The sequence below is a fragment of the Schistocerca piceifrons genome, chromosome 1 (genome assembly GCF_021461385.2).
Source record: "Schistocerca piceifrons isolate TAMUIC-IGC-003096 chromosome 1, iqSchPice1.1, whole genome shotgun sequence".
In the NCBI taxonomy this organism is placed as follows: Eukaryota; Metazoa; Arthropoda; class Insecta; order Orthoptera; family Acrididae; genus Schistocerca; species Schistocerca piceifrons.
In genome coordinates, this window is record NC_060138.1 from 127,739,551 (window position 1) to 127,811,639 (window position 72,089).

Sequence of the window (72,089 nt, forward strand, 5' to 3'; positions counted from 1 at the left end):
TGTAGTTGCAGGACAGACCATTATCAGGTGGGTTTCATTGTCTGGGTGAGGGACCTGGTTGAAGTTGCATCAGGATAGGATACTGTGTCCTGGTGTAGGGATGGTGGTACATGTTTGTAAATGTGTGGCAGCATATTGGGATTTGTGATCACAGGGAGAGCAATGGATTTATTGGAATCCACTGGAGATACTGTAGTTTATGAGAGGTGTTTGATGTCGATGAGGTGGCGTGGAAATTCGATGAGATGGCAGAGGATGAATGTGGTGGAGGGGGGAGGGGGGGGAAGCAAGGCAAAGTACATGAAATTCAAGGATTTGGAGGGACTGCCACACTGGTTAATAGGGGGTGGTGGCGTTGGCTCAGGTGTTGATGGATGTGTTAGGAAAGGATTGATTCAAAGACCTTGCTTAATACTCAGGTGAGGCTTATTGAGTGGTAAGAGAAAATATTGGTAGGGGGTTTGTGCAGTTTGGGAAAAGGTAGGATTTTGGGAGTTTTTCACAGTTAAGGATAGTAGCCTGTGGTGAAGATTGTGTTTTAAAGGGATGCAAGGTTGGCGAGAAAGGAGATGGGGCATTCTTTCAGGTGTCGATAGGTAATGCAGTGGTGACCAGAAAAAGTATCACACTTTTCGTGAAGGAATTGTTTTATGCCATGTACTGCAGTAAGTGTATTTATTTCCATTTGTGTTTTGTTGTCCAAATAGTGGAACCTGGGAGCCAGGGATGGATCAGAAGTATGTGTGCATTCATGGACTGTAGGGAATAATAAGTAGTCAAAATCAGGGTCATCAGGAACAGAGAAGAGGTCAAGGAGAAATAATACATAGTGCTCGGCTTTTCTCTTTGGATGTTATGGAGGACCAGGTAGTGAGGGAGAGTATTACTGCTATCAAGTCAATGGAATGCTTTCTAATACTTGGAAGAGTTAACGGGGAGGGCAGAACTGAGTCTGATGCATGTCTGGCACCAGCCAAGCTATGTTATTAGCTTGGGATAAGTTCTCGGTGTGTTTTTGTATTTTTCAGTGGTTTATGAGTATATGACCAATCACTAGTAAGTAGGAAGGAGCAGTTTCTCAGAAGAGGAGTATGGCTTGTGTGTTGTGGGGGGGGGGGGGGAGTGGTGAAAATATATGGTCTTAGTAGGAATGTGGATGAATATTATATCTGACAAAGTCCGTTGCAGGTAGGACACGACATGAATAATATTATGAAGTTGCTGGGAAGTTAGCTGGTGGCTTCATATTTGGATATCTATGGATTCCTGGTAGGCATTCCAGTTGGTACAGGAGTAGTTGTGTATAACTGTAGGATGAAGATTGGGATGGAGTGCACTGGGATGAGGATGCTGAGAAGGACAGGAAGGTGAAGACTTCCAATTGGGTCTAGGACTGCTGCAGTGAGTAGTCAAAGAAAGTTGGAAGAAGCTAAGATGGTATCTGAAGTGTTACTCTCAGAAAAGGTGTGCAGGAGAATGGGGATAATATCCCTTTGGAGGAGGTCTGTAAACTGAGCTCACTGCTAGAGTTCTGCAGGGGATGTGCTCTGGATGTTAAGGTCAGTGGCAACAACATAGGTGGAAAAGATATGGTCGATATGGGTGAAAAAGTCATAGGGCATGGGTGGTATAGGTAAGGTTAAGGTTTTGAAGAAGAGATAAGAACAAGGTGTTCTGCGAGACTATTACGTAAGGGTTGTGGTCGACTAGGGATGTGATTTGGTGGCCAATTGCACCACCACCACTGGCCAGGCATTATCTGTGCAGATGATATGATAAGTTTGGAGGAAGGTCTCATTTAAAAAGAATGCAGGGATTTTGTACTGAGAAAAGTTTAGTGACAGGAATGTTCTAATCAGATTCGGTAGCAAACTAATGCTATCAATGATATTTCAGATATACATGCCAACATGGCAAGCAGGAGATGAAGAGACAGAGAAAGTATATGAAGAAGTTGAACGAGTAATCCAGCACATAAATGGAGATGAAAATCTAATAATAATGGAGGATTGGAACAAAGCTGTGGGGAATGGAACAGAAGAAAGAGTTATGGGGGGGGGGGGGGGAATATGGGCTTGGCAGTAGGAATGAGACAGAAGAAAGAATTAATAGAGTTCTGAAGTAAATTTCAGATGTTAATAGTGACTCCGCTGTTCAGCAGTCCTAAGAGGAGGAGTTAAACTTGGTAAAGACCTGGACACACGGGAAAATTCCAGCTGGATTACATTATGGTCAAACAGAGATTCTGAAATCAGATATTGGATTGTAAGGTATGCCCAGGTGCAGGCATAGACTCAAATCACAAATTAGTAATGATGGAGAGTGGACTGAAGTTTAATAGAATCGTCCAGACGAATCAATGTGGAGGAAATGGGATTCTGAAATACTGAGGAATGGCAAGTCATGTTTGACATTCACTAAGGATGTTGATATTGCAATAAGAAATAGAGTAGGCAGTTTAATTGAAGAGCAGTGACCTTCTCTAAAAAGGGCCATCACAGATGCTGGGCAAACAAACACAGGCACAAGGAAGGTAACTGTCAAGAAACCTTGGTTAGCAGAAGAAATACTCCAACTGATCATGAAAAAAGGAAGGAAAAAAGTTCATAGAAAGAAAGGAATAAATCAATGTAAATCCCTTACAAATGAAATAAATGGGAAGCGCAGGGCAGCCAAGGCGAAATGGGTGCAGGAAAGATGTGAAGAAATCGAACAAGAAATAATCATCGAGAGTACTGACGTGGCATGTAGAAATGTTAAAACAACCTTTGGTGAAATTAAACGCAAAAGTGCTGACATTTAGAGTGTAATGAGAATTCAACTGTTAAATGCAAAGGAGAAAGTGGGTAGGCAGAAACAGTACAAAAAAATGGTTGAAATGGCTCTGAGCACTATGCGACTTAACTTCTGAGGTCATCAGTCGCCTAGAACTTAGAACTACTTGAACCTAACTAACCTAAGGACAGCACACTCATCCATGCCCGCGGCAGGATTCGAACCTGCGACCGTAGCGGTCACGCGGTTCCAGACTAAAGCGCCTGTAACCGCACGGCCACACCGGCCGGCAGCAAAAAGAGTACACTGAAGGCCTCTAGGAGGTCTGATAACGTGACAGAAGAAAAAAATTGGAGTTGATAATGAAGCAAAGGGGATTCAGTATTAGAACCAGAATTAAAAAGAGCTCAGAAAGACATAAGATGAAATAAGGCAGATCGGGTAGATCATTGCTGGAGGAGGCAATCATATGACTATTAAACCTAGTAAGTAGAATCAATGAGACTGGTGATGTACTATCAGATTTTCAGAAAAAAGATCATCCACACAGTTCTGGAGATAGCAAGAGCAGGTAAGTGCAAGAACTATCGCACAATCAGCTAACAGTTCATGCATCCAAGTTACTAACAGAGATAATATACAGAAGAAAGGAAAAGAAAATTGAGGATATGTTAGGCAATGATCAGTTTGACTTTAGCAGCCTGTCGGTGTGGCGAGCGGTTCTAGGCGCTTCAGTCTGGAACCGCGCGACCGCTACGGTCGCAGGTTCGAATCCTGCCTCGGGCATGGATGTGTGTGATGTCCTTAGGTTAGTTAGGTTTAAGTAGTTCTAAGGTCTAGGGGACTGATGACCCAAGATGTTAAGTCCCATAGTGCTCAGAGCCATTTGAACCATTTTTTGACTTTAGCAAAGGTAAACGCGCCAGAGAGGCAGTTCTGACGTCGTGCTTGGTAAAAGAAGCGAGACAAAAGAAAAACCAGGACATGCTCATATAATTTAACGACCTGCGAAAAGGGTTGGACAATTTGAGAAGGTGCAACATGTTCAAAATTTCGAGAAAAATAGGAGAAAGCTGTAGGGAAAGACAGCTAATACACGGTATGTACAAGAAGAAGAGGCAACAATATGATTGGAAGATGAAGAATAAGGAGGTAAAAATGGTGTAAGACACAGATTCAATCTTTCACCCCTATTGTTCAATTTACACATCAAAGAAGCAATGGCAGAAATAAAAGGAAGGTTCAAGACTGGGATTAGAGTTCAAGGTGGAAGGATATCGATGACAAAACTCGCTGATGACTTGCTATCCTCAGTGAGTATGAAGAAAGAATAATAATATAATATGGTGAATAGGATGAACAATCTAATAAGTACAGGATATGAACTGAGAATAAACTGCAGAAAGATGAAAGTAATGAGAAGTGGCAGAAATGGCATCAGCAAGCAACTTAACATCAGATCTGAGGAAGCAGATGAAGTTAAAGAATTCTGCTACCTGGGCAGCAAATTAACCCATGATGGATGGGGCAAGGAGGACATAATAAGCTGACTAGCACAAGCAAAAAGGTATTCCTAGCCAAGAGAAGTCTACTAGTATCAAACATAGACCTTAATTTGTGGAAGAAATTATTCAGAATGTATGTATTGAGTACAGCATTGTATGGCAGTGAATCATGGAGAGTGGGAAAACTAAAACAGAAGAAGACTGGAGCGTTTGAGATATGGTCCTACAGGAAAATGTTGAAAAGTCGGTGGACAAATAAGGTAAGGAATGAGGAAGTTCCCAGCAGAATCAGCAAAGAAAGGAACAAATGGCAAACACTGACAAAAAGAAGGAACAGGATGAAGGACATGAGCTGAGACATTAGGGAATAACCTCAATGGTAGTAGAAGGAGCTGTAGAGGGTAAGAACTATAGGGCAAGACAGAGACTGGATTACTCCCAACAAAAAGCTAAAATAAAAGGGTATAATAACAAGGGGTTTATTTCTAGTGAAGGAACAGATGTTATGGAGTTATACATTGGAGTGCTGTTGTGCCAAGACATGGAATATGGATGGTTTCTATGCATGAGGAATAGAGGAGGTTTAAACTGGGGAGTCGAGTGAGTGGACCTGGGTGGGGGAGTAGAAGCTTGGGTGTAGAGCTGGAAGATGGAGTGAGCAGCAGTGGGGATTTATAGGAGGGTGTGTGGATACAATCATCTTGAAATTTATAACATCTTCAGAGCAATTTGGGGGGGGGGGGGGGCAGAGGATAGAATTGTAGGTATAGATAGGATTATCAGTTCGGATGGATCAGGACTGTGAGCTCTGGTTTAGTAGGTCAGGGCTCAGCATTTTGCAGAAGAGGTGGGCTGGGAGTGATTGTAGATAGAAGGGGAAGCAAGGTTGTTGAAGGATATGAAAAGCTTCACAGTGAGGACTATTGGTTGTTTCAGTCAGCAGTGAGATCATTGTAGCAGAGACATTTCTGGCAGTGGTAAGATTAAAGATGGGATTCAGAATGTTCAATTTTTAGGTGGCAGTGATATATCAGGCCCCCCTCGTTAAAGAGATGATCTATGGTGCAGGCAGATTCGGTAAATAACAGATGAGGTAAGTAAGATTAAGATTGTTATTGATGAGTTCGGCTTTTTGGACTTCTTCAGTTGGCTGGACGTCCAATTCAGATTCCACTTCCTCATCGGTATTCTTGAGGTCCACCTTGGTGATTACAGCAATGAGGGTGGGAGGGTGATGGATAGGTTTGAGTTTTTGGCCTGGAGTGTGTTGGTGTGAGATGCAAGTGCTGTTTTTAGATCAAAGGTAATGTAGGTTATTTTGGAGAGGAGGCCCATACAGAAGTTGAGGTACAGGGATTGAGGCCGTCCTCAGCATGATATGTTGGATACAGAGGTTAGGGATATACTTTTTAACTTACAGAGTGAGGGGTTTGGATTTGAGGAATTTTGATCCAGGTTGGAGAGGGTGATGGTATGAATGGTAGGGAAGATGTTGCAGATGGAGGAGTTTTGTTACAACAGGTTTGGGGTTTTTAGGGTATGTGACTGGGAGAAGTGTCACTGGTTTGGCATTTTGTTAGTTTTTTAATTGCTGTTGGATGAAAGAATGGTTGTGGGATGTGGGGTGGTGGGACAGATTGTTGTTGAGTTTTACCTATGAGTAGTGCAGGTCTTTCAGCGTGGTTTGTGTTGGTTGGTGTTATGCGGCCGATGGAATGATTGTGACGTTACGGATTGCTACTGTTGTTCTGCGAGTTGTTATGAACATGAAAAGGGTAGATGTGGTGGCTGCTGAGTCCCAGCTGAAAGAGAAATTGAATGGAGATGTGGGAAAGGACAGATGTATGTGTTGTGGTTGGTGTGGGAGACGATTTTTTAGTAGGGGAGATTAGATGTGGGGTTGTGACTGAGAGAACTTGCTCCATTTACTAACAGGGGCAGCATTAGATAGGTAGGTATAGATAAATGACATGGTGGGATGATCCATGATGACAGATGACAGTGATCGGCATTGAGAAATATGGATGGTCACTGAAGCAGTGCTGAAGATGACAGGCTGAGGCAAAGTTGTGGATGATGAGCAAGTGAGCATCAATGAAATGTCTCCCAGCTGACAGGGATGACAGGAGCAATGTCCATGCCCATGTGGTGGTGACAACAGCAACAGGCAAAGGTGAGACAACTGTGACAACGATCACCAAGGCGAGGCGAGGTTGCGAATGGCTGATGATGAAAAACGCACAATGGAGTAATCCAAGGACGCTGATTAACAAAAACAGAAAAATTCTTGCAGACAAAATAAAGTAGATGCACAACGTGTATGGTTCACAAAGTGTAGGAACCCCCTTCTAACAGTGTACACAGCACAGGGGGTGGGTAGATAGCAAATACTGATCTAACATCAGGGGGAACCTAAGCCAGCCTAGTTAGAGGTCGTTGGAAATGAGTGATCCAACCCTCAGATGGTAGTTCACACATGACCAGGATGGTAAATAATGGCGATGCGAGATAATTACAATGAGTACATTTGTATTCTTGTGAGGTGGTCTTGTACATCTCATTTTTACAAATGTCATGTGATCTTCCCAGCAACATGACAAAATTGCCCTTTTTCAAAATAGAACTTCAGTTAATTTGGTCAAGTTCGTTATTTCACTTAATGGAGCCCCTGTCTTTACAAAACCAGACACGTCGAAAATATACATTTTCATCAATGTTGCAGAAATTTCATGGCTGTGACAGCGAACTAACAGATTCCTTCGTATTTCACGTTTTTGTTTTGTTTTTTTATATATATTTTTTAATTTGGGTACTTGGAGTTTTGCACCTATTTTGACTAGTATTGTTTGTACGTTCTACATATTATAAATTTTTCTCACTTTCCAACTTTGTTGAAATCCACTTTTAATCTAGTTTCATAGGTTGCAAAGTTATTCATGTCATTACTGTTTTGTGCACTTGTTTTCGATATTTTAATCACATCTTTTCGGTAATTTTTTCCTAGTTTCAACGAGCAATGGCTTATTTACTTTTTGAGAATGCTGTCCAATTTTTCGACTTTTACCATCGTGCTTGTTGAATCCACATCGGAAAGCACTTCAAAAGCTTTTAGGCATTCAAGTTTCACTGTTCTTTCCATTTATTTACATTCATTTTTAGAGCACTGATTGTTGCTTGCTGGCTGGATAGAAATTCTTTTAGCTTCAGTAGCTCCTCTTTACAGTTTATAAAGGTTTTTTTTTTACTACCTAGTTTATGGTATTCCACAGAGGCACACGCAGTACTTTTATACTGTCGGCCATCTTGCTACATCTAATGAGCAACGAGCTGATGGGTATATTTTCGTTGTATAGAGTTACCGGTACTTAATAAATATTCAAACACGCACTGAGAATAGCGGTTTACGCCATTCATTTGTTGCCGTGCAGTCACTGAATTCCCGACACAATATAATCTATGGATGGGGCAAACAGAAGTAACGTGTGCGGTCACAGCAGCCGACGTGAGTAGCAGTCGCTACAGAGCAATACAACACATTGGTCATATATGGCCTGTAATACCACAGTCTAAAAAACCCAGCCAGGACATTTTCAGGTGCGAAGGTTGTTACCTTTTGACGGCTAGAGCGACACTAGCGCTCTAGTCGGTGAGAAAGTAGTCAGTCACAAGTGTCATAAGGATAATATTCGTTTTAACTATTTTCAACTTAATCAACGAAAAATTGATTAACTGTGTGTTCCATGCGCTAATAAATTACCAGGAGACATAAATTATCGTGAAATACATGCAAAAGCAACCGAATCACACTGATTCAATTACCTAAGCTATAACTTATGCACAAATAAAATACTTCTGAATATGTGAGTATTTGCTGTTTACTCCGCTGAAAGCAGGAGAATGTAAACATTTATTTCAAGCACGTGTAGCCTATATTTCCATTGTCTGTTGTTATTATGAGAGGCACTATCCTTGACATTTAAACATGTTTTGTGGGGTCTAGTGATTCGTCCATTCTTACACTTCATTCAGCTTTCTAATACACAAGTAATTTTGTAAACGAAATTACTTCTGCTTCAAAAGCGGATGTTTTCACGAGTCTAACCGTTTATGGCTCAAATTTAGCAACAATTGTGGAATTTGTTTCTTCTGTGTTGGGAAACAGTTTTATTGCTTTTGACGATTTATTTGAAAATAAATTGAAGAAGTTTGTCTTAGACAACTCCTTCCAATCTGTGGAAGAAGTTCTATGTTTGTAATTCGTAAATCGTGGTGGGTAGGAATTTCTAACTCAATCTGTATATCTTGTTTTCATTTCCGGGGAAAAATTATATGGTGATGTTTAGATTACAAATAGATGTAAAAATTAATTTGAAATATTAATGTAAAATGACTCGTGCAACGTCACGACAATTTATCATGCAAAATGATCAATGGAACATGAAAGTAACTACCTAACTAAGTGTGGCGTTTCCGCTTAAGCTACAGCTGTGGTGGCTTATTTCATACATTAAATATTATAGACATTACATTCCATATAGGATTTCTATGTCCCAAAATCACTGATCTGGCTGAAAGTGCAGTGAACAAATCTACATTTTCTTGGGTAGATGTACAACGTCTTTCTGTAAAAGGTCATATCTTCCGGTGTTTATTAGCAATTTTTTATTATTAAAGGTAAACGACATTTTTCGGTAAATAACTGTGTCCGTGACAAGATAATCGTAAATAGCCTGTCCTGTAATGTACAGTATCGTACCTTCCAGGGTCCTTAGGAACCTAAAAATTTGGTGTCATTTTGTAGTTGTTGACGATTTTTATGTCACTATATAGATTCCCTGTCGTGAAAGCTATGTTACAGATCAATGTAAACGCTAGTATTCGTACTCATCCAATAACCTATTCAGAAGTGTCGCTTGCTAGGCGCTTTGGGCGCTGCTGTTGCTGCGGTTAACGAAAAGGATACGGAGTGTCGCGATTGTTATTGTTTTACACCTTTGGTTTGTTTGTAAACATGGTAGCATGGAAAAGCAGAAACGTAGTATTATCAAAGAAAATGTGTGGGTTATGTTCGTGGCAACATTTATTACTTAGAAACGAGTGAGGTTTTATAGTTTCCACGTCGAAAACTTGGGAATTTTTATAGTGTGCAGAAGTTATTGCAATGTTAAGCGGACAAGTAAATTGTGCAAGGGTAACTCGTGCCTTAAAAACGGTATTTAAGTTAACGCAAAGTGTTAAAAGACAGTTCTCTGAAAATGCTGCGGCTTCGACTACAGTGTTTCAAGAGTCAAGACATTTAGAAGATTCTTCACACGACAAGTGTCAAGAAACGAAATTAGTGAAAGTTGCTATAATCGGTGCACCCAATGCTGGTAAAAGCAGTTTAATCAATCAGTTGACTGGCAGAATGGTAAGTTTTACCGGTGCTAATTATCGAGTCGTTGAGTTTGTGTTTCCAGAATTAATTCGAAAGTGATCAGTGATGTTATTTCTTTTCTGTTTTGTCTTCTCAGAGTTAGCTTGCATTTTTGGTCTTTTTGCTAAAATTACCTTGATAGGCAATAGAACAAGCACATCTTTGTATTTTAAATTCATTTTGCTTCGAGTTTAAGTGTTAAAACTGAGGTACTCACTTTGTTATTGTTACATGCAGCTGATCGTTCTTCACTCTTGATCTTACCCAATTATCCGACTCTGAGCATATAGCTGTAAAATTTTTGTTTCTTTTATCATTATTTTTTATTTTACCATGACTTTTGGTATTTTTTGTTGTTAACCATTGTATGAATCAAATTGTGACAGACATTGAATCGAATAACTAGTTTGTAGTCAGTTAACTGTAATTATACAGAAGTAAAAGATTCCAAGTCAATTTTGAGATTAATCCGCTGAGGCTGCGCAATCAAATGCTTCACTGCTGCTAGAGTTGTGAAGACAATCGCTGCAAAGTAGTGATGAATGCAAAATAAAAGAATTTTCTAATACAACCAGCATCGGCCAGTGCAGCAGATTGTTATTCAGAAAAATGGTTTTGGATGTGGATCCTGTTGCCATTTTAAAACTGACTAAGGCTTATTTTTGTTTGTTCAAAGGGACCATTAATGGATGAAACCAAAAATACATAATGTGACACTTAGCAGTCAGTATTTTTTGTAGCGTTGTATGAATTTTTTTTAAATACATTTTTTCCATGCAGCTGTGTCCTGTATCCAAGAAAGTGCACACGACAAGATGCCGTGCTCGGGCTGTATCAATTCAAGACACCACTCAAATAATATTTCTTGATACACCTGGATTGGTTACAGCTACAGAGATGCAAAGGTTAGTGTGTTTTTGCATGAATAATAATGCTAAAAGAATGTTATGCTAATAGAACGTTAAGTAAAACACACACACACACACACACACACACACACACACACACACACACACACACACACACACACACACAGAGAGAGAGAGAGAGAGAGAGAGAGAGAGAGAGAGAGAGAGAGAGAGAGAGAGCTCCTGATAGTGGAGCTTAACTGGAGTATCAATCAACAATAGCAGCTTGTGTAGTTGGTGGGGGATTGGAAGATGAGGAAAGAGAGGGCTGAGTGTTGGACATGGGGGGAGGGGTGTAGTAAAGTGGGCACCTGGGTAGAACATATTGGGGCAGGCTAGGAAACTACAAGGGGGAAGGCAGAACCCAGTAGTAGAAATAGAGAAAGGGGGTGGGGAGGTAGGAGGTGGATGTGGATAAAGACTATGCAGATTGACATTAGGAGTTGATGGGAACAGAGAATAAGTCATGGAAAGAATTTTAGGGATTACAGAAGTGTTCGATTCCACCTGCCTGCTTTGAACCATTATGTCATCAATATGGCGGAAATGGCTATTCTAAGCTCTACAATATTGCACCTATGATGTCACTAAATGCACACGGCAACTAACACAAAAATACATATAAATACGGAAATACGGCAATAACATCTCCCTCCAAATATGCAATCAACGTGGTGGGAAACCGGGGGGGGGGGGGGGGGGGGGGTTCAGGGTGGGGACGAGCTCTAAATATAATAGCAAAAACAACACTCCATGATCCCTCAACCAAAAAAAAAATTTACAACATTCCACTACACCAACAAAATGTACAGGAATGTGACACTTCCCTTGACATATATAGCTCAACCACAGCTGACACTAACAAACACCAAAACCAACAACTACAACTATGATAATTGGAATCAGTCATTTCTCTCACAATCTCAGCAATCATTTGAAGTTATTGGATGAATTTAATGACGGACAATATGTTCTCCCCAATTTCTAACCACAACATAGCGCTGCTATATTTCATCGTCAAATCCATAGCTAACAACAGAAGCCACAAATAAATTAAACATCTTACCACACCACAAACAGCAAACCAATAACACCTAACAAAAATTCCAAACAGCTAAACAAAAACAAAATTAACTGACAACTAACTGAAAAAACTTCTAAAGTTCACGTTTGGAACTACAAACACTGCCAATGACTCATCCAGCACCAAGGCTCAGATGATCCCAATACAAAACATTTCACTCAGCACGCGGACGCTCGCGCGTGCTCTCACACACACACACACACACACACACACACACACACACACACACACACACACCACTAGAGGGCACCATCAAACACAACAAGATGACTTCTACAAACACAAGCAACTCATAACCTCCACGCCGCAATGACGTCACACTCCACGACACCCTTACGTCACAGGTCAAAGTAGATGGATGGAATCGGACGCTTCCATTGATCCAAATTTTTGCCTTTGTAATTAAAAAAAACTGTAGTTCTGAGATAGAATCCAAATAGTATGTATTGTAGCAGCTTGTTGAAGTCAATCACATTATGTTGTGCACCACACTCAGTAAGTGGAAGGTCCAATCCACCTTAATATGCAGTCTAGCTGTGGCTATTCATCTAGGCAGATAGTTTGTTCATAGTCATACCCATATAGAATGTTATGCAGTGGTTACAGAAAAATTGGCGTATAATGTAACTGCATACCTAAGGTAGCGCTACCTTCGATCGGTTAGGAAATTCCAGTGATAGGTCTGGAATAGGTAATGAGCACTTGTATGGATCCGGCTTTGCACCTGTAACTTCCTCAGGAATATGACCCATGGGGCAGGTATTTGGAAACAGTGTACAAACTTGCAAAGGAGTTAGAAGGATTGTGGGGGAAGATATTTTTTTTATTTTAGGGCAAAACGGTATGTTGTCGAAGCCATGGTGGAAAACGGGATTTAGTTGTTTAGTCCTGAATGGTACTTATGAAGAGGATGCTTTCTTGTGGCTGATCAACAGATGTTTGGAGAGTGTTAGGTATGCATAGGCTACGTCACGGAGGACACGTTTCTGAACAGAGCTGGGAGTGTAATTTAAGTCTGCAAATGCCTCAGCAAGACCTCAAACCCACTTGCAGAGCGTATATTAGTCACTGAAACTGTTGTGTTTATGGGTGAGCAGGCTGTATAGGAGGGACTTTTCAGTGTTGAATAGTTGTCAAATGTTGAAGCAGAGCTATTGGGGTTGTTTGGAAATTTTTATGCACTCTAAATAGATACATTTGTGAGTGGAAGTCAGCATTCAGGAAACTGGCTCACAGAGCCACATAGGGCCAGGATATTCTCACTCTGAGTCCAAATTGTAATGATATCATAAGTAAACATGAACCAGGTGTGGAATTTAAGGTTCTGTGTGGCCAGAAATGATTTCTCAAGATGGGCTATAAACCCACAGGTAGAAGTCTATGCTGCAGATAATAAAAACTCTATAGGCAAGTCCGTTATGCAAATCCATCATAAAAACCTTAAAATCAAAGTATTCTGGTTGTTATGATAACATATCAGTGAATTAAACAGTGCTCATCTGAGTTGACTTCAGTCTTAACTTATTTGGTAATCAGTCTCTTGTCAGCGGAACATTTCCAGACTGGCTAAAATATGCAGAAGTTAAGCCTCTTTACAAGATGTGGGATAAAGAGATGGGATTAAACTATCAACCAGTTTCACTTTTGCCAGCGTTTTCAAAAGTATTTGAAAGGCGGTGTTCATGTGTCTCCTTAAGCATCTAAAGTGCGCGTCATATATCTTGGCGGCCGAGTTTAGGTTCGTTCTGCGCATCTGACGTCACAAAACACAGTCAGCCAATGAACAGAGAACGACGTTGCCAGATCTCGACAGCAGTGCAGAGCACGGACGAGTGTCTTCAGTTTTAGAAATGTTCAGTCATAAATAAAGTAATAGAACAAAAGCAATGTCTTGATAGCAGACTTTCTTTTACAGAAAGTTTGGAAAAAGCATTCTTTATACCAATTGCTTCATATTCTATTAATTAATTAAACGCCGGCCGCGGTGGTCTAGCGGTTCTAGGCGCTCAGTCCGGAACCGCGCGACTGCTACGGTTGCAGGTTTGAATCCTGCCTCGGGCATGGATGTGTGTGATGTCCTTAGGTTAGTTAGGTTTAATTAGTTCAAAGTTCTAGGGGACTGATGACACCGATGTTTAGTCCCATAGTGCTCAGAGCCATTTTTCGAATTAATTAAACCAAACAAGCAATAAGACTCCTAATTCAGGCGATAGCAAGGAAAGGTGTTTGTTTCAATCTCACGAGCTGCTTTTTCGCAATAAAGAACAGCGGTAATTGTTTATTTCCTATTGTACTTCGACGAAGCGTGAGTAATTCATAGTCATACCAACAGTGTTTGTCAGTAGTTGCGTGAGGTGTTAAGAGTCCTTATGGAGATACACTGTTCAATGAGCTGAGGTAGTGGAACGGTTAAAGTGTTGGGCTGCCAAGTGAAAGGTTATGAGTTCAAACCTTGCGCGGTGCCTAATATTTTCTTTATTTAAAAACAATATTGGAGTGCCTTACTTCACGAATTTTATTCGTTTGAATGAAATCTCTAGTGCTTTGCCTCTTCATTAACTTTTTCGCTGCTGCAGACACATGCTCCCTGCATTCCGCGCTGTGCGCGATTTTGTCATCACTGCACTTCTCGCCTCTGCAGACACATGGTGTTACCACTGCTTTGACACACTTATCATTCGATTTCACAAAAACTATTTGGCAAAAAAATTTGATTTTTACACGTCTTCTTGCCTGATACCTTCCCCCCATAAATGACTTAATTTTGTTTTGATGTGCAGCATTAAATGTAGTAAACCATTGCACGAAATTTTGAAGAGTTTGCAGAAGTAAAAGTCCATAGCGTATACTTTCCGTATGGTCGATTTTAGTTGCGACAATGTTGAGAATGAAATGTGGACAAGATACCTAAATTTCATATAATATTTACTGTATAACAATATCTCATTTAATTTAAGTACCACATAGGTGTCGTATGTAATATTGAGAAATATTCCGTCTTTCGCGACTGTAATAAAAGTTTTACATACACACGGCGCGTTTGGCTTTATTTTAAAGCACTTCCATCGGTGAAAGGTATGGCACATACACAATGGTATTCATGTTCTATTTCTTGTTTTTGTTCCACAGTCGCAGTTTTACCAATGGTATTGAAATATATCCCTCTTTTGCAACTGTAATGAGCGACTTATTTAGAGCAGACACGTTTCTCTCTTTTGAAGCATCATAAGAGGACTGTATTTTGTGTCCTCCATTGCCAAGTCACCTTTCATAGTTTTGTGCTGCGGTAGCACAATATTCAACGTTTGTGTTGGCTCATCAGTGTTTTAGCAAATAAATGCTGTTTGTGTGTGCCACACACAAAATTATATTTGACATAGCTCTGAGCACTTCACTGACAGACGGTATATTCAAGTCCTAATGTTTTTGTAAGTCCACAGTTTTGTTTAATGTATTTTGTCTACTTCCTTTTGATTGATTGAAGTGCTTTAAAATAAAGCCAAACGTGCCCAGTGTAAGTAAAACTTTTGTTACAGTCGCGAAAGGTGGAATATTTCTCAATATTACATACGACACTTACGTGGTACTTAAATTAAATGAAATATATAGGTATCTTGTCCACATTTCATTCTCAACATTGTGGCAACTAAAATCGACCATACGGAAAGTATACTCTATGGACTTTTACCTCTGCAAACTCTTCAAAATTTCGTGCAGAGGTTTACTATATTTAATGCTGCATAATAACTGCGTTGAACATCGAAACAAAATTAAGTCATTTATGGGGGGAAGGTATCAGTCAAGAAGATAGGTAAAAATCTAATTTTTGAGCCAAATAGTTTTTGTGGAATCGAATGATAAAGAGTGTCAAAGCAGTCAGGACACAATGTGTCTGCACAGGCGAGCAGTGCAGTGACAAAATCGCGCACAGCGCGGAATGCAGGGAGCACGTCTTTGTAGCAGCGAAAAGGGTTAATGCGGCCGTGGTGGCTTTACTTCATGAACTGCGCGCTCCCCCCTACACGTAAGCTTGCGAACTATGCTTACATTGCAGTAAGTAGCAAGTCAAGTACAAATTTATAAAGAGCTGCTAATCAAATTAATAAATGGTTTAAAGCTAATTCACTGTCATTAAACTTTGAAAAGACCCACTATATTTAGTTCAGAACCTTTAAGAAATTTCCTTCCAGCATGTGTATAACATATGAAGACATGCAATCGAGTAGGTTGACAGTGTTAAATTTCTGGGACTACAAATGGCTCAAATGGCTCTGAGCACTATGGGACTTAACATCGGAGGTCATCAGTCCCCTAGAACTTAGAACTACTTAAACCTAACTAACCTAAGGACATCACACACATCCATGCCCGAGGCAGGATTCAAACCTGTGACCTTAACGGTCGCGCAGTTCCAGACTGAAGTGCCTGGGACTACAACTCGATAATAAATTCATTTTGGAAGGGCATACCATAGAGTTACTGAAGCAGCTAAACAAGTCTGTATTTGCAGTAAGAATAATGTCAGATGTGGGAGATATAAATATAAAAAAACCGGGCATACTTTGCTTACTTTCATTCTGTTATGTCATATGGGATCATATTCTGGGGTAACTTGTCAAACCCAGCAAAACTTTTTGGTGTGCAAAAGCATCTAATAAGACTCATTTGTGGTGTAAATTCAAGAACATCATGTAGAAACCTGTTCAAGGAACTTTGTATTCTAACCACTGCTTCTCAGTGTATTTATTCCTTAATGAAGTTTGTTGCAAGTAATGTATCTCTATTTCCAACCAATAGCTCAATACGTCGTGTCAACGTTAAGAATAAGAACAATCTACATAAAGACCTAAAATCACCGACATTGGTCCAAAAATTGGTCCAGCATTCAGGCACACACATTTTCAATAAATTGCCAGCAATCATTAAAAATCTGGTTTCAGATAAAGCACAGTTTAAACAGAGTTTGAAACACATTTTGATAGGCAACTCATTCTACTCCATAGATGAATATATTAACAGGGACTGTTAGACCATCTCAAGTAAAAATGTCTGTTACCTTTCAGTTTTGACAGCACTTGGTCACAACTGTAAGGAGTAGGTATTTTGTGTATGATAAATTTATTAAATATGCGCAACTATGTTTCATTCTGACAGTGTATTAATTCTGTAAATATTAGCAGTTCCAGTTTACTGTAATGTATTCATCTGTACTGACACACTCTTGACAAATGATCAGGGTAGTGAGTATTATATTCAAATGTTTTATGTTTTTTCTGTTATACTTTCTGACTTGTTCCACACCAATGAGAATCGTCTCAGTTTTGGGTCTATGGAATGAAAATTGAATCTAATCTAATCTGCCCACAAGTTCGTTATCCTGATGTATGTGTATAAAAATATTGTGAAACTTTTTACTCTGTTTGGTATGGTAGGCTTGCTCTTGGCTTTGATTTTCATTTACTGCAGTTGGACCTTGTTATTCACATTCAGTATAGCCTATTTATAATGTAGGAGCCAACTGTGACCATATTTCGGTAGAACAATCTGTTATGTTCTTGATAAATTCCTTAAGTTACAAATTTTTCCCATAATTACTTAAATTAATTTTGTAAAAAATTGTCTGCAGGATATTTCCTCCACATTGGTAAGCCAAATGAAGTCAGGTTACACATTGCTATTACATCTTACATGCTGTCAAATAAGAGACAAACAGTTCATTTATCAAATGTTTGTTAACAAATAATAACTTTAAACCATGTTAACGTGCTACACCTCTCAATATAATAAGCATTGCATTGTGCACTTGTAAATATTTGAAAGAGGAACACTTATAGCATCATTAATTTTATGCCAAAAATTATTTATGTCATATGTAATGCACAAGTTGGATCCAGATTACATATGGAAGAAGTGTCCTAGACCAGCATTAATGTTACTTTGTGGCAGCTTTTGGTAATCTATGTCTGTGATGTCTGGTAATCATTTACTGTAACACAAGGTAATTGATTATTTGTATGTTCTTCCTAATGGTGAAAGGGTGTATAAGGGATACATCATAATGCTGCACCAGCACTCTTTCATGTGGCACAAATCTTTGTCAAAAAATGTATTGGTCATGCTTCATCATTACCATGGCCTCCCATGTTCCCCAACTTGAACGCATTGAATTTTTTTTGTATATGAGTATTTAGTGTCTTTGGTGTTTTCCAGTCCTGTTGATAGCATCAATGAACTCTGGCATTTCTTTGTGGATGGTTGTCTGTGCATTCAGAACATGCCTGACGTTTTTAAATGTGTATGGGCATTGATGAGGTGATGTGCTGAAGCCTGCCTTTACACGAATGGTGACTATGTAGAAAAAATGCTGTAAGGTGTTTGTCCTCATATCTGCAGTTTTGATCCTTGAGGACTCTTATAAGGTGTTCACATATGCAGTCATGTGGTTTTTGGACCTTTGTTTATTAGGATTATTTGCTTGTTTCGTTGTCCTCCACCTGCCCCTTTCATTTTTACCTGTTTGTCAAAGATCCTGTACCATGTTACAAGGGAAATTTTTAACTGTGGTGGGAGAGGAGCCATTTGTAACGAACATTCTTACGTGTTGGGCTTCAGTTTTGATTTTCATTCAAGGTATGAAACTAAAATCTTCCATATGACTGCATAGACTTTTCCAACATAGTGATTCAAGTATGTTTGTTGGGTTTACAGCCAGACCCTTAAATCAATTTGATGTGATATATTGGCTTTTCTGCTGGCTTCCATCCTCAGATACAAAGTTTAACTACTGAAAAGCCAGAGCCATTGCCTCTGTATAGGCCACAGAACAGTCATGGCACGTGCGCCAAAAGCCATCTGTGCTGCCTCTAAACAGCATGCGCATGTAGAAACCATTGTCTAATGTTGGGGGACACATATATAACTATCAAGACAAGTGCCACTAATATCAGCTGCTGATCACATCACAAGCATTGTGAAGTGATACATACAGTGCAAGCAAGAACAACTGAATGTGAGTGAGTCATCTAGAGATGAAGCAAGAAATTCTAAAGATGCAAAGTGCTGGAAATAGATAACCATAACTATTTTCAAATGGAAAGATTAGAAGACAGGAAGAGAAGGATCTATACCATATTTAATTATTCCCTCCCCCTCCTCAACCCCTTCCCCAGTAGCAAAGTGGAAAAAAAGGAGAGAGAAGGAAGGATGATAAAGGGTCACACTAACAGTTATACTCTTCTGTTATTTGCAGGTTCAATTTAGAAGAGTCATTTCTACAAGATAGTGAACTTGCATTAATGGAGGCAGACTTACTTGGAGTCATACATGATGTTAGCAACCGTTGGACATCTGGATCCCTAGATGCCAAAGTATTGCGATTACTTGAGCTATATCCTGAGAAATCGTCGTTTTTGGTTCTGAATAAGGTAAGAAGCTCATTTGAAACAAATTTCTTTCAAATTGCAATGTAAGAAGACAAATGGTTCAGAAAAAAAGGTTTTACTTTCATAACTACAGAGTTACCACTCATCCACAATGTTTTTTATACTGCACGGACTCCAGGACCACTAAACAACACTTTAAAAGAGGATCAGAAACACTGAAGTTGTTTTAAAATTCCTGTATGTCCCCCCTTCTGTCTCTCTTTAATTTGCTAGCTGGTTATGAGTCATTGTTTGGTTACAGTCATCGAATCATCATTTGGTTACCTGTTTATCCAAGTAATATATTAAATAGCAAAGGGGGTGAAACCTTGTATAGTGTAAAACCAGACTCAGTTTATTTAAGTGTTTTCTAAGGTAAAAACATTATGTACAGTATAACTTTTACAAATCCGTTCTATTATTAATGTAACACAAGATTATATACAGTGTTTTTAGTTTCCACTCCAGGTTTATTTATTTATTTACACGTCAAGTTCCGTAGGACCAAATTGAGGAGCAAATCTCAAAGGTCATGGAACGTGTCAGTGCATGAACTTACAACATAAAAGTAATAACAGATAAAAATAAATGTTCATGAACCTGAAAAAAGTCAGTCCATAAGTTTAAGTAAATGCTATCAGCAATACAGTAAGAATCAGCTTAATTTTTCAAGAAACTCCTCGACAGAATAGAAGGAGTGACCCATGAGGAAACTCTTCAGTTTTGATTTGAAAGGGCGTGGATTACTGCTAAGATTTTTGAATTCGATGCAGCAGTATACTGCACACCTTTTTGCACAAGAGCTAAGGGAGTCCGATCCAAATGCAGGTTTGATTTCTGCCGAGTATTAACCGAGTGAAAGCTGCTTATTCTTGGGAATAAACTAATACTGGTAACAAGAAACGACAATAAGGAATATACATATTGAGAGGCCAATGTCAAAATACCCAGACTCGTGAACAGAGGTCGACAAGAGATTCGTGAACTCACACCACTTATTGCCCAAATCGCCCATTTCTGAGCCAAAAATATCCTTGTAGAATGGGAAGAGTTACTCCAAAATATAATACCATACGACAATATAAATACCATATGCCAACAAAATAATCTAAAAATAATGTCTACATCTTTGAGAAAAAAACCTAGAAAACAAAAGACCTGGAGGTCCCCCATACAAGAGATCGGCAAATATCAGATTGACCACATTGCCATCTCCTATTTCGTACAGAAAGAGATCCATGATGTCCAAGTCTGCAGAGGGGCGAACATTGACTCAGACCACTACTTAACACGCATTAAAGTGAAATTCACCCCAAAAAAATTCTATCCGAAGAAAACACACATGATGAAATTTGACACACGAACAATCAAAGAAACCAATCTGAAGGAGGAGTGGGAAAAGGAACCAGCTGACTCTTGGGAAAAATTTTGAACAAAAATTACAAAGAAGGCAAAAGAACTGATCCCATTGAAAAAGAACACAAAACACCCCTGGTGGGACTCTGGATGTGAAAAAGTGCTGGAAGAAAGATAGAAAGCCTTTCTGAAGTATAACAGTAAAAAATCCCCAGAAAATCTAGATCACTTCCACAACACCAGAAGACAAGTGGCAAAAACAATCAGACAAGTCAAGAGGAAGTACCTCAAGGAACAGTGTGAGTCTATTGAAGAAAATTTCCGTAACTATAATGTACGAGACTTCTATAAGACCTTTGCTGGGAGAATCAATGGATACGGCTCACGAAATCTATGTTTCAGAAAACCAGATGGAAAACTAGCGCTCACAAATCGGGAAAATTGTGAGGAGCTGGCAAGATACTTTTCCGGACTCCTCAATTGCCCTGAACCTTCTTCAAGATTCCCTCAAGAAACTGCTATCTACACAAATCCAGAATCCCCACCACCTACACTAGAGGAGATCCAAAGACATATTCATAGACTGAAAAACAACAAGGCATCCGGAGAAGATAATATCACTGCAGAACTACTTAAAAATCTTGGACCAAATTCCCTCAAAGAACTCACTCAAATCATCACAGACATTTGGCAGACAGAAAAACTACCAGAAGACTGGAAATGCGCCCTAATTCATCCACTGCATAAAAAGGGAGACATGGCAAATATAAACAACTATCGAGGAATCTCCCTTCTCCAAGTCACTTATAAAATCCTCTCAGCTTGTCTTCTTCAACGAACCCAAGAACAACTCGAACACAGTATTGGTGAATACCAAGCTGGCTTTTGCCCTCACCGATCCTGTGCAGAACAAATTTTCAATTTGAAGACAACACTAAAATACAAAGCAGTCAGAAACAGTCCGATCATTTGTTCCTTTGTTGATTTCGCAAAGGCTTATGATTCAATCGATAGGCAATCTCTCTTTATTATCCTTGAGGAGCTAGGACTCGATCCGGAAACCCTAAACCTTATCAAAGAAACGCTCACAAACACAACTTCTAAGATAAAATTCCTGGGTGAAATATCAGAGCCCTTCCTGATCAAAACCGGCGTCAGACAAGGTGACGGCTTGTCTCCACTCCTCTTCAACCTTGTCTTAGACAAAGTCATCCGAGAATGGGAAAAAGAACTGAAGAATCAAAATTACTGGAAGCCTATACAACTAGGAAGATCTAAAGATGGTATTAAAATTTCATGCTTGGCATTTGCAGATGACGTGGCCATTCTAGCAGCAAACGAGACCACAGCAATTAAACAGATAGACATTCTCAAAGAATGCGCCGAAAAAGTTGGGCTACAAATTTCCTTCCAAAAAACCAAATTCATCTGCTCAAAATTTGAAACTCAAAAACTGACTACAAAATATGGACAAATTGAGAGAGTTCCATTCTTTAAATACTTAGGCGAGGTCCTAGAACCCACAGGGGGAGAGAAAACTGCACAAAAAGTTCGACTGCAAAAACTGAAAAGAGCATACTGGAAAACCCACAACATCTACAATAAAAAGTGTCTCTCCATTCACTCAAAAATACGACACTACAATACAGTAATCAAGCCCGAAGCACTATATGCCAGCGAAACACTCACACTCCATAGAAAAGGCGACCTGGAAGGCATTCTGAAAGAAGAACGCAAAATTATCAGAAAGATTCTTGGCCCAAAAAGAACGGAAGATGGATACAGGTTACAGTCTCGGAAAACTACAGAAAAATTATCTAACCTCGCCTCAGACATCCGGAAAAGAAGACTAAAATTTTACGGTCATATCCACAGACTCCCAACACCCAGACTCTCCCACAAAATTTTAATATACATTGAAAAATTGAAAACCATACCCTGGATACAAGAAACCAAAACAGATCTAGCAAATGCACAAATAAATTCTTCAGAAGTTATAAACAGAAATGTATACAGGCAAAAAATCAATAGTTGGAAAGTACAACCCGAGAATGAAGTTTGCAAGAGACAGGGGACAAAATGGTCAGAGGAAAGAAAGAGAATTCATGGGGAAAGAATGAGAGAAGTTTGGAGAATTAAAAAATTGAATCGGAAAAGCTTTGCGTGATCCGTATGGGTCCAATCGCACATAATAATAATAATAATAATAATAATAATAATACCATACGACATAAGTGAATGAAAATAAGCAAAGTAGAATAATTTACGTGTCGAAGTATCACTCACTTTTGATACCATTCGAATAGTAAAAATGGCAGTATTAAGTCTTTGAACAAGATCCTGAACGTGGGCTTTCCACGACAGCTTACAATCTACCTGAACACCTAGAAATTTGAACTGTTCAGTTTCACTAATTATATGCCCGTTCTGTGAGATTAAAATGTCAGGTTTTGTTGAATTGTGTGTTAGAAACTGTAAAAACTGAGTCTTACTGTGATTTAACGTTGGTTTATTTTCTACAAGACATGGACTGAGGTCATGTACTGCACTATTTGAAACCAAGTCAATTTTGCACACAACATCCTTCACTACCAAGCTAGTGTCATCAGCAAGCAGAAATATTTTAGAGTTACCCATAATACTAGAGGGCATATCATTTATATAAATAAGGAACAGGAGCGGCCCCAACACTGATCCCTGGGGCACCCCCCACTTGACAGTACCCCACTCAGATCCCACATCACAGCTGTTATCAACATTCTGAATAATGACCTTTTGCTGGCTGTTGCTAAAGTAAGAGGTGAACCAATTGTGAGCTACTCCCCGTATTCCGCAATGGTCCAACTTCTGGTGCAATATTTTGTGATCAACACAGTCAAATGCCTTAGTTAAATCAAAAAATACGCCAAGCACTCGAAACTTTTTGTTTAGCCCATCCAGTACCTCACAGAGAAAAGAGAATATAGCATTTTCAGTTGTTAAACGATTTCTGAAGCCGAACTGTACATTTGATAGCAAATCGTGTGATATAAAATCATCAATTAACCTTACGTACACAGCCTTTTCTATAACTTTTGTAAACACTGATGGCATAGAAATAGGTCTAAAATTATCTAAATTATCCCTTTCTCCCTTTTTATAAAGCGGCTTTACTACTGAGTACTTTAATCGCTCCGGAAACTGACCATTCTTAAAGTAAAAATTATAAATATGGCTAAATACAGGGCTAACATGTGCAGCACAGTACTTTAATATTCTGCTAGACACTCCATCATAACCATGAGAGTCCTTAGTCTTCAGTGATTTAATTATTGACTCAATCTCCCTCTTGTCTGTATCATAATGGAGTATTTCAGACATCAGTCTCAGAAAGGCATTTGCCAAGAAAGTTATGTGATTTCCTGTAGAAACTAAATTTTTATTTAATTCACCAGCAATGCTCAGAAACTGATTGTTAAATACTGTACATTTATCTGATTTATCAGCAACAGAAATATTTTTACTGCGAATTGACTTTATATCGTCGACCCTGTGCTGCTGATCAGACACTTCCTTCACAACTGACTATATGGTTTTAATTTTATCATGTGAATTAGCTACTCTATTTGCATACTCTTTGCCTTGCTAATAACAGTTTTGAGCACCTTACGATACTGTTTGTAATGGCCTACTGTAGCTTTATTGTGACCACTTCTAACATTTTTATATAGTTCCCACTTTGTTCTAAATGATATCCTTATCCCACTAGTCAGCCACCCAGGCTGTCCATTACTGCTAGTACCCCATTTAGAATGTTCTAATGGAAAGCAACTCTCAAAGAGCATGAGAAATGTGTTATGGAAAGCATTGTTTAAAAAAAAACTCTCTATTGCTGTTGGATTAACTTTCCTACATAGTTGGTAATTAAATATGACATTGGTTTGAGTACAAAAGCCTTTTAGTGTTAAAATTTGTGCATCATGGTCTGAAAGGCCATTCACGCTTTTACTAACAGAATGCCCATCTAGTGCAAGAATAAATAAATTATTGGGTGAACCCACTCTTGAGCAAGCAACATAGAGTTGCCTACGAGAGAGACGTTGCAATCTTACTCCATAGACTGCCACTGTTTTCCTGATTGCAATCGAGAATGCAATGAGTGAGGTGCCACAGTGGTAAGCACACTGGATTTGCATTCGAGACAATGGTTCAAATCTGTGACTGGCCATCCTGGTGTAGGTTTTCCATGGTTCAAATGGCTTTGAACACTATGGGACTTAACTTCTGAGGTCATCAGTCCCCTAGAACTTAGAACTACTTAAATCTAACCAACCTAAGGACATCACACACATCCGTAGCAGTTGCACAGTAGCGCCTAGAACCGCTCGGCCACTCCGGCCGGTGGTTTTCCATGATTTCCTTAAATCGCTTCAGGCAAATGCCGGAATGGACCCTTTGAAAGGGCACGGCCGACTTCCTTCCCCATCCTTCCCTAATCTGATAGGACTGATGATCTTGCTGTCTGGTTTCTGCCCCAAAACAAGTCAAGCAAAATGAGAATGCAAGCCTTCTTAGAAAAATCCAACAGAATGAATTACATGTGTCCAAGAAAGACTTTCAATACCTTTTCCTAGTTATTAATGTTATATTGCTAGAGGAGGCCGAAATGCATGCTATAAGCTCACGCAGGCTGGCGTGAGGTCTGAAACAGGATACGTAATGAATGCTATAAAGAAAAGTACGTAGCTTCTGGAATACTTAACTTTAATCCATCATTTGTATACATCGTTCTTGATGAGACATGCTTCATACGATAACTATCACTTGCTATGGCGCCTTGCTAGGTCGTAGCCATTGACTTAGCTGAAGGCTATGCTATCTATATTCTCGGCAAATGAGAGAGTCTCCGTCCGTGTAGTCGCTAGCAAAGTCGTCCGTACAACTGGGGCGAGTGCTAGTAAGTCTCTCTAGACCTGCCGTGTGGCGGCGCTCGGTCTGCTATCACTGATAGTGGCGACACACGGGTCCGACATGTACTAATTGACCGCGGCCGATTTAAAGCTACCACCTAGCAAGTGTGGTGTCTGGCAGTGACACCACAATTGAGATACATATAATGAATCTGGTTGAAATTTCTCTAGGCTGTTCAGAGTATTCCCTATATGTCACCCCCCTTTCTTTCCTCTACCCCGATCCCTGTCCATAGAAATGCTATGAATATATAGTGTTTCTTTCCATATAGTAAGTTGTATGTGTACAAAGTTTGATAAAAATTGCTGAAAGTGTACCTGAGGTTTGCTTTACATGTCAGGTTTTTTTTTAAATTTTTTATTTATTTTACCTCAATGTGTTACATGTCAGTGGGACTGTAAGCATTTGTAGTGTTGTAGAAACTTTTCCACACCATGTTCAGGAATGGTAGTTCAGCACCTTGGATCATTCTGCAAATTGTAAATGAACACACGTGATGTTATACTTGGAGACCACCAGCCATTCTTCACTATGAAGTGGTGTGCTTAGGATGTTGTTCTGCAGAGGACAAGCCATATCGGATTTAGACAGCTTATCTGAAGAACTCTGCTACCTCTTTACTATATTCCTGCAAAATGGGTATTCCGAACAGGAGATTTGGCGTGGGTTATGTCTGGTGCGTGTCAGACAATACGAAGAGCTAGAAGAAAGTGAAGAACAGGAGGAATGGTTGTCTTGACGTATGTCAGTAGTGTAACTTCAAAAACAGTGAGATTACTGAAGAAACATGAAGTGAAATGCAGCTTCCATCTACCAACAAAACTTGCAAAAGTATTAGAGTTGGAAAAGGACAATCTTAGTTTGAGAAGGCCAAGCATTTACGAGATTCTCTGTGACTATGAAAAGTCAAACATTGGACAGACTTGTCACACTGTGGAAGATAGATGCATTGAACATTGACGACACACGTCTGGAACAATCAGAAAAGTCTACCGTTACTAAACATTATCTCAGTGCAGGGCACAACTTGGACTACAAAGGTACTAAAATTCTCTCATTGATGTCTTCATACTTGGACAGTGTAATTAAACAAGCATTTGATTCACAACTCAGCAGCGATTGAGGCTTCCAGCTTAGCACATCATGCTAATACTGGCGATGGCAACAGCAGAGAGACTGGCTCGCATGGTTGCGTATCTTGACTTATGGCTACTGACAGAAGCTGCTGGGGTGGCCCGGCAGCAGGGCACAAGAGAAATTACAGCCTTTGTGCGCGTGCGCGTGCGCGCGCGCGCGCGTGTGTGTGTGTGTGTGTGTGTGTGTGTGTGTGTGTGTGTGTGTGTGTGCAGGGCACAAGAGAAATTACAGCCTTTGTGCGCGTGCGCGTGCGCGCGCGTGTGTGTGTGTGTGTGTGTGTGTGTGTGTGTGTGTGTGTGTGTGTGTGTGTCAGTCAGTCCTCTCCTCTACCTATTAGAAATACTTTGCTGTTGGCTACCAAATGTGGCACCATCACACTTGTGCATTTTCCTTTTACACTGGTATACATAGGAGGCTGCTGTGTTCATTGTATGTGAAGGTGTTGGGTCAGTTGTGGCAATGAAGTATTGTGAGTATTTGACAACGATGCCTGAAGTTTCACCCAAGAACCTTTTGTACAAAATAGAAGTTACAGCTAAACATGTTTTGTTCATTTAACATCATTTAAAAGTTGCTTTTTGTTATTGTAAATACTGATGTTGTTAGCATATTAAGTAGTCATCTTTTAGGTGCTATACGTAGAAGTTCGTGACAAACACGGACGCGCGCGCACGCACCCACCCACCCACCCACCCACCCACACACACACACCTATGCCTCTACATGGTGCTGGCTGGACAAACAGTGACAGTGCTGCATTTAAGCTGTTGAAGGAGGTTGTGGTGAGGGCTATGTTGGGTTGGATGGGTAGGACGAGAGTGGTGTGAGGTTGGTGGCTCATAGTTCAGAGGGAGACAGCCAGTTTGTTGACTAGGAATCTGGGAAGGACGGTTGGTAGGTACATGGGCTTGACACGTGATACACAGTTGTTGGAGCTGGTGTTGAGTGGCGCATTCCGAAGGTAATGTTGGGATATGAATGGGAGGGGGTGGCAGGATGGAGGAAAAAGAAACTGTTGGATGGAGGGCATGGGGACAGTGTGTTACCTGAGTTTGAGGCCAGTATGGTTATGGAAGTGAAGGATGTATTGTGAGGATAACTAGAATAACTCCCATCTGCATAGTTTGGAGAAGCTAGTAATGGAGACAAGGATCCGGATGGCCCAGACTGTGAAGCAGCCATTGAAATTGAGCATGTTGTGCTCAGCTGCATGTTGTGCCACTGGGTGGTCAACTTTGTTATCGGCATCAGTTTGGTGGTGGCCATTCATCCTGGTGAACAGCTGGTTGGTAATCATACCGATATAAAAATCTGTGTAGTGTTTGCAGCGGAGTTGCTATGTGACACGGCTGCTTTCACAGGTGGCCCAGCTTCTGATGAGGTAGGATAAGAGTAGAAAGTGCTGGGTTAGTGGACTGGGCAGGTCTTGCACCTTGGTCTACCACTGGAGCGTGATCCCTGTGGCAAGGGGTTGGGAATAGGAGTGGCATAGGGATGGACTAGTATGTTGGTAGATTGGGTAGGTGCCAGAACATGACATAGGAGGGGTGAGAAGGATGTTGAGTAGGATGTCCCTCGTTTCAGAGTATGATGGAAAATAATCAAAGCCTGATGAAGGACCTTCGAGCACCATATCCAAGTTTTGCCATGTTGGAATTGTCAATGACAGACTCTCTTTCTGTCAATCCCTACAGTGGAAACATTTCTTTGCCTATAATCCCTCCGACCTAAACCAACCTGATCCCAATATGGGACCTTTCCTCTTTCCATTCATAATATCATCCAGCTGTACCCTCCCCCTCTCCCACCTAACTACCCCCCAGTCACCTTCCAGGAATCAATTACCTCCAACTTGGTCTCATCATCCTTCTCCAGGTGCCATCCTAAGAACACTAACTTTTCAGCAGAAGAAAGAACAGTGATGCATGACTTCACTACAGATCCTGGTCTAATCATCCTCCCCGCAGACAAAGGCTCCACCACTGTCATGAATCATAAAGACTACCTGACATAAGGCCTCTGCCAACTGTCTGACTCCTCCACCTACAAGCTCTGCCATAGTGATCCTGTCCCAGATGTCCAACATAATCTCCAATCCCTACTGAAATCCATACGCTTTTCCCAAAACCTCTGCCCCAAGTCCACCTCCATGCTGACCTTAGTGATGCTCTGCATACCCATCTTCTACATGATCCTCAAAATCCACAAACCCAACAACCCTGGATGCCCCATTGTAGTTGGCTGTTGTGCTCCAACTGAACGAATTTTTGAGCAACACCTCTAACCAGTTGACCAAAACCTCATCTCTCATATCAAAGATGTGATTGAGAGATTTATACCAAATAAATTAACAAATGACGGAGATGATCCCCTGTGGTACACGAAACAGGTCGGAACACTGTTGCAGAAAACAACAAAAATAGCATGCCAAATTTAAACAAACGCAAAATCTCCAAGATTGGCAGTCTTTTACAGTAGCTCAAAATGTAGTGCAGATTTCAGTGCAAGATGCTTATAATAGTTTCCACAATGAAAATTTGTCTCAAAATCTCGCAGAAAATCCAAAGAGATTGTGGTTGCATGTAAAATATGCTAGTGGCAAGACACAGTCAGTGCCTTCTCTGTGTGATAGGAACGGAAATACTGTCAACAACAGTGCTGAAAAAGCAGAGTTGCTAAATACAAACTTCCCAAATTCCTTCACAAAAGAAGATAAAGTAAATATTCCAGAATTCACATCAAGAACAGCTGCCAACATGAGTAACGTAGAAGTAAATATCCTTGGAGTAGTGAAGCAACTTAAATCACTTAATAAAAGCAAGTCTTCCGGTCCAGACTGTGTACCAGTTAGTTTCCTTTCAGACTATGCTGGTGCAATAATTCCATGCTTAACAATCATACACAACAGCTCACTCAACGTAAGATCCGTACCCAAAGACTGGAAAGTTGCATGTCACCCCAATATTCAAGAAAGGTCATATGAGTAATCCACACTAAATTACAGGCCCATATCATTAATGTCAATATGCAGCAGGATTTTGGAACATACATTGTGTTTGAACATTATGAATTACCTTGAAGAGAATGGTCTATTGACACACAGTCGACACAGATTTAGAAAACATTGTTCTCGTGAAACACAACTAGCTCTTTACTCAGACAAAGTGTTGAGTGGTGTTGCCAAAGGATTTCAGATTGATTCCGTATTTCTAGATTTCCAGAAGGCCTTTGACACTGTACCAAACAAGTGGATTGTAGTGAAATTGCCTTCTATGGAATATATCGTCTCAGTCATGTGACTTGATTTGTGACTTCCCATCTGAGAGGTCACAGTTTGTAGCAATTCACAGAAAGTTATCAAGCAAAACAGAAGTGATTTCTGGCATCCCCCAAGGTACTGTTATAGTCCCTCAGCCGTTCCTTATGTATATAAATGATTTAGGAGACAATCTGAGCATCTGTCTTAGGTTGTTTGCAGTTGATACTGTTGTTTATTATCTTGTAAAGTCATCAGAAGATCAAAAAAAATTGCAATATCCTTTAGACAAGATATCTCTATGATTTGAAAATTGTCAATTGACCCTAAATAATGAAAAGTGTGAGGTCATTCACATGAGTACTGAAAGCAATCCATTAAACTTCTATTACTTGATAAATCAAATCTAAAGACTGTAAATTGAACTAAATGCCTAGGAATTACACTTACAAACAACTTAAATAGGAAAGAATGTATAGAAAATGCTGTGGGGAATGCAAACCAAAGACTGCGTTTTATTGGCATAACAATTAGAAAATGTAACAGAGACTGCCTAAACTATGCTTATCTGTCCTTTTTTGAGTACTGCTGTGTGGTCTGGGATCCTTATCAGATGGGATTAATAGACCAAATCGAGAATGTTCAGAGAATAGCAGCACGTTTAGTATTATCGCGAAATAGGGGAGAGTGTGTCACTGATATGATACACAATTTGAAATGGACATCTTTAAAACAAAGACGTTTTTCGCTGTGGTGGAATCTTCTCATGAAATTTCAATTACCAGCTTTCTTCTCTGAATGCGAAAATATTTTGTTGACACCAGCCTACATGGGGAGAAACAATTGTCAGAATAAAGTAAGGGAAATCAGAGATTTCGCGGAAAGATATAGGTGTTCATTTTTTCTGCTTACTGTTCAGGATTGAAATAATGCAGAATTATTGTGAAGGTCGTTCGATGAACCCTCTGTCAGGCAATTGCAGAGTATCCATGTAGATGTAGCTGAAAGATGCTAGCCACTTCCTTTACCAGCTCCCCAATCCCCACCCCTGTACTTCCCACATCCCTACTTGTTGCTGTTGATGCCACCTCCCTACATACCAACATTTCTCTTGCCCATGGCCTTGCCGCTATCAAAAACTACCTCTTCCAGCATCCTTCAGGCTCCACCCCTATCAAGTCCTTCCTTGTACACCTTATCAACTACATCCTGACTCAAAACTACTTGTTCTTTGAAGGGAAGATACACAAACAGATCCGTGGCACAACGATAGGCACCCGCATGGCACCTGCCTTTGTCAACATGGACTATCTAGAGGAAACCTTCATACCCTCACAAACTCCTAGCCCCTAGTCTGGTTCAGGTTCTTTATGATATCTTAATGACCTGGACTCAGGACTAAGACACCCTATCCTCATTCCTTCAAAACCTCAATACATTCTCTCCCATCCACTTCACCAGGTCCTCCTGAACCCAACATTCCGCCTTCCTGGACGGCTCCTTCTATACCTCTGCCCACACTAATCATCAACAGTACCTACATTTTGTTTGCTGCCACCTCTTCCATGCCAAAAAATCCCTCTCATGCAGCCTAGTCACTCATGGATGACATATCTACAGTGATGAGAACTTCCTTGCCCAGTATGCTGAAGGTCGCATGAAGGGCTTCACAGACAGACACTTCCACTCCAAAACTAACCCACAAACAATTTCCCATGCCATATTTGCACACACCTCCAGTCCTCCCACCACCCGCAAGAATCCGCTACAAAGGTGTGCTTCCCTCATCACCAAATATCACTCTGAACTGGAAAAATTGAGCCATGTCATTTTATCAGGGCTCTGATTCTCTCTCATCACACTCTGAAATGAGGAACACCCCAACCCAGGTCCTTCGTACCCCACTGATGTGGTGTTCCATCGCCTACCCAATCTACACAGATTCTAGTACACCCCTATGCCATTTCCAACCCATTGCCACAGGGATCGCAACCCTGTTGTAGACCAAGGTGAAAGACCTACCCAAGCCACTCACCTAGCACTTCCTACTCCAGTCCTGTCACAGGCTTATACTACTCCATCAGAGGCTGGACCAACTGTGAAAGAATCCATGTTACATACCACAAAACACTGCACAGTGTTTTATGTCAGTATGACCACCAGCCAGCTGTCCACCAGCATTAACAGCCACCACCAGACTGTCGCTGGGAACAAATGTGCAGCTGAGCGCAAGATGGTCAATTTCAGTGGCTGCTTTACAACCTGGGCCATTCGGATCCTCCTCTCCACCACCAGATTCTCTGAACTATGCAAATGGGAGTTATCCTTGCAGTGCATCCTTCATTCCTGCAATCGTCCTGGCCTCAGTCTCCAGTGACCCACTATCTCTAGCCCTCCACCAAACAGTTTCCCCTTTCCCTGTCCTGTCACCTCCTCACCATTCACTTCCCCCACATCACTTTCAGCATGCAACACTCCTCACTGGTTGCAACAGTTGTGCATCACATGTCTAGCCCGTGTACCTGCCATCCCTCCCTCTGCAACCCTAGTCGGAAAACTAGCTGCCTCCCTCTGAGCCATCCATCTCCAATCCCTCTCCCTGCCTCACACCTCTCTCTCCTTCTTCCCACCCACCTGACACAATCCCCATCAAAACGTATCCCACCAGTCAAAATGCTGCACTTTCACTGTTCTTCCAGCCAGCATCATGTCGAGCTCAAAAAAGGGTTACTCTGAAAGCTAGCAAGTTTTCTTTCTTTGGTGTCTGCCTCTTGGCAACGCAACATTTCTATTTTTTGGTGGGTGGTCTCATTTAATCCAAAATCACTTACACTGTAGCAGAACTTTCCTATAACATTAATCTGTAGAAGTTCCATATTTTTATATTTCTTCTTGTGCCAGTTACAGGGTATAGGTAGCCATATAAGCACAAAAGACTGTTTTGTTCTGAACATGTGTTTACATATCTGAATTTGGTTTGTCCAGTGTGGTCTGTATAATATCCCTCACAGCAGTTACAATATATTTCGGATATTTCAGAGTTTGAAAATATGTTATATTTGTTTACAGTTTTGTATCTAAACTTCACCAACATCATGTTATTTGTTTGAAATGCACATCTTACATCAGCTTTCTTAATAGACTTATCATTTTTTTGATATATTTCTTTTGTTTTTTATTATAGTATTTTTTACTTTTTAGTTATTTGAGATGCAGTTACTTTAAGTTTTATATAACTGTTTTTCACATTTTTATGCATTAGTTACATGATTACATACAAATCCGTTAGTGTGATAACATGCCACGCAAATACTTACAATAGTTCAATTTAACCCAGATGTAAAACCTATTGCTGCATTAAAATTATGCAACTTTATTCCCTTTCTAAGGGAAAAAGATAATGATTTCAATGACATTTTGGGGCCTTGCAGTTCTAAATAACTGCTTTTTGAACAACAAGAAATAGAATTAGCATTTTTAGAGAAAAAGGCTTAATGTCATGTTGTGTTGAATAAAATATTCATTTATATGTTTTCTTTTTTGTTTTTAGGCCTCCTTTTTTTACTGTCACCATTATACAAGTAAGACTGGTTATATACCATATTTTGTGACTAATGAAAGTCTTATTTAGATCATATATGTTTCACTTTATTTCAAAGCATCTTCAGTGGGCACTGTAACAATTTTGTTTTCTTTCAGATTTGTTTGTCAAGCCCATAAGGAATTGTCATGTTTTCCACTACTATTGTTAAACAGTATTAGATTACAATTGTTACTCATGTTTTCTTGTTTCCTACTTCATTCTTATGAGCTTCCACACATAAGTACTCAATTTTTAGAATATTTCATGGTGGCTTTCTTGTCAGAGGTGTTTGCAAATGCCATATTTACATGCTCTTTTATGTCCTTTTTGTCTTATTTCAAATGTTCTTTTGGTCTGTCCTAAGTATAGCGCATCACAGCAGTTACACTTAAGTTGGAAAAAGCCAGATTTTTTTGTTACACTTAAGTTGATAAAAGCCAGATTTTTTAAATGTATGCCAGTGTTTTCTTCCTACCTTAAACTTTCTGTATTGAATTACTACTTTGGTAAACTCTTTCTATGCATTGTTTCTTAAAGACATTACCAGTTCTACGTGTTAGCTTGTTTCCATATGTGTGTGTGTACCAGCCTGGCTGTTGAGGTTTTGTGCTGTGACTTCTTGTGTTTTAGTGTGTGTGTGTGTGTGTGTGTGGGGGGGGGGGGGGGGGGGGGTGCGCACGCGCTGAGTGTTGTGGGTCCCTGAATTTTAGTTATGTTTTGCGTTACTTATTTAGCTCATTTTATTTTTATGTCTTTCTGGATTTTCTTAATTTGTTTTGTAACTAGAGATTCTTTTTACCCATTGTTATTTGTTGTCTGATTTGTTATGTCCAGCTCTTTAAACTGTGGTGCTCTGTTTAATCTGTGGAGTATGTATCTGAGAGCTGCTTGTTTGGGACTGTGGGTGGGTTGACGACTGATGTAATGTGTCTGTTCTGGTATTTTTCCTCTAAATACTGAGTGAGCATCGGTTATTTTTCTTTGCCACATATATGTTTAGGTAGGTGATTTGCCCTGCTTGTTCTTTCTCTAGAGTGAATTTTATGTTTTTGTTTAGTGTGATTATCTTTGTGTATCTGTTCTCTTTTCATTTCTGGTTCATCTACCAAGCATAGGATGTCGTCTGTGTACCTACACCGCTGCATTAAGTTGAAATTTCTAGGTACTGTTTTCTGAAATATGCTTTCTTCTGTTTTGTTCATAAAGATATTTGTTAACTTTCCTGGAACGGAGGATCCCATTGGCAATTCTTCCTGTTGTAAGTAGACTTCTTTATTAAATTAAAAACAGTTTTTGTCAGTAATAAGTTGTAAACTATCAGTTTAATAAGTCACAGCTGCAAAATACTAACGCGAATTCTTTACAGACGAATGGAAAAACTGGTAGAAGCGGACCTCGGGGAAGATCAGTTTGGATTCCGTAGAAATATTGGAACACGTGAGGCAATACTAACCTTATGACTTATCTTAGAAGAAAGATTAAGAAAAGGCAAACCTACGTTTCTAGCATTTGTAGACTTAGAGAAAGCTTTTGACAATGTTAACTGGAATACTCTCTTTCAAATTCTGAAGGTGGCAGGGGTAAAATACAGGGAGCGAAAGGCTATTTACAATTTGTACAGAAAGCAGATGGCAGTTATGAGAGTCGAGGGACATGAAAGGGAAGCAGTGGTTGGGAAGGGAGTATGACAGGGTTGTAGCCTCTCCCCGATGTTATTCAATCTGTATATTGAGCAAGCAGTAAAGGAAACAAAAGAAAAATTTGGAGTAGGTATTAAAATTCATGGAGAAGAAGTAAAAACTTTGAGGTTCGCTGATGACATTGTAATTCTGTCAGAGACAGCAAAGGACTTGGAAGATCAGTTGAACGGAATGGACATTGTCTTGAAAGGAGGATATAAGATGAACATCAAAAAAAGCAAAACAAGGATAATGGAATGTTGTCAAATTAAATCTGGTGATGCTGAGGGAATTAGATTAGGAAATGAGACACTTAAGGTAGTAAAGGAGTTTTGCTATTTGGGGAGTAAAATAACTGATGATGGTCGAAGTAGAGAGGGTATAAAATGTAGACTGGCAATGACAAGGAAATCGTTTCTGAAGAAGAGAAATTTGTTAACATCGAGTATAGATTTAAGTGTCAGGAAGTCGTTTCTGAAAGTATTTGTATGGAGTGTAGCCATGTATGGAAGTGAAACATGGACGATAACTAGTTTGGACAAGAAGAGAATAGAAGCTTTCGAAATGTGGTGCTACAGAAGAATGCTGAAGATAAGGTGGATAGATCACGTAACTAATGAGGAGGTATTGAATAGGATTGGAGAGAAGAGAAGTTTGTGGCACAACTTGACTAGAAGAAGTGATCGGTTGGTAGGACATGTTTTGAGGCATCAAGGGATCACAAATTTAGCATTGGAGGGTAGCGTGGAGGGTAAAAATCGTAGAGGGAGACCAAGAGGTGAATACACTAAGCAGATCCAGAAGGATGTAGGTTGCAGTAGGTACTGGGAGATGAAAAAGCTTGCACAGGATAGAGTAGCATGGAGAGCTGCATCAAACCAGTCTCAGGACTGAAGACCACAACAACAACAAGTTGTAAAAATGTGCTTATCTCTGAGATAGTTACAGTTGATTGTTAGTATTTAGTTCGTGTTCTATTATCTTGATTGTTTCTTTGAATAAATCAAGTGAGCTCAGCGTAGCTTTATCCAGAACACATGTGTTTTTGATGTGGTTTATTAGTTCTTTTGTGGGGTAAAACTGACTTTTATTTTTCTGTTCAGCATCTGAGGTTTTTGTAGGAGCATAGCTTTGCATAACTGTGATGTTACAAATGTTTGTAACATCTAATGTTCAAGTGTGCTGTCAGTAGTCTTTCTGAAACTGGTTTCCATTCCATAAGGCTCCTTTTTGTTTCTTTAGATTAAATCTCTAACTGCAGATGATTTTCTGATTTTCCTGTCCAAAATCACAGGGCATTGTCATTCAATAATTAGAATGATTGGGACGATAGAATTATAGGGATGTAGCGAGAAAACCAGAAACTTACTTAAGAGTTGATTTTTAATTGGCATTTAACTTAAATATAATTTGGGAAACATGAAAATTGCATTCGATTTTATAAAAGTAGAATAAACTTAATGATAAATTTTTTGAGTGTTTTATTTGTTAAAGCACAGTTCCATACACAAGTCTGGGGTTATGGATACAAAATTATTGCCATAAGAAGTAAGTACCTGTATGTTAGTAAGACTAGGGAATGCAAAAAATGTGACTCCCAATGTTTCAGGCAGGAAAATAGCGACGTCCATATTCCAGAACAACAGTAAAAGATTTGATGGGAAAGTAGCAGCCTACAATGTTTCAGAGCAATGAGAAAGTATTGAGTGGGAAAATCTTGACTTCCACCCAAACAGAGCAAAAATTACATCAAACATGATAATTGCAAGCCCTGAGACATTGTCTGCAAAGAGTTGAATACACACCTCCATGTCACCTGATGAGTTAACAAAAGTGCAACCCCATTTCTGTGCTCAGTATCCTCTCCAGTGGAACAGAGTACAAAAAGGTATTCCATCTTGTGAAAATCAAATGATGGAAATCCAGGATGGAATGTAATATTTCACCTTGTGGTTGGACTTACAACCCCACCAAGTTTAAGAATGTCCAACCCGTAGCTCAACATCTCCTTTGTAATCTGTTTTAGCCTGCTAGATTCTAGAAATCTGTTTTTGTTTTCCTTTGTGTGACAAAAGTCATCAGCTTGTGAGTCCTTCCAGATATCTTTTTGTGCGGTTTCTTTAATCAGGTAACATCAAAAGAAGCCCTTTACCTGGTGGGACTGATAGAATAGAAGGTCCAGTGCAGACTGGAGCATTGCATCAAAGGATCATTTAGTCGCACAAGTGTGTTACAGAGATCCTCAACAAACTTCAGTGGCAGATGCTGCAAGAGACCTACAGCTCGTGAAACGAAGACAGTGAGAAAGTTGGAGAAATTAGAGCTAATGCAGAAGCTTACCAACAGTAATTCTTCCCATATGCCAATCACAAATGGAACAGAGAAGGTGGGATCAGAAGTACTCTCCACCACACATCATCAGGGGACTTGCAGAGTATCGGTGTAATTGTGTCTAGACAACATGGAAACAAAAATATATCCAGTGTCTATGAAGTGCAATGTTCTAAAAATTGAGCACCTATATGTGGAAGACACCATGAAAAAAGTAGGACATAAAAAACATTATAATGTAAATACTTTTTAAAGATAGTAATGTAAAACATGAGAACTGTTGATGATCTTGACAAACAAATTTGTAAGAAAACCAAATTGTTACAGTGACTGCTGAAGATGCTTTGAAATAAAGCAAAACACACATTGTCTAAATAAGACTTTCATTAATGATATGAATATAATAGGGAAACAGTCCACGCTAAGACTTTTATTACAGTTACAAAAAACTATATCACTCATACTAGTAAAATGTTCATTCTTTGCTGTATTCTTCACAGGATATGTAGACATTGTTGATGTGCCTTTTACATATACACATATGTTTTACTTATTCAGATGTCGCATGTGCTGTAGAATGCTTGGTGTCATTTGAATTTGGACATGTGTGTTATCTTTTCTGTTTGCTAGGTGCTGGGAAACATTGTTTATCTGCACTAGATGGGATCATGGATCATCCAGATAATTCAAAATCTTGAATAATCCAGAAAGTCAAAACACTTGAATTTTGTACACTTACATAATCATTAAGTTTTCTTTGAGATAGATTCATGTGTTGTTTATGTGCAACATGATCATGTAGGTGTTTCACTAGCAATAGTTCATCTGCAGCAGTTTCCATCTGGCATTCCAAATAAACTTATTTTGCCCAACTGCGTGGTTGTCTCTGTGTGTGTTATATCTTCAGACTGAGCTCCAGCCTTGTTAACTAATCCATCGCCACTATCACTGTTGTCTGCAAAAGAACAGACAGTGATAATTTCTTCATCATAAATCATACTGTAGCCCCATAATTGTAACACCTGTGTCTGAGCGGTCTGTAAACTTTACTTTTTGCAAATGATTCAGCATCAAATAACAGTTTTCCTTTCTCCATTGTACGCAGTGCATCTAACTTTTGGTCCACAGAGACTACCAACTTCTTCCTTTTTGATGTCATTTTACTGTCGAAATAAAGATGAGCAAAGAGTGCTTTAGAACTCAGTGTCCACTTGATAACCGACACCTTGCTAGGCTCAGTTTATGGGACTTGGCTGAATTTAAATTTAATGATTGTTGTCATAGACTGCTGCTGCTTTTACATCTAGAGTGTCAAAAAATAACAACAATAATAATAATAATAATAATAATAATATAATCTGTGTGAATTGAATATAACAATATATTTTTAATGAGTCTGTAATGAGAGTCCTCAATAATTATCACCTTGTAACTTTATTATTTGGTCTCAGTTTGTAACTAATGTTGCTACCTCTGGATCACGGGTTCCCGGGTTCAATTCCCGATCAGGTTGGGGATTTTCTCTGCCCAGGGACTGGGTGACTGTGTTGTCCTCATCATTTCATCATCATCATCATCATCATTCGTGACAGTGGCTTGATTGGCTTGCTCGAAAAATTGGACTGTGTAAAAATTGGGACTTCGTACGGACGCTGATGACCAAGCAGTTGAGCGCCCCCACAAGCCAAACATCATCACCATCATCATCAGTTTGTGAAAAACACAGGAGTTTGGAACAAACAATTTTATTAAAGGAAAATCAGTGCTAATTCTCCATCTTTTCGTTTTGCCATTGCTCTAGTTACTACATAACTGACGACAAGTGTCTACCCAAACATTTGTATGGTTGTAAAGTGTTGCTGTTTCTTGTTTTTTAAATCCATTTTTGTGTCCATGAATCTTTCTTTCATTCTGCTCTGACATAATTTCCTTATCTGTGGAAACTGTGGACATTTCTTGAAAGGGCGTGAGAAACCATATTGCATCTTATATATATACTAGCTGTTGCTTGTGGCTGCACTCGCATACCGGTAATTTTGTTATGATGAGTAATGGTGAGTAAATAATCTGTTGTAATTGCAATAACATCAACTGCCCTCACATGTCTACCTATTCCGGTAAGGTTTGAAGAATTTATAGTGGCCTTGAAAAAATTACAAGGATAGTTTTCTAAACATTTTGAGGACACTGCCAAATGTATATCTGTTTTTGAGACTGTTTCAGTTGGAGGTGCCCCTGCGCATATGCAGATGGAACCGATTGATCTGTATTGTAATTCACATTTAAAAGACAAATTCATTTACATTAAAACTGCCCGGGGTGTCCTTCTTGTTTTCTTCTGGAAGAGTTTCCTTGTCTCCATAATGAGGTTACAAACATCATAAAATATTTCATCAGTATGTGTGTGAAATGTTTTTTTTCTTTTTTGAATTATGAAACTAAGAAGTCAAGATTACATGCCAACCTCAGTGCAAAAATCTGTGAAACTGTTTGCAGTTGCCTATATGCTGACAGTTTGTACCCGATAAAAATTACATCTTCAGCATGCCAGAAATGATTGAATAATATTGAAAGTTTGTTTTGTTTGTGATCTATGATGTTGAGAAATATGAAATCGAGTCATTTGCAGTGTGACTGCATTGCCATTTAAATGTGGCACTTTCGTACTTTTCCCTCTTCCGACTCCTCATGCTCAGACAGTGTGGCATGTTATGGCGGTGGGGGAAGTGTGCAGCCAGGTAAGAGAGGTATGGCATGTGAACAAGAGCACTGCTCACATATCAAATTCTTGGCAATCTCAGGCATATGTCATGACCTATTGACGCGAACCAGTGATGGACTAAAAATCTATTTTCTGACACTAGTTACCATAATCAAAGTTTTTTGCATATACATTATTTTTTCATTTATTAATAACTGTAATCTGTTCTTATTACTCAATCTACCTACTGGTAAATTAAACATGCAACTGTACCATATCCTTGTGAGTTTGGTATATGTGTATATTTATTATTGTAATTATTAATAACCTGCAGAAACATACCCTGAAATTGTACTTTATCAATTGGAATGATTCTGGAGGGGGGGGGGGGGGGGGGGGGGAGAAAGAAAGAAACAAGTAAAACCCAAAAGGATAACTGACCTGTGGTGGTAAACTCAGGTTCAAAACCCATGTGATATGAAACACATGAATCACATTTAGTAGAACGTTGTCTTTCACGTTATAATTAGGCTTTCATGTATGGTAGTAGATACGGCTAAACACTTGTGTGTTTGATGTACTGTTTAGTGTGTGACAGACTTCCAACTGATTCTGGCTCTCTATCCTTTTTGTAACAATATAAAGCAGTGTTCAGATTGTAAATAATGAGTGCATTAGTTAAAAGTGCATGATATTTTATACACTTTACTTCATTATCCGCATATGTGATAGCAAATACACAACTACAACATGTGAAATTAGAGGTCTTTCATAAATAAAGTTATGTCCCTGATGTATTTATCATTTTTTTTTTTTTTTTTGTTGTCATTTTGCAACACATTTCAGGTAGATCTTGTGAAAAACAAACGAAAATTGCTGGAGTTAGTGAATGTGCTGACAGATCACAATCTGAGGAAAGAGACGAGGAATCCAAAGAAAATGGAACAACTTTCTGAAGCTAAAGTCAAAGACATTGTGAAAGAGAAATCAGGATGGGGAAACTTCAGTGAGGTGTTCATAGTCTCAGCCCTTAGTGGAGACGGAGTTGATAAAATTATGGTAAATATAAAATGACTGTTTATGCTCTTATCTCTTGGATTTTTAAAGCAGAGGCAGAGAGAATGGACTTGCAGGACATATCTTGTGGAGTTCATAATAGTTGAATTTAGAGAGAGATGATTTGTTGAAAAATAGTGTATACATATTTTATATTTTCTTGGTAGTAATTACTTAGAGATGAAAATTCGGTAGTCTTCTCACATCAGTTCACTATTTTATCTATGCAGGACCATATTTTGATGGCAGCTAAACCAGGAAAATGGCTGTATGCACCTTCACACATGTCTGATGTTTCACCCAATAAATTAATAGCACGGACAGTGAAAGCTAAACTGCTTGAGCACTTCCCTCAAGAAGTTCCGTATAATCTCAAAACAACAGTGGAATATTTAGATGACAGTAACTCTGGTAAGAAGCCAATGTAAACAAATTCTTAAGAATTTATTATTGTCATATCAATAGTTACGTAATTTTGTAATTGTATGCAGGTTTGTGTGTGTGTGTGTGTGTGTGTGTGTGTGTGTGTGTGCGCGTGTTTGCCAGTTTTTTCTGTGTTACAAAACTGCTTGCTTCTCTTACAATGCATCAAGAAGAAAGCTTGAGTGAGGTTTTTAATACAGTATGGTAGACGAAAAATTTTGTATTATAAGGTAATGTAGTATTTTGAAATACAGAAAATGTTCAGTAACTCGCCATTTTCTACACGGTATAAAGCACATACAAAAAGAAAATGTCTATGTATGCTATAGTTATTATTAAAACATTGTAGTTTTCCATTTGTTTTCAGTATTGGGCTTTAGTTTTTGAGAGAGGTTGATACTCTCACACATTCTTCTAACTACATTTGTTTATAGCTGGAGGTAAGTAGAAAATGCCTCATGAAGTTTAGCCAGCCCTAAATAAATATCGGGCTTTCAAGGCGAAAGCCAGTCACAATGCTCTTTCTTGGTTACAATGTAGGTTACAATATAGCCTGTGCATGTGTCAGTAACTGTTGTGAAGTCTGTTGGTGAGACATGGCTGTGAACAAGGAACCAACCAGATTATCAGAATTATAGGAAAGGGGTAAAGAAGATCTGAAGCTCAGTGTGCTTTACATTCTGAGGAATTAATTGGGAGCTGAGAGAAAACATTTATCAGTGAACAAATTGTATGCACGTGTCCCATTCCAGTTATATTACACTTTCTCTCATTAATGGGTTCTCTTTCTGTATGGGCTTCTCTGCCATGAGCCTGTCTTAGAACCAAATAGGTATTCACTAATTCAAAAAGTCCAACTCCCATCATTTTGGGTAAAAAAGTTTTGAGGAGCTGTTCTCATGCTGCAACTTCATTGATCTTTGAATAGAATGATGAATTAGATTAAATCCGTTTTTTGCCCCATGCACCAATAGTGAGAAGATCCTCTAAAATATGAAACATATCAGAAAACTGTAATATATAATACAGATTTCACTTAAGAGCCATAATATTTGGGATTAGTATTTATTCCTTAGATCCTTGTGAAGTTGTGCTCAAAGATGCGGGACATTTCAAAATCTTTTATGTGCAAGTGTGAAATATAATTCCTAGCCAGGCATCATCAAATACCTACACTGATTATATTATTGCACTTAAGATGTGCAGAAGTAAAATATTACATTGCACTCACATTGTGCAATATTAAAAGGAAAAGCCGTCATCAATCCAGTGGTTGGCTTGAACGCCACAGCAAGGGGACGTACTGTGTAATGTAGACTCCAAACCACATTGAAACTCTGCAGTTTTCACATTAACAAATATCACCAGTGGTGAAAGAAGTGATAAGTGAACAACTAAATCTGAGACCTTTGACTCTGTTATCTGGCACTTTATCACTGAGCCACCACACCACATTGATAAGATATCCATCAGTTTGCTTTGCTGAAAAACAAGTCATTAGAGTTGATAAATTTGATGATTAGTAAGACCTTCAGGATTCTCTTAAACTGTACTTTATTAGTTGTTAAACTGTTTATGGTTGATATAAAATTAGCAAAATGTTTGTTCCTTGATTACAGAAATTTTTTTTGACCAAAGTAACTGCTTTTATGCGCAGTGTTCTCCTTCCTATTATTGTCAGTTGGTTGAAGAAATGTGTATGCAAGGGTGTACTTAAACGCCTTCAATTTTTTATGTGAAAGCTCATAAAGCTTTTCAAATAAAACAAACTTTATTAACATTCTATATCTTCATTCTCCATGTCTGCATGTTTATTTCTCAACATAATTGCTATGGTCACAGACACATGTCTTCCAACAAGGGACCAGTTTGTTGATACCATTGTTGTAGAATGTTTGGCTTTGTTGATGGAGCCACAAGCTCACACCTGCTTGCACCACTTCATTAGTGTCAAAGTGAAGTCCTCAAAAGTGTTCTTTAAGTTTTGGAAACAGACAAAAATTGGATGGGGCCAAGTCAAGACTGTATGGAAGATGATTGATGACAGTGAACCCAAGGCGTTAGATTGTTGCATATGTTGCAGCGCTCATATATGTGGTTTGACATTGTGTTGAAGGAGAGTGTGCTCCATGTGTGGACAAACTCTTCAAATTTGTGCGTTCAGTTTTATGAAGGTCTCACAGTACCTTGCAGAGTTTATGGTGGTGTCCTTAGGCACACATTCCAAATACACCATACCTTATACCTGAACACTGTGGACATGACTTTGCCTGCTGATGGCTTGGTAATGAACCTTTTTGCACTGGTGATCCTTTGTGGAAGAACTCCATTGATGCTCTGTTGATTTTGAGGTTAAAATAGTGGACCTAGCTTTCATCACCTGTCTCTGTGTTTTTAAGGAGTCCATCATCCTCATGCTTAAAATGCAAAAGAATTTGTTGACAGATGTCCAATCTCCCCTGTTTCAGATCAGGGGTGAGCATTTGAGATATCCACCATGCACACAGTTTTCTGTACTGCAGTTCTGCAACAATAGCCTGTACACACTCTTGTGATATGCCACACTTACCTGAGAGCTGTGCCTGTGTTATCTGATGATTTTCTTTGATGTGTTCATCAATTCCTTTTCTGATCAGTCTTATCGATTACTGTAGGTGGTCATCCACTCCATGTTCTGTCTCACATTGAGCTTGGCACCACTATTTCCTTCATTATGAGCATAAAGAACCCAACATCACACATTACTCATGTCAGTATAATCATTACTCATGTCAGTATAATCATCACCATGCACACACACTCATTCTTCTATGGATTTTAATTGGAGGCAGATTTCCTGTGGATAGAAATTTGATTACAGCATATTGCTTCTCAAGCGTAGACATAGTTAAGTTACACACAGCCAGGTTACGTGCTACAATTCAGAGCCCTCTAATGGCAAAAGGTTGCACCTTGGGTGAGCAAAGCGAAAGAAGCAACCAAGTAATATGTCTGATATGTAACACCTCAACTGATATTACTAACAGAGTAAAAAATTCAGAAGCATTGCTTTGCAGTAAACTCTCCTGTTACTTACCACAGAGTTCACCAAGGAATAAGTGTACAGATATATTCTTTAAATGTGTTTATGTGAGACATTACTGGATCCAATCCACAAAGAATTTGTACTACTTGCTTTTGGATTCAGAACACTTATCTTGACTTGAGGAGTTCTCCCAAATGATATACCATTTGATATGGAATAAAAGGGAGCAAAGTACACCAGGTTTGCAGTTGTTTTATATAATTTATAATATGTTAACATTAGTGCATCAGCAATTTATGATGTTTCTTTGCGCATTTTCTTGTACAAAAACTTTACTCAAGCATATGTTATCCAGGTGAGAAGTCTTCCAGTGATTAATGACTGATTACATATATAGCTTAAGGACAGTTCTTAATTAACATTGTTGATATTTAATCATAACCACTAGAATGCTTAAATTTATATTGGATATTATTTGTTCTGGTTAAGTGATTGTCATATCCCTCTTACTAAAGTTATTTGTAAAGGCTGGTGTCAGAAGTCTGTTATATGGTATTTCAATCATTGAAATGGTAGCAGGCATAGTTACTGAATACAAATAATCTTGGTGAATATTGTATGGACTCCGAAAAGCCCAGCTCACTTCATAAAGAAAACATGCTGTGAGATGTGTCAATTGACATTAATTAATTTAGGGACGAATGGGAAAATGAAAAGTTATGAATTTGAGGTGCATAAGTTAATGAGTTACTACAGAACTGGAGAGAACAGTCAGCAGCCAGATGTCATCAAGACGTGGTTTTTCTGCCCAAAAGTTTTACTGAGCAATCTCTAACCCAGTGTGCTGCTGCCAAATCCAGCACTTCGGCTATTCTGCCTTGGCATGCACCGGTAGAAATTTGGTAAATTCTCAGATGAAACTGGGACTGATTGTACCTCACCACTGGTTTGCATTAAGCGTTCAGACAATCACTGTAAATGGAGTGGAGACTTCCAGTTTGTCTCAAAGAATTGAAGATACAGGGTCTCCCAAACCTTTTGTGTCAAAATTATACAGACAGTAGAGGCACTGAGTACTGTGACATGTGGAACTCATTAATTTCCTGTGTCAGAGAAGACAATTTAGCATACTCTACCATATGTAGAATGAATAATTAGTTTTTTATATTAACAATAGTTGTTGTTATATGTTGTAAGTGTTTTAAAGCTCTCAGTAACTGCCAAAGTTGTAATTGTTGTCATTGCCTGTCTCAATTCATGCACTGCGATGATGCATAAAATTTAGCTTTATTTTCTCAGATGATTAGGGCACCCGACTTGGATTATGGAACAGTGAGGTTCAAATTTCAACCATCCATCCATATCTAGATGGTCCATTGTTTCCTCAAATAAAGTAGAATTTTTGCATATTTTCTGTGAAAAAGATGTTAGCAGATTCTCTTCCCATTCTTATTCTATTTGAGTGTGTTCGTCATCTTTAATGATCTCAACATTATAGGACATTAACACTAATATTGTATTCCCTCCTTCCATTGTCACAGTGCAGTTAAAGAGATGGGAAATTGGGGTCTCATTTCCAACAATAACAACAATAGTGTGTCTTTTTCTGGGAGGTGCTGGATCCTTGTTTGTCTGAAATTCTTGACACTGCATCTGATAAGTTAGGATCAAAACAGCATGTCACAGCATCGTTATTGTAGTGCAAAGAACATGCTTATTTTCTGCAGTGTGATCCCATGAGATGTCAGTCCTCTTTTCATAAACAGACCTTGCTAGAGATAACTGATATCTACATGGAATACATGCAACTGGTGTTTTCTTCATCACACACAGAGCATGCGATACTACCGTAGAAAATAATGTGATGAGAGTTCACAGTTGGAACTTACAAAATTATTTGAGCAAGTCTTTCCTCTCAAATGTTTCTCTAGCTCTTATTTTGTTCCCATTCTGAACGACTGGTTTTAAGAGAAGAATGATGTAGCCTGGTGATCCACACGTAAGGAACTTGTTAAAAATTTAAACACACATTATTAATGTTCCACAAAAATATTATGTTGGATATACTTCCTGCCTGAAGTGAGTTGACACAGAATATTATTTCATATGACTCACATGAAAAGTAAACAAGTGTCATTTTGCTGCAGGTTCTAAATGTCAGCTATATTGGAATGGTAAGGCAGCTGCATTCATGTTCTGGAGGAAACTGTGAATGGGTACCTTCCATGTGAACTCATTATCAACCTACAGCCCAGTCTCCTCTCCTCTGCTTTATTCATCGTGTAATATTTACAAGAGTGGGGCCAATGAGATATACAGGCACTGTGGCATGCACCACAGCAGTGACGCTAAAGTTCTTGCAAGTCTCAGCGACTGTCTTTAGTGGGGAGAGAGTGACACTTTCACCCCAATCTAATACTTCATAGGTGCATGTTTAAATACAGTCAAGCTCAGCACATGACAAAATTAGGATATTAGTGGGTTACTTTTCATTCATGTACTGATTTCCCACCTGACCTCAGATGTAGCCAGGTATTTGTGATGTATGTGGGGCAAGGCAATTAGTGTGTCACAAGTTCATTGCAGGGCCTGTATTTCTTGTGAGCCCCTATAAAAGAGCTGGTAGCCTCCACAAACAGAATAGTGCAAGAAAATGACTGACACCCTATTAGCTGTGAACCATGAACCAGAAAATTGTTTGCTGTATTATTCCGTTGCTGACATTAATCTGTAGCAGTTATGCTGTCATCATTGCCAGACCAAACTGCTTTTTAAAGTTATATGCTAAAGCTGCAGCATGTTATTAATGTTGATGCAACTGTAAAGAACATCCCATGTCACAGCATCCCAGTTTGATGTGCCCGATTTCCTGTTTATATTTCCACTGTTAATTTTGTTGTTTTCTAGTGTAATTGACACTGTGATATCATGAACTAGCAAAATACTCCAAGACGTGAACACCAGTAAAAATTGTAAATACACTATGTGATCAAAAGTATCCGGACACCTGGCTGAAAATAACAAGTTCGTGGCGCCCTCCATCGGTAATGCTGGAATTTAATATGGTGTTGGCCCACCCTTAGCCTTGATGACAGCTTCCATTCTCACAGGCATATGTTCAATCAGGTGCTGGAAGCTTCCTTGGGGAATGGCAGCCCATTCTTCACAGAGTGCTGCACTGAGGAGAGGTATCGATGTCAGTTGTAAAGCCTGGCGTGAAGTCTGTGTTTCAAAACATCCCAAAGATGTTCTATAGGATTCAGGTCGGGACTCTGTGCAGGCTGGTCCATTACAGGGATGAGGGATGTTATTGTCATGTAACCACTCCACCACAGGCTGTGCATTGTAAACAGGTGTTCGATTGTATTGAAAAATGCAATTGCCATCCCCGAATTGCTCTTCAACGGTGGGAAGTAAGAAGGTGCTTAAAACATCAGTGCCATGCTAAACGACAAGGGGTGCAAGCCCCCTCCAAGAAAAACGCGACCACACCATAACACCACCACCTCTGAATTTTACTGTTGGCACTACACACGCTGGCAGATGACGTTCATCGGGCTTTCGCCATACACACACCCTGCCATCAGATCGCCACATTGTGTACCATGATTCGTCACTCCACACAACATTTCTCCACAGATCAGTTGTCCAATGTTTATGCTCCTTACACCAAGCGAGGCATCATTTGGCATTTACCGGCGTGAGATGTGGCTTATGAGCAACCGCTCGACCATGAAATCAGAGTTTTCTCGACTGTCATAGTACCTGCAGTGGATCCTGATGCAGTTTGGAATTCCTGTGTGATGGTCTGGATAGATGTCTGCCTATTACACATTACGAGCCTCTTCAACTGTCGGCGGTCTCTGTCAGTCAACAGACGAGGTCGACCTGTATGCTTTTATGCTGTATGTGTCCCTTCATGTTTCCACTACACTATCACATTGGAAACAGTGAATCTAGGGATGTTTAGGAGTGTGGCAATCTCACATACAGATGTATGACACCAGTGACACCCAATCACCTGACCACATTCGAAGTCCGTGAGTTCTGCGGAATGCCCCATTCTGCTCTCTCACTATGTATACTGACTACTGAGGTCACTGATATAGAGGATAGGCCTGTAAACAAGATGGAAACGATTTCTAAACTTTCAGTGTCCTTCCTGAGAGATAATAGACCAGCAATACACACAGGTTAATAAATCAACAAAAATAATCAAGTTTTGAACATATAATTTAAGCAGATAGATAAGAGTGTCACCAAGCAGTGGCAGGAGAACACACTTATAAAAAGTATTTAAGTTTGCAAGCTTTTAGAGCCAGTGGCTCCTTCTTCTGCCAGAAGGGTTGAAGGGGAAGAATAGGGTTGAAGGTAAGAGACTGGTGAGGTTTAGGAAAAGGGGTAGACTTCAGAAAAGTCACGCAGAACCCTGTGTCAGGGGATGGGGGGCTTACCAGTCTCTGTCAGAAGGAGTAGGTGCTAGGAACTAGGAGACAGAGACGGAATGGGATGGGTTAATGGAAAGGAGGGTGATGGGTGGAAAGAAGAGGCAGTAAGGAAACCGGATAGGAATGTGGCACTGCTGAGCCTGACCTCGCAGAGGGAGGGCAGGTTACATGTGGTGTTTGATTTAAGTGGATTAGTGGGTTGGATGGAAATGCAGAAGAGAGGAAAAGAGCAACTGAGGAGTGAACAGTGTGTGTGTAGAGTAATGGAGAATGAATAGAAATGGAAGTGCATGTGACACAAGAGATCTCAAAGATCGAGGCCAGGAGGTTTGTGGGATCAGTGGATGAGTTCTGTGTTTCCATCTAGCACTTAAGCAGTTCAGAGAAGCTGTTTCTTTTTTTTTGGGGGGGGGGGGAGGGGGGGGGGGAGGGAGGACCAGATGGTACAGGTTGTGAAGCAGCCATTAAAGTCAACCAGACTTATATTTTGCACATTGACATGCTCTGCTGCTAGTCAGTCAGCTATGTTAGTGGCCACAGTTTGTTTAGCCATTCATTCAAGTGGTCAGTTGTTTGTTGGTTACACCCACATAAAAGACAGTGAAGAAGTTGCAGCAGTGTTCACATACATCAGTGCGCCTCTCACAGAGTATCGTACTGTATGCCTATAACAGGACAGGAATAGGATATGCTGGGTGAGTACATAGAACAACTCTTGCTCTGTAGTCTGCTTCAGGAGTATGTCCCATATCAAAATATAATAAAATGATTGATTCCATTTTCTTAATATTGAAATAATTAAGTCACTATATTTTGAATTTCAAAATAAATTAATCCAACACCTACTAAACATTTCTTATTTGGTATAAGTTTTCCTTATGCAACATCCAACCTGAAACTATAAAACTGTTTTGTGAATTTTATGAACAGTAATGCATTCATGTGACAGAAAAGAATGTGTGCTACTAAGAAACTATTTGTAGTGCCATATCAGAGTTTTTTAATCTTGAACTGTGTCCTTATGATTTCATCAAAGTTGATCAATTTAGTGGCAGCGGACAATCAGTTTACTGAGGACAAGCAGTATACTGCAGACTTGTTCTTGCACCCTGACAGAAGACAAACTGACAGTGCTCCAGCTCAGCATTAACAAAGTAAAAACTACTCACAGAAATGGCTAATCAGTGGAAGGAGTGAATGCAGAACTATATAATCACAGATTGAATGCTGCTTTGAAGTCAGGTACTACCGCTAACTGAATATATTCAGTAAATGCAGAAATTTGAAATATCTGTATCATTTCTTTTCTGTCAGATCTTGTACAGAAGATTAGTCAGTAGAGCCCAAGGATATGTCTACTGCAACTGACGTGATTGATTTTGATGAGGTGTGTAACAGCACAAGGAGACATTTCAAGTTTGGAAAACATTTAAGCACTAATGCACTATTAGAAATAGTTCATTAATAATGTGAGCACTCTTATTTCTTTTGCAGTAGAAGTAGTGTACCTATTAGTTAAGTGATAACTCAGGCAATCACAACAATGTACAGAATAACTACTTTCTGTGTTTTAGATTTGATAACAGCAGTAGTGGGAGTATATTGCCCAACCGCTCGAATTCAGAAGCTTGTTATTGGAACTAAAGGAAGAAAAATCCAGATGGTCGCAAGGGAAGCAGAAGTGGACTTGAGAAATGCATTTCATCGAAGTTTTCACCTTAAAATTGCTGTATCGTCTCCAAAGAAATAAATGTATTGTTTTGTTTACAAAACTTTGTCCTCTATTGCATTGATTTAATTTGCGACAACTGTAGCTGTAAAGTGAGGAAGGAGAAACTAGAATAATTTGTAAAACCAAATAAGTTTCTGTTCCCAGTCATCCCTCAGGCCTACCACTAAAATATTTTTCAGTAGCTACTCTGAGAAAATTTTCATTAGACAAGTATTGTTATTGTGGACTGTCTCTTGCTAAGCAGTGGTGCAAAATATGATGCAAAACCATATTTAGGTTGTAATTTCAAGAACTCCCTCATAGAAGGTTGTATATCACAATTTCATAGTTTTTCAGGAAGTAAAAATAATTGTTGGTTTCCATTGGTAATATATATTTGTATATTTTATTTAGTATATTTTATTATGTATGATCAGGTGATATAGTATGTGTTATAGAACAGCAACAAGTTTTAGTGTACTTTACAATATTTAGAAAGTTATCTTAATTTTTATGTAGCTTTCCATATACAGGATGACAGTTACTGAACTATATGCAATAAAATCGGGATAATTTGTGAATGGCTTGCATTAGGACATTCAAACTGCATGGTTGTCCACAGGGCATGATGGGTATTAGTATGTGCTGTATGGTTTGGTTGAGTGACGAAGCCCACTTTTATTTGGATTGGTTTGTCAGTAAGCAAAATTGGCAGATGGGGTGGACTGAGAATCTGCGTTTCACTATCGAGAAGTTTCTTCACCCTCAAGGAGTGACCGTGTGATGTGCAATGTCCAGTCATGGAATAGTCGGTGCAATATTCCTTGATGGCACGGTGACTACTGATCGGAAAGATGTGCTTCATGCAAGATAGAGCAGGAGAGTGTTTGATGTCCTGGAGGAGCACTATGGGGACCGCGTTCTGGCTCTGGGGTACCTAGAGGCCACTGGTATGGGCATCGATTGGCTGCCATATTCTCTGAATCTGATCACATGCATTTCCTTTTTGTGGGACTGTATTAAAGACAAGGTGTACAGCAATAACCCCAAAACCATTGCTGAGCTGAAAACAGGCATTCAGGAAGTCATGGATAGCATCAATATTCCAACACTTCTCTGGTACCGCGCACCACGGAATTTGAATCCGCGCCAGACGTCATGGACGTTGAAGACCCATAGAGGTCTCTGCACCATTGCGCCATAAGCAGTGGCAGCACGCGCCTCCTGGCCCGCTTTTAGTATGAGGGCGCCACAGGGGAACACGTGGTCCCAGCGGTCAATAGCGGCACCCCCAATAGCATACTTAAGCGCCGGCCTCTCACTCAGCCAGTCAGTCTAAACTCGCTTACGTCGGTTTACACCTCGCTTTGCGCTAGACTGCTTACTCCCTGGTTTGTGTACGAGTGGATGTGTTTGTTTCCTTGTGACTTTGTTGTTCAGTCTGGTTGTATCCGTTCTGTCCTTCGTTGGTCATGTCCATCCTCTTCCGTTGTGTTGTTATTCGCAGGCCTCTTCGCGGGTCCCGCCGCGTTTTCCATCATTGCTACCCTGCGACCATCCTGGTTGCAGTTACAACAACTTCACCGGGTAATGAGAATTTCACTGTTCATCTGCACCACATCATCGCCAATGATGGCAGGCATATTGAACATGTCATAACCTAAATCCAAGTATCTGCAGTGATGTTTACATGTTGAATAAAGTTTGTGCACCCTGTAGTTTGTAACTAATTTATGTTTTTTTTTATGAAGTTCAGTAATTGTCACCCTGTTGTGACTCTCTGGCTTTCCCAGTGGATATGTTCTAAATAGTCTTCAGGTGGTTGAACCTCGCTGGTGGCTAGGTACATACACACCAGCAAGGTTCAACCACCTGAAGATGTTGGCCATTTGCTCCGAGGAAATAATGTGGAATTTACACATCATCTGGCAGCAACCCTGTGAAGACTATTCACAATTTTCACCCTGTAAGAATGTTGTATAGCTTGTAAAAGTACTTTATGGAATAACGTTGCATATCAAAAAATATGATTTTCTCTTACAGTGGCAAAAATAATGGAAATTAGTGACAGAATATTTTATCTTAAATATTGAAATAATACAATTATTTATTTAATTAATCCCCAAGGAAAAAAACATATACCAGAAACAGTAACAAAGAAAAAGTTAAACACAGGACAAATAAATTGAACTGTTATCTGCTGGAGGAAGATGCTCTGTATGCAACAGAAGAATTTAGGATCGATGGGAGACATTGAAAAAGTTCAAAGAAGGGCAACTTGTTTTGTATTAGCTTGAAATAGGGAGGAGAATGTCACGGGTATGATAGGCGAGTAGGGATGGCAATCATTAAAACAAAAGCATTTTTTGTTGTGATAAGATCTTTTAATGAAATTTCAATCTCTAATGTTCTTCGTATGGAAAATATTTTGTTGGCACCCATATACATAGGGAGAAATGGCCATTGTAATAAAATAGGAGATATTTGAGCTTGCACAGGAAGATTTGAATGTTCATTTCTCCTATGCGCTGTTAGGTACTGAAACAGTAGAGAACTAATGTGAAATTGGTTCAATGAACCTTCTGGAAGGCACTTACGAGAGAATTGCAGAGTAGTTATACAGGTGTAGGAAACATCATAACAAGTATAGATGTGTTAACTAGAGGTTGATCATTCTCTTTTGTTTTTAGCAGAGAGTGACATATCCAGAAATGAATGACATTATGACTAAGATGTGGGTACACTGAATTTGGGTTATCTGGATTGATATTCAACTATGTAACTAGAAATTTTCAAGTTTGGGTCACACTTCCAGTTCCTTCAAGAAAGTTGTTCTGGATCATTTCCTTTCTAATGAAAGGTGTACTTAAACAAGCATCAGATATTACTTACCTCCATTCATAGGTAATCATGACATCAATTACTCTTCTTTTTTGGACTAATGCAAAACTGCTGCCCAAGGGCAAAAACTGTGTTTCAAAACAATAAAAATTTGCTGTACCATTGTAAAATACCCTGCCAAAGCAAGGTAGTTGTACAAAAGTGTCATTGTCCTTTGGTGCTTTGCTCAAACCAATAGCCAGACCAAACAAATTATGCTAGCACGCAGTTTTTACATTATAATGTTACACAGCACTCTTGCACTTGCCACATTTAATGTAGTTTTTTCATGCATGTCTCTATCAACTGTGCAAGTATAAGATTTTCCACTGTTCATCTTATTTTCTTGACATTCTGTTTCCAGTTTGATCATTTTCCTTTCATTTCTATTCTTTTATTTAACTATACAATATCCTTTGGAGTGAAACTTACTTCAGCTACGTGCACTTTTTTCATTGATATACAATGTTCTTCCAGGATGGCCAACTTTACAACTACAAATAGTTCAACTTGTAAACAGAAAGACATCTGTTGCCATGATAGCATGTCTCGTGTGATGTACCTATTTATCCCAGTGAAAACTCTGTATTGCCAAAAATGTGATATACAATTTTGTTTGAGGGAGACCTTCATTTATGAACTTCCGTTATTAGCAAACTAGATGTAACAAGATGTGCTTGAAAGTGAACAAAAGCTCAGCTCTGTGGAAAAAATGTTTACTTCATAAAATGTAAAGCAGTCGTCAACTGGAAGGTTGTGTTGTACACCTGCAGTGCTTTACTAGGCATGGTTCTATTGGGTGTGATAATCCCTTGCCATCCCTCAATCTTGGAACTAACATCCCCAGCCAGGAGGCTCAGAACCATGATGCAATCTGGCATTTTCCCCATTAACAACCCTATGACATGAAATGAACTGGTTTATGAAAGCCTTCTTCTGAAATGCAATGAGAACACCTATTTGAAAAGGAAGAGATGATCAGAAGAATCATTTAATACTCATGATTGCATTTACATGCATTTTCTATGCCGAATAAAATTGAACTTAACAAAACTACATGAAGAAAGATCATCTTGAAATACACACACACACACACACACACACACACACACACACACACACACACACACGTGAAAAAAAAGTAAAACGGCTGGAAGAGGGGAGGGGAGCAACAAAATTACATGTCACAGATCAAGAGTGTGTGTTGTTATTTCAGTGATTACAAAATCAAGTCAAATTTGCAAAGAACTTGACACTATGAGCCCACTTATTGGTACGATGTTGCACCCCCTCTGGCCTGGATGCATGTGCTGATTCTTTTAGAGAAGGTAACTGAAGGGCCATTGTATCCTCTTCTCAGGCAGTATGGCGTGCAACTGTTGTAACTGGTCCTTGATATTATGGATGCTGGCACTGGTATGGAGTTAGTGTCCAAGATGCCCCACACATATTCTATCAGGGGCAGGTCTGGGGATATTCCTGGCTACGGGAGTAGTTCAGTATCACACACAAAGTTCGTAGAGACTCGGAGTCCATTATTTCTTGGATGACAGGTGCAGATGTGAATGGGTTATGGCGTGCTTTGTTCACAGTATGGCGGTCTTGCTGTGTGGTGGTCAGACATGTGCTCAACCAGTACCTTGGCCATGAGTTGCCTGCCCCCATGTTTCCCTTAAGTCCAACACTGGGCCACTCTCACATCCAAATGCTCCATGAATCTAGATATTGCACATTTTGACCATCTGGCCAAACAGTGACATGCAGTAAGGTCTCTTTCAAACTCTGTCATCTACTCATAATGCTGTCACACATGAAATGTGGCAATTGTTTACAACATACCATAGAGGTGCAGGGGTCTATCAAGCTACGAAACAACCTCAAAAGCCAGTTAACACTAGAATGTCCAGTTGCAAAGGACGAGAAGCCGCACAATTGTATCATGGGAAATATCCCAATAGAAAGGTGGTGTGCCACACATTATTCGCCACCCTGCATCATCAGTTGTGTGAAACTGGCTTGTTCCATGCGCACAAGATGGATGCTGGTCACCAACGAACAACATGGAAAACTGCGGCAGAAGAAAGTGTTCTTGAAAGGGTGCAGCGTATGCCGTCAACAAGTACACGAAGTGTACCCTGTGCAACTGATACCCCCAATCCTCCATCTGGCACACTGTACATGACAAAGGACTGCATTTTTTCAATTACAACATGTCCAGGCACTGCAACTGAGGGATTTCAAAAAGCACGTGGGATTTGCGTGGTGGTTTCTGCAGGAATCCGCTGCAGATTGAAGCTTCACAGTGAGTGTCCTCTTTGCTGATGAGTCTGTGTTCTCACTCAAGGGTGTGATGAATGTTCACAACATGTATATGTAGGTGGATGTGAAGCCACATGCTGAATGTATACATGCCTCACAATGCAAATTTAACTGAATGTGTAGGCTGGCATCATTGATGCTGTTTAACTGGCCTGTACATTCTCCTGGACTGACTTGATGGTCATACGTATCTCGTATTTCTGCGAGAGGTTCTGCTGGACATGCTGAATGATGTTCCCATGCCTATTCATCATCACATTCCATTTCAACGTGACGAAGCCTGCAAGCATTTCAGCAGACAAGTGAAGACACATCTACAGGCAACCTTCCCCAGCCTATGGATTGGCTGCGGTGGACCAGTTGCCTGGCCACAAGATCCCCCATTCAGTCCCTAACCATTTTTTTCCTTTGGGGATATCTGAACGTCCTTTTGTATGAAACAGCTGTTACATCACCAGAGGACCTAGTGGGCAGAATTATTGCAGCAGCAGGATATCTTCGAGATACACCAGGTAACTCTGAGAGAGTGCAGCATCAATGTCAGGCGTATCTTGATGCATCTGGACAAAACTTTGTGCATCTCTTGTAGTGGGCATCCATTTGTAACACATGACTAAATAACTGCAATGCTATTTAGTAGTGCCATATGGCCTTTGTAACCATCAGTTCTTATGTAATTACTTATCCTTGTTGTATGCCTCATGTGCTGTATCAGTTTGTAAACATGTTTTTAATCACCGTGTGTATACTGTGTTTATACATCAGCAAAAATCCAGTACTTGAGACCTTATTTGTCAGGTTTGTTGGGTATGAATATAGTGAACTGCATCTTTTTTTACTCGGTAACAGTTGCTCATCTGTGGTTGTATTTTCTACAGGGGGATAAGAAAGAACGTAGTTTTCTATGAACTTTATCTAAATTTCAGATATGGGAGTGAATTGTTGGCTAGAGTGTATTCAGTTTGGATTAATTTTGTACTGAAATGGAGAAACCTGAGAAGCTCCTGAAATCTCTCTTTGCCATAATATCTTTGATGACTGTAGATCCCCAAGTATGGAGCTGAGCATATATGATGGTAATCAGGTTTTCCAGTTCCTCAAGAGACATAGTCCAATCACTTTTAGGACTTTTTCGGAATTTTAATCTGTGTATTTCTTCATGAGCCATAACAACATTTCATGAGAAATAAAATGGAAAGCACTCATGACAGAGTCGTCTACTTGTTGATAAGCATAAGTAGCAGGACCTCTCTACTTTAGAATGTTCACAACCAACCTTCTTCCAGAAGGTGAAAGACTGGCAATCCCCCAGTCAGTTCCATCTCTATAGATCCTGCTCATGTGTATGCTGCTCGGTACCATCAAAGGTGCCATCCCTATAAGAATACCTTTTGTCACTTGGAACAATATCTTAGGAAACTGGTAATGTTCATGCACAAGTAATGAACAGAAGTTGTTCAAGCACTAGACATACTCCATAAACTGAGGTCGCTTTGCTTGAAGCTGTTCACCAATCACCTCAGCAAAGTACCTGTGATATTGCAAGGCCATTCCAGGTATCTCAAAGACTCATTGAAATGTTGTATGGTGAAGAACTGCGTCCGTATCAATATACATTAACTCAACACCATCTGCGTTGAGTAAGGTTTTGTGGATGGCTTTTGCACCAAGTGGAAGATAACAAACATTTTATAAATAATGTGAAATGGACTGATGAACCTAGCTTCACATGTGAAGGTATTTTCAACCTCCAGAACAGCTATTATTGATCAGAACACAACCCATATGTCACCAATGAACACGGCTTTCAGGCACACTTTGGCATAAACCTGTGGGTTGGAATCATGGTAGGAGTGTTTTTGGGCTATTACCTATTGCTAGACAAGTTGAATGTATCCCTGTATCATACATTGTTTGTAGTACTTTGCCTGGCACATTAGAAAACGTTCCACCTGGTGTTCAGTGACAGCTATAGTTTCATTATGATGGTGCACTGTACACTTTGGAATGAATGTGTGTAACTGATTAAATGAAGCATTCCTAGGGAAATTGATTGTTGTGGAGGTTCAATGTTCTGGCATCGACCATAATCCCCTAGATTTTTATTTGTGGGGACACTTAAAGAAACATGTTTATAGTACTCCATCCATGAAGGTACATGACGTAATAGTTTGCAAGCATGCTGCTTCGGCAACGGTGGATGGAGGTGTGCTGTGTGAAGTCAAAGAAAGTATGATTCTGTGAGTGGTGAAGTATTTTCAAATGCAAAGTGGTCACTTCGAACATCATCTCTAAAGTGAATGTTGCTTGTATATGTACATCTACGTCTCCATCTAAATCTCTTCTCTGCAAACCACCATGAAGTGCATGGCAGGGGATACATCCGATTGTACCAGTTATTAAGAGTTTCTTCCTGTTTCATTCATGTATGGAGTGCAGGAAGAATGACTGTTTGAATGCCTCTGTGCATGCAGTAATTATTCCAATGTTATTATCATGATCCCTATGTAAGTGATATGTATGGGGTTGTAGTATATTCCAAGAGTTATTCTTTATTCTTGAAACTTTGTTAATAGACTTTCCCAGGATAGTTTACATCTGCTTTCAAGAGTCTTCCACTTCTGATCCTGTAACAAACAAACCTGAGACCATTTGCACTGACCTTCTCTGTATCAATTCAATATCTCCGTTAGTCCTATCTGGCACAGGTCCCACACACTTCAGCAATGTTCTAGGACCAGTTTCACAACTGATTTGTAAGCAATCTTCTTAGTAGACTGATTGCACTTACCCTGGTGTTCTACCAATAAATGGTAAGCTGTCACCTGCTTTACCAATGACTGAGCCTACATGATCATTCCATTTCATATCCCTACAAAGTGTTACACCCAGCTAATTATACGAGTTGTCCAATTACCACAGTAATTCACTCATATTATACTCATAGGATACCGTATTTTTTTGTTTTGAGGAGTGCGCAGTTTTACATTTCTGAACATTTAAAGCAAGCTGGCAATCTTTACACCACTTTGAAATCTTATTGAGATCTGACTGAATATTTATGCAGCTTCTGTCAGACAGTACTTCATTACAGATAGCTGAATCATCTGCAAAAAGCCTGAGGTTACTATTAATATTGCCTGCAAGGTCATTGATATGCAACAAGAACAGCAAGGGTCCCAGCACACTTCCCTGAGTCCCACATGAATTTCTACATCTCACGATGACTCTCCATCCAAGATAACATGCTGCATGCTCCCTACCAAAAAGTCCTCAGTCCAGTCACAAACGTATGTCATGTGAGAAAATTGCAAGTTCACTTTCACATGATCGATGTTTTTAGCATCCATGCTGGTTGCCACTGAGGCAGTCCTTCTGTTCAAGATATTTCATTCCGTTTGAGCTCAGAATACATTCTAAGATTCTTCAACAAATAGATGTCGAGGATATTGGACAGTGGTTTTGTGGACCACTTCTACTACCCTTTTTGTATACTGTGTAACTTGTGCTCATTTCCAAGAACTGAGCATGTTTTTTTGTTTGATGGATCTACAATAGTTAGAGTAGGCGCTAAATCAGCCACAAATTCAGTACTTAATCCGACAGGGATTTCATTGGACCCCGGAGCTTTATTCAGTTTTGATGATTTCAGCTGTTCCTCAACACCACTGACACTAATACTTATTTCATTCATATTTTCAGTGGTGTGAGGATTAAATTGGTGCAATTCTCCTGGATTTTCCTTTGTAAAGGAATATTTGAGAATGGAGGTAAGCATTTCAGCTTTTGCTTTATGACCCTGAATTTCAGTTCCCATCTCATTCGCTAGGGACTGGACACTAACTTCGGTGCCACTAACAGCCTTTACAAATGACCAGAATTTCTTTGGGTTTTGTGAAATGTCATTTGACAGTATTCTGCTATGGTAGTCACTGAAGGTGACTACTCTCTTGACAGCCAAACATATTTTATTCAGGATCTATATCCACAGCCTTACACTTTGTTTTAAACCTATTATGCAGTGACTGTATACCATGGAGTTTCCATCGCCTTATTAACTATTCTACTGGGTACATATCTATCCAGTGCATGGTCAACTATTCTTTTAAACTTGAGCCATAGTTCCTCTACGTGCTCCTGCCCTGTGCTGAAAGTATCAAGTTCTTCATTGAGACACAACGTGGACATAAAGATGTCAGGACCATTTGTTGCCATTAGATCCAATATATTTCCATCATGAGTGGGATCCCTAACTATCTGTTCTAGCTAGCTTTCAGAGAAGGCATTTAGTAATTTATCACAGGATGTCATTTCATGCCTACCACTAAGAAAACTGTAATTTTCCCAATTAATTGTTGGATAATTAAAGTCTCCACCACTGATTACAGTACGATTGTGGAACTTACATACAAGTGAACTGAGATTTTCTCTAAAGTTTTTGGTTACATCAGGAATTGAGATTGGTGGGTGACAGAATGATCCAATTATCATTTTATGCCCACCTTTGATACTGAGTCTTGTCCATACAATCCCACATGCAGCCTCAATTTCTACCTCGGTGGATTTTAGTTTCTTGTCTGTTGCGGCAAATACCACCTCCATTTCCCATTTGCCTATCCCTTCTGCATATGCTTAAATTTTCCGCAAAAATCTCACTGCTATCAATTTCAGGTGTCAACCAGCTTCATGTACCTTGTGTTATGTGAGCTTCACTGCTTTTTAGGAGCGCTTCAAACTCTGGCACTTTGTTGCAGATGCTTCGGCAGTTAACCATTAGGATTTTAATACTCTCACCTGGTGGGAGGCATTTCTTTCAATCTTACGCTGGTACTGCTGGGTTTCCTACAGCTATCGTTTCCTGGATTGGATGAAGAGTCACCAAATCTAAAAAATCTCATATATACATACCAGCTCTGTGAAGATAAGCCTCAGTAGAGGCAATTATTGTGCATAGCATAATGTGCAGTTAGTGTGGCCTGCGAGTTGTGTTTTTTGTGCCTCATTGGATGCAGACGATGTTACTGTACCCATTATTATTTTCTATGAGCTGTATTTGTGCTGTAGATGAAATAAAGTGATCATTGCGACTATAAGAATTTCATGTAATGTCTTAATGTTTGAATGAAAGTAATAGTAACAGAAAGAAATACACAAGATACTGCATTGTGGAAGTGTGAATTGGATACCATTTGATGCTTTACCGGAAAAAAAGAGTATGGCGTGAATACGATCGAACACTGGCAGGTCTGCGCATCTTACCCCATGGCAATGCCTTGTCTCCCTGATGTAATGGGACAGCTCCGAGACAGTGCAGAGTTCATGCTACCTGTTCTTAGCCATGCTGCACACAGTTACAGCGCTGCCAGGGCCTTTTAAATCGCATTTTTATTAAACCTGCTGGCGGGACTAGATTTTTCTTGATACGCTTTTATCTTGAATTGGGATGAGGAATCGTAGGTCGACCACCAAGTGCGTCATTTTTCTTCACCATGTATTCTAACCTCATAAAGTTTAGTTTACGATTAAGAGAGGGAAACACAGGCGCCGACTCCATGGGGCCTGAGGGGAGCCGAGCCCTCAAAAATTCGTTTGAAGGGCGGAGCCTCCCCCCCCCCCAATAATTTAAGAAAATCATTAGTTATACAGGGTGATTCAAAAAGAATACCACAACTTTAAAAATGTGTATTTAATGAAAGAAACATAATATAACCTTCTGTTATACATCATTACAAAGAGTATTTAAAAAGGTTTTCTTTCACTCAAAAACAAGTTCAGAGATGTTCAATATGGCCCCCTCCAGACACACGAGCAAATCAACCCGATACTCCAACTCGTTCCACACTCTCTGTAGCATATCAGGCGTAACAGTTTGGATAGCTGCTGTTATTTATCGTTTCAAATCATCAATGGTGGTTGGGAGAGGTGGCCGAAACACCATATCCTTAACATACCCCCATAAGAAAAAATCGCAGGGGGTAAGATCAGGGCTTCTTGGAGGCCAGTGATGAAGTGCTCTGTCACGGGCTGCCTGGCGGCCGATCCATCGCCTCGGGTAGTTGACGTTCAGGTAGTTACGGACAGATAAATGCCAATGTGGTGGCGCTCCATCCTGCTGAAATATGAATTGTTGTGCTTCTTGTTCGAGCTGAGGGAACAGCCAATTCTCTAACATCTCCAGATACTGTAGTCCAGTTACAGTAGCACCTTCGAAGAAAAAGGGACCAAAAACTTTATTGGCTGAAATGGCGAACAAATGTACAACTAAATGAAACTTTATAGCTCCCTTAATTCGCCGACAGATAGTGCTTAGCTCTGCCTTTTGTCGTTGCAGAGTTTTAAATTCCTAAAGTTGTGGTATTCTTTTTGAATCACCCTGTATTATGGCTTTGTAAAATCACAAAATTATGTTGGAATTTTTTATTTTCCTTGTTTGACGATACTTACCTTTTAAAATACATTCAATAATGAGTTAAAACAAATAATTATTACGGTAGTAAGCAGGTTATCAGAAAACGAGTGGTGTGAATCGTGATAGTGTTACGGCGCTGCGGACACACTTATAATTTGTCACGGTGCGCGACCCTTCGGGTAAAGTCTGCCGCCAGCGGGCCACTGTGTAGTGGACTATTTTATATGACTATATTTTATTCCTTTACTTTATTCTCTTAGTATATTGTGAATCAAGTTTGCAACGGATAAATTTGTTACCAAAAAGGCGCGCTTGGAAGTTGATACCGCAAGTCAACCTCCAACAATTATTGTGTCGTCTTCAGGCGAGAACCGTTCACAGCCGAAACCTGGACAATCCGGTAAGGGAACATCATTTCAGAAGTCTTGGTTGATCAAATATACATGACTAGAATATGAATCATCTACCGATTTTTTTTTTTTTTTTTTTTTGCAAAACCTGCAAAGAGGCAGATGCTAAAAATCTATTACAATCTTCTTCAAAAAAAGAAGATGCATTTACTTTCATAGGGTTTTCTAACTGGAAAAAGGCTTAGGAAAAATTCCGTCTTCGTGAAAATACGTTTGCATATAAAGAAACTAAATTCTATCACTTACCGAAGTGTGGCCTCCCAATTGAACGAACAGTTAGTGATATGAAGAAAGGTCGTTTAGCTCTTGAGACAATTTTTACTACCGAGCAATTTCTATGCCGACAAGGACTGGCTATTAGAGGGCACGAAGATGTAAACTCAATTTTTTTTAATTTTTGGAACTCCGAAAGAATGACATACCTGTGTTTAGAGACTGGTTAGGGCGTTCGGGGTATAAGTGGACGTCCCACGATATTCAAAACGAGATCATTGATCTACCAGGAAGTCTGTGTTGAGAAAGGTATTGGCTTCAATCAAGAAGACTGACATTTTTCTATTATGGTTGACGAAACAAGTGATTCTTCGATTCATTTTGTATTCGTTCTGTCGACGATTCCTTAATCATCAACGAAGATTATATTGGCTTATACGAGACCCCCAACATTGAATCACAAACTCTGTTTAGTATTTTAAAAGACGTTTTAGCTTGTCTTGATTTGTCAATGGATAACTTAAGAGGATTTGGCAGTTGCAGACAGTCTCCGCTATCTTACGTCTATGAGGGATATTATGGCTTTAGCCAAGGACTTAAGGGAATCCAACAAAAGGATGGGACTTTTCAGAAGCATACGCTGTGAGAGTGCCAACAACCAAGCTGGTCTACTACCCCCTTTGCCCGACTCGATGGACTATGTGAGCTTCTAGTTTCTTGAGAATATTTAAAAACTTTGAAGAACTTCTAGGGTTTTTTGAAACATTTTCTGCAGGGGACCACACAGAAGCAGGTTATGAATGTGCAGGCTACCTTGAGTCAATGTTACAATTCAAGACTTATTTCTTTTGATGTCTTTATTGCCATGCAATGAACCCAGTAGAGAATGTCAATGAAAAAATTCAATGCCCTCATCTAACTGTTGCTGATCTGGAAAAAATATATGAGGGCTTGATTTATATATTGAATGGAAGGCGTGATAGTTTTGAACACTTTTGGGAATTGTGTTTAAAAGAAAAACCTTCATAAGTTGATGATCCTTCGCTTCCTCAGAATCGAAGTATACCAAAGAAGTACGAAAACAACGAAACCAGCTTACCACACACTTTCAAAACCCCAAAAGAATATTACAAAGCTGTTTACATTGAAGTTTGTGAAACGGTGCAATCTTGCATTACTAAGCGGTTTGCTTCAACTGGACTCACACTGGTCATTGCAGTTGAACAAGAGTGCTTACTTTTAGTAAACAGAGGTGAAACAAATTTTTAAAAATTAAATGATTTTTTTCAAAAAATGACTTAGACATTAAGAGACTGCACTTACATTTGAATATGTTAGCTGATATCGCTAATAAAAAACAACTGGTCTTAAAAAACATGTGTGATGTAAGAAAGTACATTATACAAGAGTCTGCAGTTGGAGATATGTTATGTGAAATAGTGAAGTGCATGAAGCATCTCCAAGTAGTTCCAATCACGACTGGAACAGCAGAAACGTCATTTAGCGCCCTTTGAGGTCTGAAGTCATATCTCCGATCAACAATGGGACAGAAGCGATTGAACAACTTAGTTGTTCTTCATTCGCACCAAGATGTTTTGGATGGATTGGATATCCGACCAGTCATCAAAGACTTCACATTCAGTTATCCAGTCAGACGGTCGACATTTGCACATTTCTAAAGACACTCTAGCCCTAATAATGTCATTTAAAGCAATATTAAAAAGCTTTATAAAATAGAGAATTAAATACCCCTACATAACGTTAAATTTTCAGTTTCGAAATATTAGTAGTAGTTTAGTATTGTATTACTATAGTACTGTATTAGTTATTTTCAAATACTCAAATATTTTTAAGGTGTAAAACGCAATTGAAACCCGCTATTTACATGCTTTTTGACTGAATGTATTAGGCGTACTGTATTAACTTTATTAACTGTTTTAAACCAAAAACTGAGATATTGTTTTTATTTAGCACTTTCGCTGCGGCTGACGCTTATAAGCGTCGCAACAAGCCATGAGCCAGTGCAGCTGACGCTTATAAGCGTCCGCGCTCACTATCGGATTACTCAGTCTAGTTGCAGTGTCTAAGCTAGCATCATAGCGTGTAAACTTTTGTTTTCTGTGATCAGTTATCGAATGTATATTGTTCGTAATGGCGGCTAATGAACGTTTGAATGACGCCTGTGTGACCCGTATAGGTGTCAGACAGCAAACAGACTTTAAAACAAGACCACAATACAGTCGAAGCTTATTTGAAGTAATGCATCTAAGGTGTCATCATTAAGTCGGTGTATAACATGACCCTACAGATCTTACAAGGTCTTTACGTCAGCCTGTAACTCAGGTGTGCTTAGGAGCGTCGGTTACGAGCGGTACCTGCACTTTCGGAGTGTTACCGGCCCGCACTCGCAGGTTGCCGGGCCGCACTGGAGAGTTGCGCGCCTGCACCGATGCCGCAGCGAAAGTGTTAATGACCTGAGCCGCATTCAAACTAAACTTAAATTACCTATTTCACGCCGGCCGCGGTGGCCGTGCGGTTCTGGCGCTGCAGTCCGGAACCGCGAGGCTGCTACGGTCGCAGGTTCGAATCCTGCCTCGGGCATGGGTGTGTGTGATGTCCTTAAGTTAGTTAGGTTTAAGTAGTTCTAAGTTCTAGGGGATTTATGACCTAAGATGTTGAGTCCCATGGTGCTCAGAGCCATTTGAACCATTTTTGAACTTATTTCACTTTTAGTCAAAGTGCTATTACTGTGCGACAGCAATATTTTATGTTTTATTCTTTTAATGATAGTTTAGGATTTATTTAAATATAATTTCAGTCTTTTCGGAGATAATATATTCACTGCTCTGTAATAGTCTATAAGCAAGGTTATTATTGTAAATTAAATTAGCTTTTTACGAAAATACCGTGCGTGTTTATGTTTTGTTTCTTTTTTCAAAGCCAAAAAATGTGGCAGGCTGGTTGAGTTTCCCAGAGTGTCGAGTTATCGAGAGTCCAGTTTTCGGGGTTCTAATGTTGGTCATATGACTCTAAAATGCTTAAAAAACTTTAAAACTCACTATTTTTCAAGTAAAATTTAGACAATTTCCCGGGGGAAGACCCCCAGTATGGACAACCCCCCCCCCCCTCCCCGCGGGCCACCAATATTTTTTATAAGTCGGCGCCCCTGGAGGGAATCAAATTCTTTATTTTCAATATGATGAAATCGGCAGACGATCCTGGAGCACCATGAGGGAGTGGTACAATGCTACTACTGTTTACAATATATGTAAATGATCTAGTACATGCATAGCCTTCCTCTGGTGACCTGCTACTTAATTATTAATATTAAAATTAAGCTAGCGGGACGCCTCTCACCTCATGCGACAACAGCTCTCATAGCGCATAAAGCCGAAACTATAGGGTCCGTGTCAACAGTTTTGCGGCAACGCTCCGATATGAATGGCACTCCTCCCAACACACCGCGCCAGCGAATAATGCCTCAAAACACACATTTTTGAGTGTACATCCATTTAATTCCCACCCCGTCTTCAGGTGCTCAACAGCTGTCCTGAAAACGTCCGTTGCAGAATTCTGCAAATCCAATAGTGAAGAAACAACATTCAAGCCATGTAAATAAATGTAAACATCTGAAGACGGAATACCAAATATCTTCAAATGTCATCATGGGAAATAGACGGCTATAAACAATTGGCTGCAGCTAATTCATTATAAATTACTTTCAATTTCAACTGTTGTAGAGTCAAAATAATTCCACTCTCTCTCTCTCTCTCTCTCTCTCTCTCGCTCTCGCTCTCGCCCTCCCTCCCTCCCTCTCAACAACCGTGAATATTGTGTATAGTCCGGGACCCTTACCAAGTAGGATTAAAACCAGAGAGAAAGAAAATCCAACGAACATGCATTGCGGACGTGCACAATAAACACCAGTGACAAACGGAAGGTTAGTGGTCTACTGTTGAAACATCTAGACTGTACACTCGTAGAAGATTCGGGCAATATACAATAAGGTGACAAAAGTCATAGGATACAACGAAAGTGTTGCTGGTGCATGATTTTGTGCGCGAACCAACCTCTCGATTATGTCCTGTAAGTGTTCGATGGCATTCGTGTCGGGCGATAAGGGTGTCCAAATTGTTCGCTCGAATTGACCGGGATGTTTTTCAAACCAGTAGCGAATAATTGTGGCTCAGCGACATAACATCATTGTTTGGGAACATGAAATCTGTGAATGGCTGCAAATGGTATCCAGTTGTTCTCACACTTTCACTTGGCCCCTCTGTGGTCAGCGAAAGTCCGCTGACCTCCTGCCGTTCCAGAAAGTTTCCGTTCGTTGCCCACCTTAGCTACGTAACAGTACTGTGCGCCATAACAGTAACCATTGTGAATAGGAAGGTGATCCGCGTGCGGTGTTGTGCGTACTGATTGCTAATATTATTTACTGTAATGAGCGGATAGGATGCATCTGTTCCTTCTAGCTGCTCGCCATCAGTTTTCTTGTCATTCTGCGACGCAGTAACCCATTACATGTTCGTTTCTTGTATACGCTGTAAGCTGGCTGCTCTGGGAGGAGGCAGAGCTTGTCTCAGCAACCAACGTACTACGAACCGATAGCAAGCTTCCAGTCCCAGTACCCTCCGCTCAAAGGCCACGTAAAAGTGTGCAGTCATCGCCTCTTGTTTACGACTGCCAGCAACCTCAGCGATTTGAACGTCACTGCTGGCAGCAGTTCAAGACGTGACGTCATAGTTACGAAGACTACCGACTTGTGCCGACTGCCGATTTGTACCGAGCGAAACTAGGGGGTAAAGTGACACTGCTTGCACTGCTATGGACACAGGCTGTAGCACCCTTTGTATATATTAAATCTTGTGATTTTAGTGTTTTGACCGTAAGAAATTGTGTTTTGAAATCCTGAATTTCAGAATAATATTTTGAAAAAAAAATTGTCACTGTCAATTTTATCACAAGTTTTCAAAAATAGAAACTTCTGATTTTTATCGCTGGGAGAGGGGTTGAAGAGGTGCGTTCCAGCACGTAAAATTTGAATTGATCACCGCTCCAGACGCAAATGAAAGAGAGAAGGGAGAAAAATACAGTGAAACCAGAAGTAGTCTCCGCTACACACCGTAAAGTGGCTTGGAGTAAGTATCTAGATGTAGATAGCAGAAAATTTCGCGACACATTCTGCAGTTCATTGCTCCAAAGTAACTAACAATCATACAGCATGTTTGGTTGAGAGACTAGGGGAAGGTTCAGCCGGCAAAAGGTTTTTCATCCTTCGCGCATAAAAGTGAATCATCGCGACACGCAGGTTGGGAAAGCCTGATCTAAGTTGTACCTACAAGGTGATCGTACGAAATTCCCCTCGCCGATTTGGTTTATATTGACAGGATGTTACAGAACACACGAGAAGAAGCCGAAAGGGAACAATCTCATAAAATAATCACACAATGCTCTTCAGACCTATCAAGTTTTCTGTCAATCTGTTAAAATATTTGCAGCTACTGTGCGTGACTGAAACTAGGGCTTATAAAAGTTTTTTTGTGTCATGTCATTAAAACTGAAGAAACTGCAAAAAGGTGGGAATTTAAGGAGATGGGACCCGGAGAAACTGAAAGAACCAGAGGTTGTACAGGGTTTCAGGGATAGTATAAGGGAACAATTGACAGGAATGGGGGGAAAGAAATACGGTAGAAGAAGAATGGGTAGCTTCGAGGGATGAAATAGTGAAGGCAGCAGAGGATCAAATAGGTAAAAAGACGAGGGCTAGTAGAAACCCTTAGATAACAGAAGAAATATTGAATTTAATTGACGAAAGGAGAAAATATAAAACTGCAGTAAATGAAGCAGGCAAAAAGGAATACAAACGTCTCAAAAATGAGGTCGACAGGAAGTGCAAAATGGCTAAGCAGAGGTGGCTAGAGGACAAAAGTAAAGATGTAGAGGCTTATCTCACTAGGGGTACGATAGATACTGCCTACAGGAAAATTAAAGAGACCTTTGGAGAAAGGAGAACCACTTGCATGAATATCAAGAGCTCAGATGGAAACCCAGCTCTAAGCAAAGAAGGGAAAGCAGAAAGGTGGAAGGAGTATATAGAGGGTCTATACCAAGGCGATGTACTTGAGGAAAATACACTCCTGGAAATGGAAAAAAGAACACATTGACACCGGTGTGTCAGACCCACCATACTTGCTCCGGACACTGCGAGAGGGCTGTACAAGCAATGATCACACGCACGGCACAGCGGACACACCAGGAACCGCGGTGTTGGCCGTCGAATGGCGCTAGCTGCGCAGCATTTGTGCACCGCCGCCGTCAGTGTCAGCCAGTTTGCCGTGGCATACGGAGCTCCATCGCAGTCTTTAACACTGGTAGCATACCGCGACAGCGTGGACGTGAACCGTATGTGCAGTTGACGGACTTTGAGCGAGGGCGTATAGTGGGCATGCGGGAGGCCGGGTGGACGTACCGCCGAATTGCTCAACACGTGGGGCGTGAGGTCTCCACAGTACATCGATGATGTCGCCAGTGGTCGGTGGAAGGTGCACGTGCCCGTCGACCTGAGACCGGACCGCAGCGACGCACGGATGCACGCCAAGACCGTAGGATCCTACGCAGTGCGGTAGGGGACCGCACCGCCACTTCCCAGCAAATTAGGGACACTGTTGCTCCTGGGGTATCGGCGAGGACCATTCGCAACCGTCTCCATGAAGCTGGGCTACGGTCCCACACACCGTTAGGCCATCTTCCGCTCAGGCCCCAACATCGTGCAGCCCGCCTCCAGTGGTGTCGCGACAGGCGTGAATGGAGGGACGAATGGAGACGTGTCGTCTTCAGCGATGAGAGTCGCTTCTGCCTTGGTGCCAATGATGGTCGTATGCGTGTTTGGCGCCGTGCAGGTGAGCGCCACAATCAGGACTGCATACGACTGAGGCACACAGGGCCAACACCCAGCATCATGGTGTGGGGAGCGATCTCCTACACTGGCCGTACACCACTGGTGATCGTCGAGGGGACACTGAATAGTGCACGGTACATCCAAACCGTCATCGAACCCATCGTTCTACCATTCCTAGACCGGCAAGGGAACTTGCTGTTCCAACAGGACAATGCACGTCCGCATGTATCCCGTGCCACCCAACGTGCTCTAGAAGGTGTAAGTCAACTACCCTGGCCAGCAAGATCTCCGGATCTGTCCCCCATTGAGCATGTTTGGGACTGGATGAAGCGTCGTCTCACGCGGTCTGCACGTCCAGCACGAACGCTGGTCCAACTGAGGCGCCAGGTGGAAATGGCATGGCAAGCCGTTCCACAGGACTACATCCAGCATCTCTACGATCGTCTCCATGGGAGAATAGCAGCCTGCATTGCTGCGAAAGGTGGATATACACTGTACTAGTGCCGACATTGTGCATGCTCTGTTGCCTGTGTCTATGTGCCTGTGGTTCTGTCAGTGTGATCATGTGATGTATCTGACCCCAGGAATGTGTCAATAAAGTTTCCCCTTCCTGGGACAATGAATTCACGGTGTTCTTATTTCAATTTCCAGGAGTGTATTATGGAAATGGTAGAGGATGTAGATGAAGATGAAATGGGAGATATGATATTGCGTGAAGAGTTTGACAGAGCACTGAAGGATCTAAGTCGAAACAAGGCCCCCGGAGTAGACAACGTTCCATTAGAACTACTTACAGCCTTGGGAGAGCCAGTCCTGACAAAACTCTACCATGTGGTGAGCAAAATGTATGAGACAGGCGAAATACCCTCAGACTTCAAGAAGAGTATAATAATTCCACTCCCAAAGAAAGCAGGTGCTGACATGTGAAAATTACCGAACTATCAGTTTAATAAGTCACAGCTGCAAAATACTAACACGAATTCTTTACAGACGAATGGAAAAACTGATAGAAGCCGACCTCAGGGAGATCAGTTTGGATTCCGTAGAAATGTTGGAACACGTGAGGCAATACTGACCTTACGACTTATCTTAGAAAATAGATTAAGGAAAGGCAAACCTACGTTTCTAGCATTTGTAGACTTAGAGAAAGCTTTTGACAATGTTGACTGGAATACTCTCTTTCAAATTCTGAAGGTGGCAGGGGTAAAATACAGGGATCGAAAGGCTATTTACAATTTGTACAGAAAGCAGATAGCAGTTATAAGAGTCGAGGGGTATGAAAGGATAGCAGTGTGTGGGAAGGGAGTGAGACAGGGTTGTATGTAGGCTATCCCCGATGTTATTCAATCTGTATATTGAGCAAGCAGTAAAGGAAACAAAAGAAAAGTTCGGAGTAGGTATTAAAATCCATGGAGAAGAAATAAAAACTTTGAGGTTCGCCGATGACATTGTAATTCTGTCAGAGACAGCAAAGGACTTGGAAGAGCAGTTGAACGGAATGGATAGTGTCTTGAAAGGAGGGTATAAGATGAACATCAACAAAAGCAAAACGAGGATAATGGAATGTAGTCGAATTAAGTCGGCTGATGCTGAGGGAATTAGATTAGGAAATGAGACATTTAAAGTAGTAAAGGAGTTTTGCTATTTGGGGAGCAAAATAACTGATGATGGTCGAAGGAGAGATGATATAAAATGTAGACTGGCAATGGCAAGGAAAGCGTTTCTGAAGAAGAGAAATTTGTTAACATCGAGTATAGATTTAAGTGTCAGGAAGTCATTTCTGAAAGTATTTGTATGGAGTGTAGCCATGTATGGATGTGAAACATGGACGATAAATAGTTTACACAAGAAGAGAATAGAAGCTTTTGAAATGTGGTGCTACAGAAGAATGCTGAAGATTAGATGGGTAGATCACATAACTAATGAGGAGGTATTGAATAGAATTGGGGAGACGAGCAGCTTGTGGCACAACTTGACTAGAAGAAGGGATCGGTTGGTAGGACATGTTCTGAAACATCGAGGGATCACCAATTTAGTATTGGAGGGAAGCATGGAGGGTAAAAATCGTAGAGGGAGGGCGAGAGATGAATCCACTAGGCAGATTCAGAAGGATGTAGGCTGCAGTAGGTACTGGGAGATGAAGAAGCTTGCACAGGATAGAGTAGCATGGAGAGCTGCATCAAGCCAGTCTC

At 40.0% G+C, this 72,089-nt stretch overlaps 1 protein-coding gene across 1 annotated transcript; it reads left to right on the forward strand.

The window, feature by feature from the left end:
* The first annotated feature begins 9,254 nt into the window (after nt 1-9,254).
* Nucleotides 9,255-50,829, forward strand: LOC124789499 (GTPase Era, mitochondrial). Its single transcript, XM_047256885.1, has 6 exons — nt 9,255-9,690; nt 10,477-10,601; nt 18,938-19,112; nt 40,949-41,161; nt 41,389-41,569; nt 50,629-50,829. Exons 1-6 carry the CDS (start codon nt 9,442-9,444, stop codon nt 50,802-50,804), a joined length of 1,119 nt encoding a protein of 372 aa, XP_047112841.1. The 5' UTR covers nt 9,255-9,441; the 3' UTR covers nt 50,805-50,829.
* Nucleotides 50,830-72,089: the final 21,260 nt, after the last annotated feature.

Coding starts and splice junctions, on each gene's coding strand:
- LOC124789499 (XM_047256885.1), top strand. CDS start 9,442: ATGTTAAGCGGACAAGTAAATTGTGCAAGGGTAACTCGTGCCTTAAAA. Junction 10,602..18,937: donor ACAGCTACAGAGATGCAAAG/GTTAGTGTGTTT, acceptor TGTTATTTGCAG/GTTCAATTTAGAAGAGTCAT. Junction 41,162..41,388: donor ACGGAGTTGATAAAATTATG/GTAAATATAAAA, acceptor TTATCTATGCAG/GACCATATTTTGATGGCAGC.